At 42.1% G+C, this 72,089-nt stretch overlaps 1 protein-coding gene across 1 annotated transcript; it reads right to left on the bottom strand.

The window, feature by feature from the left end:
* Positions 1-20,744: 20,744 nt before the first annotated feature.
* SHOX (short stature homeobox) lies at positions 20,745-38,345 on the bottom strand. Its single transcript, XM_015617857.3, has 5 exons — positions 37,038-38,345; positions 33,653-33,861; positions 29,108-29,165; positions 28,929-29,017; positions 20,745-27,453 (listed from the first exon to the last, which is right to left on the bottom strand). The coding sequence occupies exons 1-5, from the start codon at positions 37,309-37,311 to the stop codon at positions 27,208-27,210; spliced, it is 876 nt and encodes a 291-aa protein (XP_015473343.1). The 5' UTR covers positions 37,312-38,345; the 3' UTR covers positions 20,745-27,207.
* Between the last annotated feature and the right edge of the window lie 33,744 nt (positions 38,346-72,089).

The following is a 72,089-nucleotide window of genomic DNA, read 5'->3' as shown; positions in this document are numbered from 1 at the left end:
ACCCAATGCAGACAATTAAGCCAATATTGCACTGCTCACACTCACATATAACTAATTCTGGCCTGTTGCTGTCAAATATGGTGTATCAGGAAAGAATCAGATCTTTGATGTCCATCATCAATTCCTTATCTGCATCTCCCAACAAAATCATCTCATGAGAGTCAGAATAAATCTAAGTACATACTTTACAGTGTTCTTTTTTTGGGCTTTTTTTCCCCCTAATCTCTGTAAATAATTTATGTGTACTTTGCGCCAGCCAGTTTTTTCTCTGTAGTGTCAGTACAACACTTTACTGCACCTTGATTTTAACTTCTGGCATATGCAGAAGAATTTAAGAGCTTCTTCATTTAGGTTCAAGTTAACTCTTCTCTTTCTGCTACATTTTTTTTTTCCTCAAAGAACCCCTATCAACCTCTGTGACTACTTTTCACATACTTTTTAATAACTCAATAGTATAGTTCCTGAAACGGGATTTCATGCAGGGGTAGTAGCTCCTCTTCCACTAATAAGAGTGATGAGACAAATGCTGGGTTTGCCACTATAATTTTAATCTTTATTACTTTGTGTAGAATCTCATCCTAAGTAGTCTGAAACTCCAGGTCCTTAGGTCACCTCAAAACACAAATTTTATTTTTATTTGCAAAATATACTAATGTTGAACTTCCCATAATTGGAAGAGCAAGTCTGCATGTCCAAATCTCTTCCAGGTTCGGGTTCAATTTACAAATCATCCATTTGTAGTTTAAAAAAATAAAAGTAAGCTGTGAATTCTCTGGAGTGTTCACAAGGTCATTTTCAGTAACAGCAATAAGTGGTTTGCAGTCGATTTCAGCTAATAAAATAGTAATAGCTAAGGCCTCCCACAACTAAGACATGAAGTCTTTTACAACCATGCCAAAGCCTCCTTTTCTATCTGAGCTTATTAACTCTCATTTCCTGTTAGCATCTACTATTCATAAACCACTGGTCTCTAGCTGTGACCACTCTCTTGCAAGATTGCACTGAAATCCCAAAATACTTCTTTGAAACACCTGTGGACAATATAGTTTTGGGCATACCATCCTCCCAAATTAATTCCTTTTACTTCTTAGACTTTTTATTAAGGTCAGGCAATGTCATTGTGTAGGAGAATTCTCTATTTATTTATTCAGGCAGCAGTATAAGACACAATTGTCCTAATGTAATCCATCATTCCCAGAAATCTACTATTTCTTTGTCAACTGCAGTGGTTTCACTGTTACCTATATGTCTTGCCAAATAACCTTCTTTCTCAGGTGTGTTATTTATGTTACAGAAAATTTACATTTTGCTGGCATCACACTAACCCGGCAGCTTTGGTTCTGTTCCAGAATGCTCAGAGCTTCCAGTTACTCTCTTCCAACATTTCGGTTTCTTTTAGAGTTTTTCCCATTTTAAAATATCTTCTATGGTGCCCCAATTTCTTCTGTGCTATCAAAACTTTTTACTTTTGTTATACAAATGGAATGCTGAGCACAACATAAGTGGAAGTCTGAAGAAACAGGGTTTTCTCAACAAGACATGGAAAACTCATAAAGCATGTGCTGTGTTTTTCCAAAGACTTTCCCTGGAATCCTGCTGATACATCCTGCATATAAAAAAAATCTGGTATTAGACAACCAGAAAATTATCCCCTAACAACTACTGTGACTATTCTTTCTTTTATTTGTGTTTATTCAATTTTTCTGGTCTATCCAGGCAGAAAACATTCTGTCCCTACTTTTCTCTCTAGAGAAAATCTTTATTAGAGAATAAAGAGTCTACCCAGAGCTCACTCTTGTGCATTTCAGGATTGTTGGGACAATAAACTCACCATATAATTTATTTCTTTTTTGCCTCTTCCTTCAGAGGAATGGAATTTGAATAGGAAGAGAGACTGGAGGAAGGCTGACTCTCCTCTGATGTGTGTTCTGCTCAAAGACAGCTTGTTCACTAGCTGGTGTCCTCTGATGCTTCCTCAGGTATACTGTCCTCCTGTCCTCTCTCATGAGCACATTGTCCTGATGAGAACAAAGATTCGACACATTATTTTTTCTGTAATGAATGCTTTTCTCCATAAAGCTAATACAGACTGTATCTGTCCGCTTTATTTACCCTCATGTTAACTGTAGCTGCTATTCTCTTACCCCTGTAAACGTCCCCTGACTCTCCATTATCTGCTTCTTGTCAGGAGGATAACATTATTTCAATCAACACACCATCATGTGCACCAGTATCCAATTTAAAATGAATAAATGTCTTACTTGCTTTCAGGGTGATAGTCCATTCATCTTCTGATGAATTGCTCTTATGAAGAATCCCCCAGAGCAAACGGTGCTGTCATTGATCTCCTGTACGCTGCCTCTTACACACTATTTCACAGTGATGTAATCTAGTGCATACCTTCTCCCAGTTTATGGCTTGTGCTCTTTTCCACGCAATCTGCAGGCCCAGATGCTGCTCTTGTAGGACTCCAATTATATCTTCATCAAGCATCTTTCTTTGCTCTGCTTTGGATTCTCAATTATGTCCTCTCCTTTATTCTGAACTGGGCACCTGGTTAGTTTGACAAACTCTAAGTACTTTGTCAAGAGTTATTTCATGATGTTACGATGATTTGTTCCAGACCCAGTCACAATCCCCTTTGTAATCAGGCTCTTGCTTCATTAAATTGTGAAATTTTCTCTTCGGCCACAGACTTTCACTGTTATGAATTTCACCTACTTTTTTAATACAGCCTTCTTAAAAAAAAATAAAAAATAAAGTATTTCAGAGTAAAATAGTCCTGAACACTTTCACAGTTAATCCTGGCTGCCTAAGTAACTGGAAACCAAAGGAACCTCTCAGGACTTCAGTGCAACCTATTGTATGACAGCTATTGCCCTTTAACTGCCTTCCGTAAGCAGATAAAGAGTATGGGGTCATTCACATCTTCTGCTATCCCCCACTCATCCAAAGTTTGCTCTGCACTGAAATTCTTCATTGCTTCATTATTCCACTCGAGATGCTTTCTTCCTTCATTTTTATTTTCAGCATCATCAGTTACCTCCTGATGATTAATTTGTGTACAAGAAACTGACCTGGTATCTTGCCTGTTTCCCATTGCTGTTGACAGCTGCATCACTTCCAAGGTTCTCTACCAGATTGATCGTCTGGGACCCGAAGCCTTTTCTCGCCCTGTGGCTTTCCAGTGCAGTGGTTCACAAGTGCCACACTGACAAGGCTGACACCTTGAAGGAGTTTCTAAGGCACAGAGGTTGCTTTCCTGCCTCGGGGGATTATAGAGCCTGAAGCCATATTAACTGTTGAACAGATTTTTCCCTCAGATACTAAGGTTTCTCACAGTCACTGGATTTGTCTTCTGTCCAAACCTCACAGAATGAGTTTCCCAGAGAAACATTCCTCCTTCTTGAAGGTCAGTTTTCCTACAGTGAAAGACATTTCTCTTCTTCTTTCTAAACCCTCATAAGAACTAGATCTAGGCAATTCCTCTCATCATTTCCTAGGTGTGCAAGCCACATTGCACAAGTTTCGTAAATCTAACAGTTCTTGGAAGAAGTGGATCTGTTACATGTGCAGGGTGCAGGTGGCCTGCACACATCCAGTAAACCTGCTGCTCTCAACATGCACAGGACTTAGAACATCTGGTCCAAGATAAGTGCTGCAGTAATAAATAAGAAAGACAAATAAACTCACACCTTTGGTGTAAAAGGGAAGCAGGCAAACACCACAACAGATACCTCAAAGTGGGAAAATATAACTTCCCTCTGCTTGTCTTTGACTACATCTTTATCATACACTCCATGGAAATCCCAGGCTTTCTGCTTCAAAGACTGTCTCACCCTTGTTCAGGATGACAGATCTCTGAACATGATGAGCAAGGCTGAAACTGCATCTAGGTCCAAGCAGGTTGTCAAACATCTGAAAATCCATTATATATAAAAGCAGTCTTCAAATTCCATGTGGTTAGAATTGCCAAAAGACAGAAGGGCATCATCTGGAAAACTTAACACAATGTATTTTTAAGCTGAGCCAGGAGACAGGGGGGAAAAAAAAAAAGAAAATTACTCAAAGTTACCTCTTATCTTGCATTTTATTTCTGAAAGAGTTTGAATGTGTTGCTCACCTCAGTGATATGCAGGTAAAAATGAAAGATCCATATAAACATCAAACATAGGCTTATCTGCAAATTTATTAAAGATTGGAGGCTGCTACAAGAGCTGGCACAGTGAGCAGTGCTGAAATTTTTTTGTCTTTTGTCTCCCAACTCCATAAATAAGGCTGTGTCTATATAATTACTGAGAAAAATGCATCTTCAGCCCATGAGCACCTGCCAAGAGGAGGGTTGTACTCAGATTTTGTTAAGGCACTTAACAAGCCAAAGCTGAATTTGAACTTAGACAACAATAACACCTCTATGAAAAGACCCAACAAATTCATACCATCACTATCACTTTCTCCAGGTTCTCATGACACCTGATTATGACTAAAATCTGTACAATCAATCAGAAACATATTTCAGGACAGTGCAATAATTTATACAATAATTTTCATCTTATGCATTCACAACTCTTATTCTTCATTAATAGCTGCTACTACAGCTTTGTTCTCCCCACTGTAAATTCAGTAGGATTTACACATAAGGGTTAGTGCCTCATCTGTTTATGGAACATTCACATCTTTCAGGGGAATAAACTATCTGACTTAGCCAAATTTTCTTTCTCCAAATTCCATGTTCTCATAATCCCTGCAGAGCTACAGATTCCAAAAGAAGTGCTGCTATTATGGACCAATATGAGGCCATTCTTCACTCAGATTCAGGGTTCTGGAAGCACTTTTCTTAATCCAAAACAAGAAGTCAGATTAAATTTTTCCTCCCAACCCTGAGCAAATCCATCACTTTAAAACTTCACAACATAAAAGTATTAAAGTTTTGAATTTGGCAGGGCTCTCCTGAGTGAGTGAGAAAGCTGATTATTTCAAGTTGGAACTGCATACACTATTGTGTCCTTAACAAAACCAAAAGAGAGTAGTTTTACTGACATCATTCAAGGTTCACTGTGATTATGCTGGCTGAAGATACAGCCATATATTTAGTACCATTTCAAGTCATAAAAACTTGCTCACAATTTTTTTTTTTACTTAACTTGAAAAGTTTACTGGCTGGTCACACGTGCACAATTGCAAAATGACTAAAAGAATCTTCCAAATGCCAGTATTATTTCCAAAACATATTTGTCATTAAACTGAGATGGCACGTGATCATTTTTACTGCCAATGGACCATTTTAGAGACTGAGTGAAAACAGGATTACTACAGAGATTTTCTTATCTACTATAAGCAGTTTAAATACTAGGATAATTTGTATTCCTTCTTAATTATCAAAAAAAACAAAAACAAACTTCTGAAAAGTCTTCAGCTAAAGATTAGAGACACCTAAAAGGAAGTTTAGAGTTTTGTCAGTTTCTCAGGGTTTTAGAAGAAGTTTTTAGAATGTAAATGTTGTGTTACATGGTATGGAAAGCCCTGTATATACTCTAGTGGGGAAAAGGAAGCGCAGTTCTACCAACCCTACTCTTACCATTCTAAGTCCTAGCTTCAAAAGAGAATGACACTTTAGAAATTATTTAAAACAAAGAACCAAAACACTGTATGATCTGATCCTTTCTTTTCCATAATGCAATATCCTTATCAAGACAGTTAGGGGGTCCAATCTTCTCAAAATGCATAGAAGTTGTAAATTACTCCTGACTTTCAAAGCTGGTAATTGTAATATATAGGCAGCAGTGACTATCTAAAAGTCCTGTGACCAACCTCATATACAGAGATAACTGCCTGTGCAGCATAGGCCTTGGCTCATTCTGAGATGAACCTGGATTCATGGGGCTGGTTTTGATCAATACCAAACTTTTTCTCTACCCTTACTGGTGTTCTCACAGAAAAAAAACCAACATGTCTCCCTATAGGTTTTACTCGAGAAGGGATTTAGACATTGAAAGTTCCTAAGAAATTTCTAATTAAATACAATAGATTTAGAGGTCTATGACATTGAAGCTTCATTTGGCCATCCATCAACATTTCATAACTCTAAGTACATTATCTTGATCAGCAATGTGAAATGTGAATGAACTAGAACACTGACAAGGCTGAGCCCCAAGAGATAGAGAAAAACAAGAGGTGATGGGAAAAGAGCTTGCTGAAAAGGGATCTAAAAAAAGAAATAGAATTACACTGTCTTATGTTGGCAAATAAGATAAATGGATATCAACATTGCAAGTTTCATTATCTTTGAGGTTTGAAAAGTAGAATTTCTACTAGGTAGTAGAATTACTGGTAGAATTACTACCAGGAGGGAAGAACTATCTCTCTTGTTCTCAGATAATCATATGTTAAAATCCAAAATACTTGCCATAATAAGGGAAGTTAAATGGCCTTCCAGTACTGAAACTATACCTGAAAAATTACTTATATCTCTGTTCTACCCTTAAGGTAATTTTTCTGAACATCATGATCATAAGTGGTAGCTCCAGGAAGGGAAGTAAAGTTAGTTCTAATGAGGCTGAGGCCACAGGCCATGTCATGTGTGCCAGAGAGAGAGAATCATATGGCAAACCTGAGGAAAACAGGTGGATTTTTGTTTCCATTAACTAAATTGTCTCTTTTTAAGTCATGTCATAGTCATAAACTAGTCAGTAAATAGCTAAAATCCAGCCCTAAGGCAGGGTGCAAGACAATAGGTTTTGTTAATATGTGGATGGTCTGCAGCTGGAAATCTGACCTGGAAAGTAGACTTCAGTAGCTGGTAGTCAAAAACTCTCCTTCAATCCATAAGTGCTTCAGAAATTTCCAGTTGAGCCTTGGTTCATTAAAAGTATATCCAGCTCAATAGAGCTAGCTTGCTAGACAATTCATTCAAGTTTGCTCACCCCCAACCCTTTATAAGAGAACAGGGAATGGTCTTCAGACCACAAGATGGTTAAAAGCAATAGGCCTTTTTTTTTTCTTTTCATCATGGCAGTCTGCTCACCTACTTTCCTGGACCCCTTTGAAGCATGTAAGGCTTTTCTTGAGTAATATATGAGTTTAGAAGAGTCTTAGCCAGCCCAACACTTGTGTGGTAATGACAATATTACAAGCAATGACAACTCCAGTGCTCCTGTAGAGTGGATCCCACTATGATGGGAGACAGGATGCAGCCTGTGGTCTCCTCTGTCACTAGGAGAAGCTACTTGGCTCATCTGACCAGTGGAGTAAAGCAACATTGGTTTAGGACATATGGAAAAAGCTAAAGGCGGGAAAAATATGATTTAATAAAACATTATTTCTAGAGTGCCTCTATGCACTCAGCTGTACTGCATAAAATGTAAGGAAAGACTCCAGAATTTTGTGCTTCATTTGATTTTAGCTGTTTTCTCAGCCTGCTGGATTTCTCAGTTAGGTTTCTGTTGTTTTAGAGATTTAAAATTGTGCTTCATTTTTTTTCTTTGTTATATGTACTCCTACAAATGCAAAAAAAAAAAATTTGTAACAGCTTTCTTTCTATAGCAAATATTTTGTTGTGTTCATCAGGAGTATGATAGACAGTTCATTAGTAGCCTCATCAGCTTAAGGAGATGGGATTTTCCCTGTCAGAGATTTACATCTACTAATATATAAGATTTAAGGCTTGTGTTCTACAGAAATAAGTCTGTCATTCATGTCATTTCCAGGAATCAAATCATATTTCAGCCACATGTTTGTTGATCTGTTGGTCTTGATGCTTTATTTACAAAAATCAGTGGTTTTTTTATGACTTTCAGGCATATGCTTTTCCTTAGAGGAGGCTGATGTGAAGAGTATGATGATGTTTTATCAGTGTCCTACCATCATACCGATCCACCAGCACAAGAGAGTAGGTTTCTGTAGCTGTGTCACCAACCATTCCCACGGTGGGCACACTGTTATCTCTGGTAAACATATATTTTGATAACCCTATCAATTGCCTTTTAGCCCTTACACATTTCCATATTGGCTGGCAGCATGCTTAGTGGCCTGAAGCAGATTGAGCATTTCATGTGCTTTCTCAGGATGCAATTTTGTCTGTGTCTCAGTTTCCTCACCTGTAATATGTGTTAGATTTCTCACTGAAGGATATGGTTGTGATTAGTTTTAAATGTTTGTGAAGCATTTTGAAGTTGAAAGGTTTGAAATAACACGTTTTTTGCTCAATTTTACCTTAAGCAAAATTGAGAGTGTGGAGAAGGTGTTCTTTAGCTCCAAGCAGCAAATAAGAATCATTACAGCAATTGTGAAGAGAGGCAGGTCATATAATGAAAAAAACAGGTCCCTGAACACAGATTCAAGTAACAGTTGGAATTATATTTTCATGATATTTGGAACCACTTTAGTGCATTGAATTAAAATATTCATGCTTTAAATAAAGGTTGTTTTTTTTTTCAAAAACACTGACTAATATAAACATTCAAAGAGCAAATTATTATCCATATTCATAAGATAAGCTTTTTACACTGTTTATTAAAGTTTCTACACCTTTGATAAACATCAATTACAAAATCAGAAGAAATACCACTGAATGTCTTTGACTAATCCTATGTCATATGCTATGGTCAACATGATCAAATTCCAGGAATTAGTCATGGCACAGTGACTCTGGAGTGGAGATTTTCATGAAGTCTCAAATGCCTAAACATAATGGTTAACAACAGGGATGGCTACAAAATAAAGTGTCAATCTAGTCACTGGAGAGATCCGTGGCAAAATAGCTGCCATTTCTGACACTGGTCTATCCTGCAAGGTGCCAGATATCCTGCCAGAAGCTCCTGTCTTGCATCAAAACCCACTTGGAGGTCTGAGGTACCCTGTAACATCTCCCTGTGTACGTGAGTCTGTCCCCAGGTATCTGCTCTAGACTCCAGTGTGAGGGTTGGGCTAACTCACTGTCAACACCTACATGGAGGCCAGACTGTATCCCACTCCAAGCTGTGACTAATCTCTGGGGTTTAATTATGTTATTGTTTACCAGCTTTCCCAAACTATGGGATTATTTGGCCTTTCTTAAAGAATTAATGGAATATTCATATTAGCACAGTTGCTTGGAACTACAAACCATCCCATTTATTTTAAAAATTGTGTATTTCAATCAATTCCTCTGAAGGATACTTTTGATATTGCTAGAGGAACTGTGTGAGGCTGGGAGAGTACAGGGGACCCAGTAGGCAGTGCTGGGAACTGCCCCTCAGTGTCTTTCCCTGGAAGAAATGGCTCTCCTCCAGAGGAAAAAGAGGTTCTGCTATTCCTGCCAATTTCAATGAGAAAGGGTCCTTTCTGTAATCGCAGCAGAGGGGAAAAAAGGGCTTCCAGCCATTCTTCCCCCTGTATAGCAAGAAAAGGAACCTCCTTCCTTTGAAACTTCCAACAGGGAGGCAGATCATAGCGTAGGTGGAGTTGAAAACCAGAATGAAAGCTTTCTGTGATATGTCACATAACTGCTGTCACAGATATTGTTAGTACAAGGCAGAGAGAGTTAATTTTGTATCCTTTTGGAAAATCTTTATAAATTTCTCTTGTAATAAAGACCTGTTTTAGGCAAGGGGAGGTCAGCTTCAGAGTTCTGAGCAACACACACCCAACAAGTTCTTTAAGAGGTGTTGCTATGTTAGCACTGTGTCACTGCCTCCAAGGACAGCAGGGAAAAGTTTTGGGAAGAAAGCGCAAGAAACCTTCCCCTTGAGCCCCAGCTATTCACCCAGTCCCACCCAGCAGTGAATCATGACACACATCTCCTGCTATACTGCATCAAGATACCTTATTTTGGACTAATAATGTGCTTGTTAGATGTCTAGTGATACTTGAAAGTAATCGTAACTGAGATGAACAGAACTTCCCTACCAGCAGAAAAGAAGGAAGCATGGGATCAGGAAAGAGAAAAATCAATGGAAAGTACTGACTTTTACTCAAACTTGTGCTCACTGGAGCTCAGCAGTCATATTGTTCAGGCCAACAGGAAAACCTAGAAAAAAACCGTAGGAAAGATCACAGACACTTGCTGTGCAAGGAGTGGTGATGATTTTTGCCCCTCAGGTAACTTTTTCTAGGTACACAAACACCCCAGAGCAAGGCACTGAAGAACTCTTCTACCCACAATGAAACCCTGGCTATTATGTCCAGTGTAACCCATTCTTTCCTCTAAAAGTCACAAACACCATATTTTGTAGATGGGTCTCAGAGAATGTCAAAAGATATGACAACACTTGTGCAGCCAGACAGTTCCTGCGTGAGTACGTCTGAAGATGATGAGACAGATAGAATGAGACTTAATCAAGGAAGTGTTGTAAGAAAAAAACATTTGTTAAATTTGCCTGATACATTATAATATGATTAATTATAATAACAAAGTAAGATCACCCTTTATTTCTACCTCATCTATTTTGGGGGAGCTATTGTTAGGACAAGCATTAGACCTAGGATAACTCTCAGCCTATCACACATCTTAGTAGGATGTCAGAAATCTCCAAGAGCAACAGCATTGTACAGGAGCTGCTGATAGGTCCTCAAATGCATGGATTATTCTATTTTTGATGATATGCGTGTGTCAATCTCTGAGCAAAATTGAGCCCTTAGGGCAAAATTCTTCTCTCAGATCCACACATCAATGGGAGTTCCCCTCATTCAGGAAGAACAGACTATGGGAGGTGAGAGCTGCTGCGTAGGTCAGGATATAAAAATTTCTCTGTAGTGTTTATTTTTGAAATAGTAAATTTAAAATATAAATGTAATTTTCTGTGATAGAAAAACATTTGAACAAAATCTAGATCTGCCCTACCAGCACCACAGAAAAACATACCACATCCACAAACAAACAAATATTTAGCTCAAGGGTTTGGAGTGAAAGACAAGGTAAAATTATGTCTTTAGAAAAACTGAATATATCAAATTCTTCCTCTAAATGGTGAATTTCTTCAGAATGAAAACACTCTTTATTATAACAGACTCACTGGGGACAAGGTGCTTGAAGATCTCTGTAATCCTTCATGAGGTGAGAAATCACATTCCTAGTGCCTTCAGGCCTTTACAGGCTGTCTGGGCACGTATGTAAAAAAGAAAAGCCTCATTCCACCAAGAAGCATGCCCAGCATATAAAATGGAATTCCTTTGTCCAGAGGAGTTGATGAGGAGGAAGGATCACTAATCTAGAGTGATCAGGAGCTCTGGTGCCACCTTCCCAGTTCTGTACAGGCCAACTCTGTATGTACATTTTAAGTTAAACATACCAAGATATACATGTACAAAGAAAGCAGCCTGTCAAGGATTTAGTTTTGGAATTGTTGCCAAAGTGTGTATCTGAGCCAGGTCTATGATCACTTTACATGTGCCTATCTTTGCATGTTTCTTGAATGATAAAATTAATTCCTTCACAGTGAAACAGTACAGAACCTATATCCCATTTTAATTCCTAATTTTGTCTGATTTCTAACTGGAAAACTAACAGCTATTAAAATAATGCTTAAATGAGTGAATAGGGGCATATATCCTATAGTCACTCCCTGAACTGGTGTGAATTTCACCTGAAAATTCCAGGCTGCTTGGTGTCAGGTTTTAATGCTGGTGGTCTGATTTAGTCTTTCTCTCTTGGTTCTGCTATTTCATTTCTTTCAACATTTTCCTGTTTGAAAAATTCACTACTCATTTGTCACTATTGAGATCATTAGCATGCAGCCTTGGCTCTCCACAACTACTATAAACAAAGATATAAAGTGCTTTCTCATGTTTCTTGCTGCGGTTTTGGAAGCAGTGTATATTGCAAAAGGGCAAAAGGACTTACAGCTTCAGACAGATACAGTACAAGCAAAACAGCAGCCAGGGACAACACCTAAGGCTTTGGAAAGATGTCGCTATTTTGAATTATTAACAAGAAACAATCAAAATTAGAAACTCCACTAATGTGCCTGTAGGAATCGCATACCCCTAACACAAATGTTTATGAATTAGGTAAGCTTTTAAGTACTAGTTAAATAAATATTCAGCTAACCCATTCTGCCTGTGGACACATAGCTAGAAATCTTTGTTGTCCTGCTAGAGATACCATGGATATAAAATGGTAACAAGGACAGCTATAAAAAGTTTGTATTCTATTTCCACTTGAGAAATGTCAAACTTTATTTTTGTTAGTGTCTCTCTAGAAAATATTTCTCAGGCAGTTTTTTAACCATAACCTGAGAAGAATATTTAATTGCAGGAATAATCACTGTTGAGTATCAAAATTAACTTAATACTCATTAGTTTGACTGTGGCAGTACTTCTTAACTTGACTTGTAAAATTTGTGCAATGAATTATTGAAAAGCCATTATTGAAATAGCCTCTTCTTTTCTAACATGGCTGCTTGCATTTCTCCATTGAAACACAGCATGCATCTGTTGCCATAGATACCATTATTTTCTGAAATAAACATTACTTTTTTCCTCATTCCTACATCCACATACAAAAAGCTAAACTGTGACAACCTTTCCAATAGTATTTATTGTGGGCACAACAGTCCATTTAAATAATAATCTTATTAAGGATAAAGACCTATCTTACCTCAACACGCAGACATTTAAGTGACGTGAAAGATGAAAATTTTCAAAGTTTATTAAATTCAGCGTGCACATATGCAATCTTTAAAGGAGTGACCTTTTTGGGAGTTTTGTCACTATGTAAAATAGAAGAAGGAGGAGTTTCATTAAAAAGATTTGGGGGGACAGGGAAAGATTTATATGTATTTATATGTAAAGCAAGTTTCCTTCGGTGTGCTTCTTGTACCTCTTGTGTTCTAATCCTCTGGTCTCTGAACACTTGGAATCTTCTATTCCATGGCTGGGTTGAATGTGGGGTGGGATTTCATTTGACTAATTGGGAAGTCCCTTTTAGCCTTGTTCTCCTTCAGCAGATAGTTTGGGTAATATTCAAAAGTCTTGTGTATGGTTTCCAAAAACAGCACTCAGTTCAAGGAATTTAGAAAACTGTCCACAGGGGCAAATCTTGTCATGTCTATGTTACGGTACCCTCATTCACTAGTTCTGAAGGAAACACACTGTTGCAAAGAAAATATACTTCTAGCAGTAGGGAGGAAACTAAATTTCTAGAGATTACTTCTCTGTCAACTATTATACATGCAAAGTGGGTGAAAAAAGAAGAAGATAACACCACAGAAAATAAAACACAAGTGTCCATACAAGCAAGTAGAAAAAGCATCATACAAGTTTCATCCTGTTCCACTCCTGACAACAATCAGGCAGGTATGCAAAGATAACAAATGCTTAGAACTGAGACCCAGAAAAATGGCCTGGAATATAGAGGATATAAATCAGCAGTTTTCCTGCATCTTTAGTAGAACCACACTGAAGTATGCAAGAACTCAGACTTTACAGTGTTGTAAAAGACATGTGGATATTCTGAACATTTCTTCTGCTTTTTAAGCAAACTTCCTCAAAGTACAATCAGCAAAGAGCAAAAGCAGGCCATATCAATCCCCAGGCACCAAAGCAGAGAGATGTGCTCTGCAGCATTCCTCAAGGGACAAGGGATTGGAGCTATCTTGAACCACTTTAGGAAGCAGGTTCCAAAGGGAACACCTTGAGAGCAGCAATCTTTATACTCTGGAAGGTTTTCAGGGTAATCATTCTTTATGGACCATCAAGAGAGAATTGGACTTTTATGTAGGTGAGTCTAGAGACACTCAAGGCTTTAAATACTGAAACCAGCTCATTCAATATCAACAGAAAACAAACAAGTAGTACTGTTGAGAACAGGATGACTACCAGCAAGAGACTCTAACATCTGAGTCAACATAAGATGTAACTGTTTTCAATACATTATGGTGTTCTGTAATAGTTTACAGATCCTAGCTAGCATTACTCACCCTTCATGTAATAATAAAGACACAGATCAAGGAGGTATATCTTTCTAGGCCCTATAAACTTCACAGATTACAGCCCAAGCGAAAGGCTGAGACTAGACTAGCTTGTGACCTAGCTGTGCTGTGGTGCATGTGATAACAGTATGGCTGTTATGTTTTCAAAATTCAGTGTTGCTCTGGCAGTGAGGGACCTCCATCATCATTTCTGAGGAAACTCTAAAAACTTATGTAATCTGACTTTGTCTTATTTATAGAAAGACCACTACAGATTACAGTTACCAAACAAAATTTGATTTAGAGCAAGTATCCATATAAAAGGAATAAAGCAACACCAAGTATCTCACTCTGTCACACTGAGAGACCTTGACAGGCTGGAGAGGTTGGCCCATGCAAACCTGATGAAGAAGGAAAAGGACAAGATGTTGCACCTGGGTTGGAGCTATCCCAGACACAAATGGATGTTTGGGGAACGGATTGAGAGCAGCCCTGAGGAGAGGGACTTGGGAGATATTCATTGGTGAGATGCTCAACATGACAGAAAACACAAGCTTGAAGCCCAGACAGCCAAACACAGCCTGGGCTGCTTCAAAGGCAGTGTGACCAGCAAGTCAAGGGAGGTGATTGTCCCACTCTGCTCTTGTGAGACCTCACCTGGAGTGCCACACCCAGCTCTGGGGCCCCCAACATAAAAAGGATGTGGATGTGTTTGAGCAAGTCCAAAGGAGAGCTTCAAGAGTAATTGGAGAGCTGGAGCATCTCTTCTAAGATAACAGGCTGAGAGACTTGGAGTTTCCCGGAGAAGATGTGGATGCCTCATCCCTGGAAATGTTCAAAGCCAGTTGGATGAGTCTTGTAGCAACCTTGTCTAGTAGAAGATGCTGCTGCTTATGTCAGGGGTGTTGGAACTAGGTATCTTGAAAGTCCCTTCCAACCCAAACCATTCTATGATTCTATGATTCTGTGAACTAGGAATGCAGATAAATCAAAGATATTAAAACAATCTGAGAGGAACTGTTCCTTCTCAAGAGTAAAAGACATAGGCTCCAAGGTACAGTGTGTAAGGCCCATAAAAAGACATTTGCACTATCAGGCCAGAGACTCAGTTCTTGAGATGAATATAATTTTGACAAAGAACTAGTATTTGAACATTTAAAGGAGATAAGTGATTTGAACTAAGCATCTTCTCCCTTATTTTCCATAAATCTTCTTCATCAAAATTTCTCCAGATTTCACGTTATCTCCTAGAGTATCATTTATTCAGGAGAATATAAATAGTAAAAAAAAAATCTTCCCTCTTCTTCTCTGTGAATAAAATGCTGAATCCTTCTCAAAGAAAATATATTAGACACCATTCAAGGCTCAGACATGACTTGTTTTCAAATGCAACATTTCCAAATGCTCCATACCCAATTATTTAGCAATAAGGGTGAAGGGACAAACAATGGCAAGGCACTGATACATGAATCATGTGCCTCTCTGGTAAGTAAAAGGGCTCCCATGAGCACATCATCCCAGTTGAAGCCCTGGCTCCCATATATTCTCTAAGATGGACTTCCAAAGGCATGGACATATATCCATAGCTGCAATCATGTCTGCCCATCACTAGCCAATGAAAGCTCTGCATCCCTGTAAAAGTGCAAGTCTCAAATGCTAAATAAAAACTACCAGGGTCCCAGAAAAAAACAGTCCCCAAAAATCAGACTCTATCCTTATTCTACCACACTGAGAAATGGTAAAATACTATATGAACATTACAATCTTCCTTTTACAGTGAAGACAGTAACTAGAGGAGGAGCAGTAGCAATCTATTAATAATGGCTGGTGTCTCCTGTAAACTTCTTGTCGTGAACAATAGTCCTAAGGCTCAGATATACAGAAAAGTCTATTTATCCACAAATATCCATACACATTAATAGCCCTTGGCAAACATGGTCTAAAATAAATTAAATTAGGGCTTGAATAAAGCCCTTACTTGTCAACCGCTGATAAAACATTCATTCATTTCACCTTCCAATGCCAGGTTAGAGCTTGCACATGTAATGAAACCACTTCAGATTGGTACAGCTGCTGTATTTCCCAGATGTTTTCCTCACTTTGAGCTAGTTTAGCTTCTTCTTGCAGCCTTGAGTTTTCTGCATCCTGAACATTTATATAATCAGCATTAGATGACAAGAGATGATGGAGAACATTTCACTATGTATGGGTCACACTGGGATACATCTGGATGTGCTGAAAACAAAAGGGGACTGGGACTAATTCTCCCAAGTATAAATAAAATTTTTTTCTAAGATGAATGCAGTTTGTTGCCCACAATTATTATCTGTGAGCCTTTTGTGTCTGTTAATATTGCACATAAACTCAGGCTGCACTGGAAGCCTCTGTGAGCTGGGAACCTGCCTCTTAACTGGTGTCTGATCAGAAGAGGCTGTAAAGCTCTTTCTCCCAGCCTTCCCTCGTATCAGTGGGCTCAAATCCCCACAAAATGGAATCTTGGTGTCAGTGAGTACAGCACTCCTTCTGATGTCCCATTTGCCCAAGTCCTGTGTAAGCCTCAGACACCATAACAATCTTTCTCTTCTTATGAGCATAGGCTGTTTTGTGAATCAAGTGACCTCTAGGACTCAGAAGAGAGTCCAGAGTCCCAGAATTAATGGTTCTACAGTGTATGCACTCCAGCTTTTTATTTTTTGATTTGAAAAGGGATAACTACAGACATCATGTGTGTAAATGCTGAAGGAAAAGGCTCTTAAAGGTGAAAAAAATGAGTGTTCATTAATTCATTAAACAGCCAAAAGTCAGGAAGTGCCACTACTGGCATTTACTGTGCAATCAGATTCTACTCCCATGTGTATACACATTTTGATACATTCTGTAATTATATAATTCTTTTTTTTTCCACAGGACCCCAGCTTTATTCAGTGCATAGTGTTCAGTGAATACAGAAGTTGCCCAATATTTCTCTTTATCCTCATGCTTTATTTACTGCACGTCCTCTGAACATTGCATTGAATATAGAGTTACTTGTTGCCTCATGGGTTTTGTGCTGATGCTCCCAAAACTAGTATATCAGTGTACTATAAGGACTAATGAATTTATGGTCACAATCCTCCTGTGTACACACTAGGAGAGTGTCATTCCTACCTACACATTAAGAGAGTTCATTAAACCTATTTTATAGACTGAAGCAGAAAGACACAATGATGTGCGTGATGTAAGACAGTAAGTCAGTGGTATGAATCTACACTGCCACATCATTCTGGCTCCTCTCCTGAAGTCCCAAACCTACATGGCTTGTGTTAATTAGAGTCACAACAAACAACACTAAGCATTTCTGTAAATTATACTCCTGGTTTTGTGACTTTGACATCCACGAAGCCACACATTCAGTGATATCCTGGAAATGTCCTGCCTTCAGTGTATCAGCTTGGAAGTCTGCAGCAGGTTAGATCCACTTCTCCTGCATGATCATTAACCATGCAGATGATAAAGCTAAACTTACACTATTGCCATTTTCCTTCATCATCTACATACAGACACCTACTGGCATCTCAGACAAGAGGAGAATACTCCTAGAAGATGTCTTCCCTCTCTACACATCCCATTTCATTCCTTGATCAGAGTTTACCTCATGCAGCAGCTGAAGCAAGGGTCCTGTGGCAAGAACGTACATGGTAGGTGGAACCATAAGAGATTGCTTCATTAAAGACTCTAAGGCTATATCTGTGGCAATTAAAATTCTGTCAAGTTTTGAGGGATTAGGTTTTTATATTTTTTTTGTAAATGTACATCTAAATCCTTTATCTGAAGAAGTCTGTTTGTAACCAGAAATAAAGGAAAATTGGAATTCATGAAATCTAGGAAGTCTACTGTGCATAGCTGACATATTTAGGAAATATTCAAATACAGTATTGAGCCCCACCCAGGGAAAACAATAAGATCATTCTTTTCATTAAAAAAAAAATGTAGAAAAACAATTTTCTCTTTAGTGTACTATAATGTCAGAAATCCCAGCAGGGAAACCAGCTAGATTGAAAATCATAGCAGAAAGGTCATTTTCCTGATATGCCATCAAAGTGGCATCAGCTACAGTCTTGGGCTACACATAAACCCAAGTAATCCATGTCTGTGCTGTTCTGCAAAGTATTTCTCCAGGATCAAGAGCTCTAATTTTTCAGCAGCTCCATCTGTTCAGATAAAGAAAGTCAGGAAAACACAGACTGTAGAGTCCTGTGCTGATATATTAGTCACTGAGTCACTGTGTAGAAAGAAAACTTCCCCTCTGAAGAAAACAAAGTAGTGAAACCGCTGTCCTTTGTGCAGAGGAGGAGACACAAAAGGAGCATGTGGAAGAGACTTGTCATGGAATTGGACACATCTTCCCAAAGAGAGATGTCTACAGAGAGGATGCCTACACCTGAGGTAGTCTTCTAAGGAACACCTTAATATACTCACCAGAGGTCTATTTGCCTAAAGTATCTGCTCGTTTCCATTGACAAGTGCTCTTGTGGCTGGCTGAAAAGCTCTGAAGATAAGCAAATGAAACAGATGCCTAATTTCTGTAATTCAATCAGGCTAGGAAGGGAGCAAGCCTCCCAGCCACAGAGATCTGTCAGGTGCCAGGCACACACACAAGTAGAACACAAGGCGCAGGCAGAAATTAAATGTGGAACCAAAGGACCTGAAGCCCTCAGGCTTTGGTAGAGTTTGAGATGTAGCCAAGAGTCCTGTGTTAAGGTTTTGGAACTAAGTGCCTAAATTCCTCTGAAGTCTAACTTTAGAGTGAGGCATTAAGTCCCTTTTTTGGATCAAATTTTCTGACCTTGTATTTTTATAGCCTCTTGGTAGCAATTATAAACCAGCAATTAAATGTAAGAGGAGGATCATTACCCTTAATCATATTGGTAATGAAGTCTGAGTATTTGATTCAGGGAAATGAAATTACATACATTTCCTTTTGTTCTGTTATCCAATCTCTAGTAATTTACATGTGGTCCTTGAATGTAGCTCTGTCTTTCTGTGGTAGCTCCTGCTGACTTGAATATACAGATTTCTCTCTAACTTTCAGTGGACTTTTGGATACACAGGCAGTATAGGACTGAACCACACGTACTGGTAAAATTTCCAAAGTCCAAGGGTGTTTATGCCAGCAGATACTCAGCCCTGTTTCCTGTGTAGCTCCTCATAATTTTCTTTTCAGATGTTTCAGCTACAAAAATAAGAGTTTGAGAGAAGCTACTCAAGAAAGAAAGGAAATTTTACTGACAATTTGTGAGGAATTCATTACTGTGTTTATTTTAATCAAATTAAGTTTAGAGAGATCTAGAGACTGTAGCCAAAAACGCTGGTCGCTATAAGGTCAAAGTAAGAATTTTTTGGAAATAAAACTAATTTCTTCTGCAAAGAACAATAAAAATATACCCAAAGACGAGAGAGGAAACTTCCCTCATATCTGTCAGTGATTTCATAAAGCAATACAACAAGTAGCCACTGAAAAAAAAACATGCTAATTAATAAAAACGGAGAGGAAAAAAATTCTCTTCCTAACAAACAAATTGCCAAAAGAACTTATTGCTCTTTTCAACATGTAAACTGAATATGAGTAGACAAAAATAAAAGACTTAAAGCATATTTGTTCATAAATGGCTAGTGGACAGTCTTCTGGTGAAGCAAATCTTTCAATACACACTGTTACACTTTGTATTTTTTTCTGATAACCCTTGCAGTATGTACGGCTGGCAACCATAGATCTTCAAGCTACAAAAAAGGAAGGATTAATTTTCTTGTAATAGCCTGTTTCTTACGTATTTATTGACAGGAAAAACAGGATGTCAGTTTGTGGTATTGGCTTAGAGAAAAACAGTAATCAAGATGTGGGAATACTGCACCAATTGCTTTCCAGTTATGTTCCATGTCAGTTCTCAAATAAATGCAAATACTTGCAGAAAATGCAAGGTTGGAAAAGCTATGTACAAGTTCTGACTTCAGCATACACAGACAGCTGCAGACAATACATAATAAAGAGATTCTGGGAGGACTTGTGGGAAGGGCTAGGATATGAAACCACCCTTTATCACAAGGCTAAAAAAGTTTAAATGCCACTTATGTGTCAGATAAACTGACTTTCAAATAAGACAAGTCTAACCTGACTCTTGTGGCTAGTTTGGAAGTTTAGAATCTGATTCACAGACCTAACAAAGACTTCCAACCAGCACAGTTTGCTCTGCTCCTGTTGATGAAACAAGTGGTGCAAGAGACCTGGCAGATTCCCTAAATATACTTTTCAAGAGCAGAATGCTGGATTACAACTAGAAATAATAAAACTACAGGAGAAAATTACATCTAGCATACCAACAAGCAGACATGGAAAACACTCCTTAATCACCTGAAAAATAAAAGGCTGATGTAGTGCCTTTCCTATTGACTTGAGCAGACAACAGATCAGAGCCATCACATACAATCCCTAGAATGTTCCACTATGAAGGCTCCTTTATTCCTTCTGACACCAGGGAAAAGTTATTACCCCTTTAAAAAAATCAGATACCAAACAAAATAAAACAAAACAAAAAAATCATATTATTGTTAGATGGGTACAAAAGTAACTTCTAATTAACCATTGCTAAGCCACAACTTGCTCTGGAGAGTTTGCATAAAAGCCAATGAGAGTCTTGTAAGTGAAACAAGATGACTAGAGGATAAGATGAACAGCTTTGATTTCTTGCAAGGGAAAAGTGAATAAGATGCTTGAAAAAGTATTAAATTCAGAAGAAAAAGCTCTGTTTTAACAAGGGGAAATACTTTGTTATTCATATTCCCTTTGGTAGTAGTTATTCTGAGTATCCGTTGACACGTGACTACAAATATTTATAAGTTTATTCATATCTCACTTTTACAAGATGTACATTCATATCATGTGATTCAACATAATACACTCCAAAAATGGAACTCAACGTGTTTGGTGAATTCATGTAGGAGCATGCTGGCATAATCGAGACCTAAAAAAGGTTGTTTGCTCATTTCTTTTTCTCTTCCACAATAGCAAAGGGGTACAACCTTTTAAGATGAGTTAGGTTTGAAGATTTTTTTTTTGTTCATTTGTTTCAGTTTAGCAATCCCTGAAATGTCTGTAAACCAGACACACTGTGAGTACATAACCAAAATAATGCTATGTTACTGCAAATCATACTGACTGCTCATATTTTTGCAAAAGCAACAGGGTTTTAAAATATAAAAATAAATGCAAAGCATTGTCAAATTTACACTCAACATAATTAAAATAATACACATTTAGAATTTTCAAAAAAAAATAAATAAAACATCCACATACATTAATACAAAAAACAGAGATATTTGCCTGTCTTTGATGTAATTAATACATACCATAAGCCTAGATTCATGAAAGTATTGTCTTTCAATAAATATCTTCAGCTTCAAAATCTGATATTTTCTACATTCTTCAACTGATTTTAGTTATATATCAATTTTCAATATAAGGTGTATGTATGAACTACATTAGGTTTCAATTATTTATTGGAAATCAGCAAATTTACTAAAATTAGGAACCAACTTTTAGTATCAAATCTAACAGTAAGAATTTGAGGGATATCTGTCATCACACCCCTTTTGAAGAATGCCTCGAACACCAAAGCCTGTGGCCTTCCACTGACTGGCCTAGAAAAGCCAGCCAGCAAAAATAACCAATATAAAATCAGCCACAGCATTACATTGACAGGGCCCATGTTGTACCTTTTAAAGAAGTGACTTAGAGGTGCCATTGTACAAGCACGAGGCTAAAGGCAGAAGGCTCTGTTTGTCTCTGAAGGAGGGGAGATCACACTCCGTTGCACATCACACTACTTTTTATTTTTTGTTTTAGTTTCCAAGCAGTACCAGGCCTTCTCCAGCCCTATCACATCCAACTGCAATCAGTAGAGATTTTCAAAGGACCAAATGAGAAGCTGTTACCATGTTATCCACAGCTGTTTGAAAACTTTTTTGCCATGAAAATGCTGTTACATCAGGGAAAGAAAACAACATAATGAGGTGAGAAGGTTGCTTACAGATGAAAAGTGGGGCACTTCCTATCCTTTTAAACAGGAACACAAAAAAATTCCAACCATATTGGCTGTGTGCACTTTATAGAATTGTGTAAAATTAGCAGTAACAAGGACACCACCTGGATCATTAGATATTAGATATTATAAAAATAAACACATTTCTAAGAAAGATGTGTAATCTATTTTTCCTGTGCTTTGAAAGTTTTCCTCAAACTGAAGGGGAAAAAAGGCCTGCCATCTCCAAAACAATAATGCCTCCAAAAACTAAAATTATCTGTTTAAAAAAAAATAATTTTGCTTAGCACATTTAAACAAGCAGAAAACATGCGTATTTTTCATCACAAAAAAAAAAAAAATCCATAACCTGGGTTTGCCTTAGGGATCTGGATTTCTGTACTACTACATGTCTATTTGATTTGAGTCAACAGTCCCAATGTGTCAATGTTATGTCAATTCAAAATCATGTCTTATTATTATTTTATAGGCAAACATAGGACTAAAAGACATAGCAGATAAAGCATGCAAAGAATTGACATCTGTACACTCGGTCAGTGTGAAAAATTTATAGTAGGGGAAGTGGGAAATCAGAGTTTCCTAGCAATTTGTGCATGCTGTTGGGAACTTGGAAATTTGGTTTTAGTCTTAGCACTGACACAACTCGGCCCCATTGAGTCATAAACAAAATTCCCACTGACATACAGGGTCGGAGAATTGGACAGTAACTTCATGTTCTGTGGAAATAACACACAGGCACATTCTGACACTCCAAAACACATTCAATGTGCCCTTTAAAACTTTTTCTGAAATCAGATAGAGTTTAAATTTTAAGCAGCTCTGGCTACATAGAAGTTTGTATACCACCATAAAGCTCATGTCAGATTATGATCCGGGAGTTGTTGCTACATTACAAAAACAAAAGTAATACTCGGTTGACAATGGGTGATGGAACCTGGTCCTTCATTTATATGCCTTAATTTCTACAAAAAGAGGGACAATAATTCTTACCTAGTTCATAACTGGTGAGGATTCAATAACAGACATTTATACAGTGCTTTGCAAATGAACATTATATAAGTGCTAAGTATTATGATATTAACCAAAATGTCACTACATCTATATGACCCTAACAAAGCAAAAAAACTTTCAGTATAATTTTTTCACATATTTCCAAGTCAATAAAAATGAGCCATGGAGTTAACTGGCTATTTTGGTACAAATGAATGAATTACTTTAACTTGTTTGACAGTTTGAAAAAAAAAAACCCACAGAATCTAATCTTTCCATTATAAAGGGGCCCATTTAAGGCATGAAGCCATTTTATAGTCTTGCTTATAAACGTCAGTATTCATTTCGCATTCATTCAAGTTATTTTTCAAATAGCAGACCAATCTTCTGAGAAAGATACTTTAGCAATCCACATATGCTAAATGAAGGCCTCCTCCAAGGAAATTCTGCTCAGTGGCTGCTGTTTTGATGATCTTGGAAATCTCACACTTCTCAAATCAAAGATTACACAAAGATCAGGCTGATGATGGTGGACAGTTAATGAGGCTTGGCACGCCTGAGCATGTCAAAGAATTACAAAACTTTTAAACTTTAATAATGCATCTCAGGACCATGACTATGTTATCTTCAACCTCCAACCTACTTAAGAAAACAATTAAAGAACCTAAAAAATTAAACAAAGAAACAAACATAAAGAGACCACACATTAACAGAGATGAAGTAGATGCTTTGGTCCAAAACTCAACTTGTATGGATCACTGGAGCACCACATGGTGAATGGAGCCACAGTGACTTACACTTAGAGAAAAGTACAGTCCAATACATGGTAGGCCAGGTAGGATGCCTCATTTCTTTCCAATGATGTAAAGACGACAAGAAGAGGAGGTCACCTGCGTGCATCATCCAAAACAAGGCAAAGTTTTTACACCTGCACTAATGCAATTGGCCTACTCAAAACAGCAAAGCAAAACCAGTTTTGACAACAGCCCCTACACAGTGCACCTTTTCATTTCCTTTCATACTGAATGAAAAGCAAGAGCAGCATGAAGCACCTTGGTAGATGCCCAGCAACACCCTGCCCCTCTCCCCAGGCTGAGCTGTGGTACCTCCTTCAAAGCATGCTAAGTTGATAAATCTTGCCACCTCCTTCCCTTCTGTGGCAGAGAGCAAGACTGTCCTTGACACATCCATTGAAAGAACTCAGAAAAAAAGTAAAAATATTTCATTCTGGAAAGATGTATGCTACACTACCAGCCTTGTTTCATCTTAGCAGGGAATTGCATTCATGTTGCCACTGCGTTTTGAATACCATAAAGAAGTAAAATTTGTGAGAGAAGTCTACAGGCATTTTTTGCTGTGTTTGTATCTAGTAGAACAAAAAAGGCAGAAAGTTATTTCTTCCCATACAAAGTGGATGCATACTGTAGGTGTATCCTGTAACACTTTGAGGTCAGTACCACTTCTCAGCATCTTACTTGGAAGTCTGAGAAAATTCATATCCCAATGCTACAGGTTCAACAAGTTCACTCTATGGAATTATCTGAGGGTAAAAAAAATCACTCCTTTCTGAAAGTCCAGTGCAGGACTGCAAAATAACCATGTCATCTCTCAGATTCTCAAAAGAGGATTTGAAAGGCTAACAATTAGATTAGAGGTACAGATAACAAGCAGTCCCCATTCAATCTATAGCTCTGTGCCTTTGGTCTTCAACACCGTGTATCTAATTCTCCTTCCATGGCTGTGGGTGTCCAGTACAGCAGGTTACTTACTTTAGCCTAAACTGTCTTTGTACTAATGTTTATTATTTTTCAGATCTGCATTTTAGAAGTGCTAGCACCACTCCAAATATTTCTCATTCTAGCCAGAATTTCATACATCATTGTGAATAACATTTTACTTTCCAGACAACGTTTTGTTTCAATAAGAAATTGTTAACCGCCTGAGATTTGGTCTGTACTTCTCAGCACCTAGTAATGTTACCTAAATATTTTGGCCTTGCTTTATAAATGTACTAGACATTCACAGAGAGGTAAAAAAGGCAGGCAACTTTTATCAGTCCCAGCAAATCCATGATATTAACTACTTCTCACATAATAAATAGAAGGGAAACTGCACATATTGGACATTCCAGAAATTTTGCTTGCTAGAAAATATCAAAATTTGAAAGAGAAAAGAAAAAAAAATTAAAAATAATAAGAAGAAAAGTCTCTAAAAATTATCCTAAGCATGAATTTTTGTCCTACAGTAATATTTGGATTTGATAAATATCAGCAAAAGCCAAAACTAGTAATGGATTGCTAAACGAGACATAAAAAGCAGGCCTAATAATGGTGCTATTCAGAGGATAACCTTCCATCAACACAGGCCTTGGTAGCAAAGGCAACAAATAACTATCTTGTTAGATGAAGACAAGACCACTATTTGTACCTTCCTCTCTCATCCCCAGCAAAACTTTTAAAAAAACCCCAAACCTAATTAGAACTGAATAACAGGAAAAAAGAAAACTGGGGAAGAGGGTCAGTAAACCCAGACACTTTGGTAATATAATTTAAAGGACTTCCCTGCTCTCCATCCTTCGCTGGATTTGTAGTAGTTACTTTGCTTAAGCATTAGCTTAATGCTTGGTGTCCAAATCACTGGCAAAAAATTAAATGGCCAAATATTGAACTTGTCCTTTTCTACAGAACTCTTCTATGGGTTGTTTTAATTTGTTTGGCTTTATTGTTTTTTGTTTTTTACTTAAAACCATGTGAAAGTGTCTTACAGACTTTTCAGCTTGCTTCCCAGAAATATGGCACATTAAGTTGACTAGAAATCATAGTATCTACCTTTTCCCATACGTGATACATATAACTTTATCCGTTCCTAGAAGACTCAGACTGTCATTTTGGCAAGGAGCTGCAATGCACCAGTCTGAGCATAAAGAATTTAAGTTACGGATTTTGCAGAATTGGTTAATAACTGAATAAGTACTGCTATTTTTTTTTTAATCTATAATATTTACAGTATTGCACTTTACTGCACTTAATTGCATTTCACTAAAATTAATGCTGCATCAGTATTATGCCTTAAAACCATATGTCCATCTTTGTTGTATAATTCATCCTTTCTACATCCTGTAAAGCAGTGAGATTCTGATTCAAAGATCTAGGCATTTGGGGGAAAAAAATGAAAAACTGACCTGTTTCTATGGCACAATACAGCTCTTTGAGTTCACGTAATTCTGGCAAAACAGGTGCATTTCTTATTGTTCCCATCTTTCAAGTTATCACTAACAATTAGTAAATTCTAGTCTTTCTTTTTTTTCTCCTTTCAAAGGACATAGCCATTTGAGACACACACTTTTTTGTTATTGCTGCTAATTTTTTTTTTTCCTTAGGAAAGAAAAGAAGGAAAATAAAAACCTGCCTTGCCTCAGATCTGAAATTCCACATTTAAATTCAAACCAGTTCTGCAGCAGCAGCAGCTCCTCAGTGATGGAAGAGATTCATGGCAGTGAAATAATACTGTTGGCAACAAAGAAATGTCATCTTTAATGGAGACCAGCCCCAAGGATTTATTATTTATTATTATTACTATTTGTTTTGTTTAGTTTTGTTCTAATATATTTCTGATCTTCAAAACGTGTTTAGTTTGACACATGCACAAGGTAGCAAAACTGACAGCAGCAGATGACGTTATGCCGGAGCAATCACTTTTGCCAGGGTCAAAAATCCAAAGTGTCCCCAATGTTCACGGATTAACATAATTTAGAGATCGTTTCATTTCTCTTTTTTTTTTTTTTTTTTTTTTNTTTTTGTGATTTTTTTTTTTTAGCTCTCTTTTCTCTCTCCTCCCACCTACTTTGTCCTCCGAGGAGTCTCTGGCTGGCGGGTGCGTGTTTGCCGCTCGCGTGTGTCGTGTCCGCGGTTCGGCGGCGGGCGGAGCGTCCCCGCCGCGCCACGCGGCACCTCCCGGCCGCCGAGTCCCTGGGGCCGAGCGGGCGAGCAAAGCGGCGCTCGCAGACCTCGGGGAAGGGCAGAGAAATAAAAACAAAACCCCCGAAAAAATTATATATAATAAAATAAAAATTAAAAAAAAAAAAAAAAAAGAGATAAGGCGGCAGGGCGGCCGGAGCGCTCGCTGCTCGCCCTGCAGCCAGGGAGGAGGAGGATGAGGAGGAGCGGGGGGGGCAGAGCGGCGGTCCGTGCGGGTCACACGCCCGCCCGCCGCGGGCACCCGGGGCGGGGTGTGATGGGGGGCTCGGGGGAAGCGTGTCAGAGCCCCAGGGCCTCGGCGTGCTTCCGGGCCTTCAGCCGCAGGTCGGCGATGCTGGAGTTCTTGCTGTTGCTCTTGGCGGCCGCGGCCACCACGGCGGCGGCGGAGGCGGACTCGGCCAGGGAGGCGATGGGCAGCCCGAAGGGCGGCGGCGGGAACATCAGGTAGGGCGCGTGGGCCGCCAGGTGCGGGTGCAGGTGCGGGTGCGCGTGGGCCACGCCCTCCAGCTGCAGCTGCGCCTGGACCTGGGCGCGGGGGCAGAGACACGGCGTCAGCCCCGAGCCCGCAGCCCGGACACACAGCCCCACAGCCCGCCACAGGCCACGCGTCCCCAAGCCCGACCCTGCCCGGGAGCCCGGCGGATAGAAAGAACAACTTGTGGAGCGGAGTTCCCCCCCGCAGTCAGGGAGGCAAAGCTCCGCTCCTTGCTCAAGCAAAGGCACAGAGACATGCTTAACCCCCCTCCTGGTGGTTTTAAATAAATAAAAAAATAAAATAATAAAATAAAATAAATACGGCCCAAAGCACGGGCGCCAACAAGTGCTAAATAGCTAATATTTTTCCCTCTTTTTTTTTTTTTTTTTTTTTTCCAGGGATGTTTATTTATACCTTGCTAAAAACTCTTTGGCCATGGGTCTCTTTTATACCCAGCGAGTGTTTGCTTTGGAGCTTTCTAGATCTACACAAACACATTGGGTTGACTGAGAGATTTCAGCTTCGGGTAGGTTCGGGGAGGAGTGGGGGAGAGTTTATTTATGTATTTAATTATTTTGGTCCAAATATGTCTTTTAAAAATCAATACAATTAATCTGTCAGCTCCACGTGTCTCCGAGACGGAGAAGGTGGAGGAGGGTCCCTTTGGGCTGGAAAAAAATCAATTCCCCGATTAATTGACCAAAAAAAAAAAAAAAATAAAAAAATAAAACAGAGGGAGGGAGAGTTACAACCGGCTAGAAGCGGGAACGGAATTTCATCACCCTCCTCCCGGTTTTCCCCAGCGGCCTTTCCCGGATGGCTGCGCCTCGCTGGGGCATGGACCCGGGCCCCGCAGTGGCGTCGGTGTCTGCGCTCCGCCACTGCCCCTGTCCTGGCTGACCAAAAGGGCGGCAGAGCATTTGGGAGCAGGCTCCCCACCTCCGCAGCGGTCGCATCCATCGGAAAAGGACAGGTCCCAGCAGCCCGCCTGGGAATGAGGAGGGGAACTACAGCGCAAGGATCCGCATAGTTTTTCCCCCTCACGGTTTCGCCCATCGGGTACAAGAGCCTCCTCCCGCAGCGCTCTCCGGCGCCAGGAGGGGACCAAAGCCCCCTGGGCTGCTCGGGACCGAGCCGGTCCGTCCCCGCAGAGGGCGGGCGGGCCTGCCCGGGCACTGCTGGGCCCAGCCCGCCCGGGGCAGGCGATGGGTCCCCGGGAGGCCAGTCCAGGCTGCGGGACCCCTGTGTGCCAGCCCCCCTGTGTGCCAGCCCATCGCACGGCTGCCGAGGGGCCCTTAGCCCCATCGGAGCCTCCCGGGGCCGCGGGACCCCCCGCTCGGTCCCGAAGAGCGCTGAGCTCCCGAAAGCCGGGCGGGGGCTCCTTCACGAAGTTTTACAGCCTGTTTTTAATACGTGCCAACTTCTATATAAATGGCACTTGTAAACGTGTCCGGCTTCCTCCAGTGCAAATGAATCGGGGTCGGAGCTTACTGAGGGAAAGTAAAATAAAACCGGAGCTAACTACCTGTTGGAAAGGCATCCTCAGGGCTCCCATATTCACATAGGGGGCTACTCTGCAGGCGTCTAAATGGCTGGCGGTTCCCAGGATCACACCTGCGGAGAGAGACGGGGACGGGTGAGTGGCGAAGGCGCCCCGGGGCTCCGAGGCCGCCACCCCCCGGCCGGTCCGCACCCCTAACCCACCTTTGTGCATCTGGTTTTCCTGCTTTCGGCACTTCGCTCTCCTGTTCTGGAACCAGACCTGTGAAAAGAAAAAACAAACAAAACCAAAACAACAACCAAAAAATGGAGGTGGCCTAGGCAGCCGCTAAGAAAACATTGTGTCAGGAGCTAGGGATGGAGAGGTGAGGCGAGTGACTGCACAGCTTTGCTGGGGTCTCCCCTCTGGAGCAGCCGAGGAGACGAGCTGGAGCCCAGGGGGAGTGAGCCCCTCTCTGTGCTGCTGTGGGGTATTCGTGGGGGACGTCCTGCTCCTTGTCGTGGTCCCCCAGTTGAACCTAGGAGATGGGAAGCGCCCTCTCAGCCGGAGAGACCGGGAGCCTGCCGCCTAGCACTGAGTCTCGGAGGGCCCCGTGTCCCCTGGGCAGGCAGTGGCGGTCTTTCTGCCACCCGTCTGGAGCGACACTTACAGTAAGACCACCCGCAGGACGGATGGGACCCTCGAACCCTTCCTAGTTCTTAAGCAGCCCGGGAAGAGCCAGCGTGGGCCAGGTCGGACTCCGGGGTCTGGCCCCCAAGAGACTGGACCTCCTGCCCTCTCCCGAGCGGAGCTTGAAATTGAGCATCTCCGACAAGATGCGAGACACTGAAGTTTCCCGAAAGGGTCTGAAACATTCCCCGTTCCCTAAATGTTAAAAAAAAAAATTAAAAAAAAATCCATTTCTGCAGACTTCTGACCAGATAAGAGCGGCATCTTTTGCAGGCTGGGATGTAAAGAAGTGCTAATGCCCCTACCCGAGGAACGCCTGTAATTCGATAATGCTATCCCAATTCCAGCCGTTCTCACTCAAACAATCGCAGAACTTTGCAGTTGCCACTGCGCTGCCCGTGCCCCTTTTTCCAGGGGCATTTCAGACCTTCATTACTTTTCCCCTTCCACCGTGTTCGATTAACAGCTCTCCCCAAAACATCATCAGAAACCCGGGCCAAAATATTTTGGGGATCCTTATCTTTACACCAAAACCTACCGAATATGGACAAACATTGACTTTCAGCGCTGATAAAATCTTGTGGCTAAGTAAACACCTACAACCTTTGATGTTCTTGCACTTGCCAAGAGATCATACGGTTAATTAATACTAACTGCACTTCCTACATCAAATTTTCCCTTCAAGCTTTCTTCAATTGCCTTAATGATGGTCATTTACAACGGAGTAATTAGTGCAAAGAAAGGCTTCCGAAGGCATTAATTACCTCGGGTACCTCAGTGATTTTCTTAAGTAGGAATTGGCCTTCTCTGATTTAGCGCACCATTTTTCCTGCCTAGGATGTCTGTGGGGGAAGCGCGCAGCGGGCGACTGCGGAGCGCCGCGGGTGCGGACAGATAGACCAGCCGACGGAGGGACGGACAGACAGCCAGACCCATCCACCCACCCATCCATCCATCCACCCACCTACCAACCCACCCAGTAGTCCTGGTTCCTATCTCTGACGGCTGTCGCCAGCGCAACCCTCCCAGTTCTAAGCGGGCATCGCAGCCGCTCCGCTGCCCTGCACAGCGCGGCACAAGCCTATTTTTCCCTACCAGCAACACGCAAATATTAACAGCATGCATCGCTTCTCCTTTTAACTGGACCGTTAGGGATTTATATACATGTACATATGTATTTAAATACCAGCATACAAAATATTATCGAGCTGTAGGGACAATAATAATTTTTTTTGCCGTGGTAAATCCTTGCAGGAAATCTTGTGCGTGTTCCCCATGCCCCCCACCCCCTCCCCCGCCTCGCCAAAGCAGTGTAAATTGTCAGAAGAAATTTAAGCAGCGTTTAAACAACTTCTCTTGCAAATCAGAACATCTTTCAAACCGAAATTATATTTAAATCTGGAAAACGAAGTGCCCTTTCCCTTTAGCTACGAAAAAATAAGGTTATGAGGAATAAAAGTGATGAATTAGCCACTGCGTTAAGCGATAATAAATCAGGCTTGGTGTGATTCGCGATCAATTCCAATTAGTCATGAATATGCTAAGTAAAGCACAGTACACTGTTTTAGACAGTTATTTCTTCATTAAGGATCACTCAGTGATTTCTTTCACAAATGCTCTAATCTGATTTCCTTTTGATTTCCATTAGAGACAGTGAATAATGACATTTAATTTAGCCCTGCACCATAAACCCAAAGATATTTGTTGTAATTGAATTACTGCCTGCTCCTCACTATGGTCTCATAACTTTCAATTATAACCCTGACAGCTGGGTGATATGAGTTTCCAGTACAACACTAAAAATAAAAGGTTAATAAGGACTAGCTACCATAGGAGCTTCAATTTATTTACAGCAAATTTCCACGCTAAATTGAAACTATATCCTTTAACAGCAAGGGACAAGAGGTTCAGATAGGAATTAGAAAGCAATTCCGAAAGTATTAGGAAAAAAAACCAACAAAAAACAACAACAAACCTTTTGCTTTTCTGCTTTTTTTTTTTCTGCTTCCACTTATTGATGAATATTAACTCTCTGCTTATTTCCTAACTAATTGTTCATTTTTCCTCTTTTTTCTCTTTATACTTATTTTGTGTATAGGGTTTTTTTAAATCCACACAAACCTCTTTTATAAAATTACTAAATATATTTTTTTTTAATCTCCGTCATAATCTTGTCCTGATACTTTTGGTTTGGCTTTTTTTTAATTTTTTTTTTTTGGGGGGGGGGTGTGTGTGTGCTGTTTTAAGATCTGTTAGCACTTGAAGCACCAATTCTCCTGTAACTATGAACATCCTGTTAAGGTGCTCCTCAGTAATAAAGTACTTGAAAGAAAGAGTGCAGAATTCAATTACAAGTAATTTATTTTTATAGAAACAGTACATCAAGGCCTTGGAAAGATATTACAGAGCCCAAGTAAGAAGATCTGGGAAGATGACATAAGAGTTGATGTCCCCTTCAGCAAAAGTTTAATCTTTTCATTAATTTATATGGTGTGGTTAGATCAATCTTCCAGGAGAAAGTAGGCCAGCAGCACTCTCAACCCCTGCAATATTCCCTGCAAGCTGCCATTCCTAAGTCATATGCCCGGCACCATCCCTTGCCCTGCTTGGTTTGTACTGAGAGTCACAGGAGCTGAGGGGAGAATAAAAACTTGAAAGAAAAAGGGGAAAAAAGAAAAAAAGAAACAAAAAAAAAGAAACCAAAAAAAAACCCCACAAAAGCAACTTAGATACTCCATTTATTTCAGGACTTGCCTCCAGGAGACAGTTGTTTAAAGTGAGGTAGTGACTTGCTCAGGCAAATGCTGGCTGAGCAGTGTGCTGTCTGCTTGCTTTCCATGCTGAAGGAGGGGTTCAAACAGACCCCTCTCCCCACTCCAGCTCTGGGCTGGAGTATTTCTTGCCACTGTGCCCCGGGGGCCAGGTCAAGGTGTGGAGGCCTCCATCTATGCCCACAGAGCCATACCCGTGCCAAAGTAGCCACCCACACACTCCTATAGGCAGATATACATGTACATGTCTTATCTCCAGGGTGTGAAAGAGTTCTGCCCAGTGCAGGGGTTGCCTTGGTGACTTTTTCTTCTTGAGTTTTAGTTAGGTTTGTGTCTCTTAGGCCAGGCATAGTATTTTAATCCAAGAAGATATTTCCTTCAGGTTTCTCCTGCTCTGGGCCTGCTTATAGAGCCACAGGTTGATCCTATTTTTTCTAGGTAGATTTTTCTTAATTATTTCTATGTTGGGGCTTTTTTTGTTTGGTTGAGGGGTTTTGTTTCTTTTAATATGACATCTGTTTTGTGGAAGCATTCCCTAGTTGGCTTGGGGGAAGAGGGAGTATTTTTCCTCTACATCAAACTGAAAATCCAATTTTAAAATAATCGATGTAGAGCCACCCAAACAGACAGCTCTGGTGGCCCCAGGACTACAGCAACCCGGATCTATTTTCAAGATTTCGAAGTCTAATTGGCATTTAGCTGTCTCTGAAGCGGGATGGGAGGGACGGGGGGAACCTCCACCAGATGGGGTAGCATGCATTCATACGCTTGCTGTGCGAATCAGAGCCGGCACCTTTCCCCCGGCTCTGGCTAATCCCGTCCCTCAGCACCCAAACTGTCTAGCCTTATTCAGGCGATTGTTTTCTGGCCTTTTTCTTTTTTTTTCCCCATAATAGAAAAAGCGGGAAGAAAATAAGGATTAAGGGAGTAAATGGCACGTTTGCAAGGGGAAAAATAAATTAAAAAAAAAAAAAAGAAAAAAGAAAACAACAAAAAAAACCAAAGCAGTTGTTCAGTTATTAGAGACTTGTCAACACTATCACCACCCAACCACCCTACCCCACACACATACCAAAAAAAAAAATTTAAACCGCCTTCCTAGGAAATGCTAGACACGGGCAGATATTCCCAGAGCAGAATAACTGTTTGGCAGGACAGGTACAGCAGACTTGCAAACAGCTTTCCCATCACACGTGTCACCTCTGCCTTCACCTCCCCTCTCTGCATGAAACGGGGCACTGTGCTAGGATCCGCTGGCAGTTAGGAAGTGAGGTGAGCACGCTTCCAGGAACAGAGCCTTTCTCTTACCTGAACCCTAGCTTCAGATAGTCCCAGCCTCTGGCTTAGTTCCTCCCTCATGAAGGCATCCGGATAGTGAGTCTCATCAAAAAGTCTTTCCAGCTCGTTCAGCTGCTCTAGTGTGAAATTGGTTCTGCTTCTCCTTTGTTTAAGCTTGGTCTGTCCGTCTTCATCTTCTGACTTCACATCTTCCCTCTTCTCTTTGCATTCGTAGATCCCTGCCGGGAGGGGGAAGAAGAAAACGACGCTGAGCCTCCCCTCGCACCTCTTCGAAATTCTCTCACACAGGGGTCTCCCTCCTCCCCTCTTCGTCCCCAAACTCAGCACAACTTGCGGGTGCAGCTGTCGGGGGGACAGGAGGTCCCCGGGCAGGCCCCGGAGGGGCGAGAGGGGCTGAGCTCCGCTACAAGCTCCGCGCCGGGCTGGGGGCAGCTCGCCCGAGGGCCGGAGGAGGAAGGGAGCCGCGCTGCCTTGCCTGTCTGATGCCCTGTCAGAAAAACTATACAGATAAATATCATTTTATTTTCCTTCCAGGGTTAGGAGGAAGCCGTGCTGCCCGTCGGTAGGGGCAGCTCAGGGAAGGGGTTGGCAGGAAAACCGCCGGCCCCCCGATACCTCCAGGCAGTGGGAAGAGGTGGGGGAAGGGGATTTCTCCGGCGACGTTTTCTCCCAAAGAGGGCTGTACAAGAAGCTCCCTACCGCTATCATGGTGAAGCCACCATGATAGTTATTTGTCTGGTAAAAGAAACTTTTCCTCTGCATGAGATGGAGTCTGTCCGTCTCTCTCCTTAACAATCCTCTTTCCCCCGCAATACCTGCCAGCGGCTCGGAACCTCGGGGGCAGCGGTCCCGCTCGGCCCTGTGCGGGACAGAGGGCTCCAGGGCCATGGGTCACTCCCAGCCCTCCGAAACAGCAGGAGCCCTCCCAACCTTCCGGGATTCCAACAGGGCTCGTGGAGAGCTTGCTACCAGAGGCAGCCGCTGAGTATGCTTGTCCCGGTCAGAGGGGAGGCTGTGGGGGCAAGCGGGTAAAACAGTTCCCCTTTTCTGTCTTGGGCAGGAAATTTTCTTTTGCTTTGGCATATTATTTCCTACGTTTTTATTATTATATTCCTCCCCCCTTTTCTTAATGCTAGGGGGCCTAAGGCACTGTCCTTCTTTCAAATCTCGCTAACGAAAAGAGGAACAGATGCTGGAGCGAGGGACACCACTTTAGGCTGAACCGGTTCCCCGGGATCCCCTGCCTGCCTGGGGCGCCCCGCCGGGTGCGCATCCAGCGCGGGCACTGGCGGAGTCCCGGGACGAGCCTGTTCTCACTGCCTCCTTTGTCGTGCCTCACCTTCTGGGTGGTGTGGATGTGGGGAGAGTCGCATCTGCGGACGATCCCGAATTAATTCCCTTTTTCCTCACCAGGTACTGTATACATATATACGTATGTACACACACGCAGAGAAATGTGTACATGATCATTTATTAACCTATATACTTAGGGGCATCCCAAAATGCAAATTGTAAACTGCAAATCGTAAGTTAATTAAACGAAACAAAGCGTCCTGAACAGCATCTGGGCTTAAGTAAGGCCGGACTCAAGACGAAGGATTCGTTTCACTCTCAAAATGAAAACTGTCCCTGGCCCTGAACATTCCCCCGGGCTCCGGGATGGTACTGGCTGCATAAAACTTTGGGAAGGGTCTGGCCTCCGGATGGAGATATTCTCTGGTTGGTTTTAAAGGCTTTTTGTTCTCATTTCTCCTGTAAAGGGAATCCCTATGAAAAGACGAGGGTGCTAACCCAGCAAATGCCTAGGGAAAATCAGGCGCGTTCAAAAGCTGTCTTTTTTCCGAGGCTACAGCATGTCCGTGATAGGTATAAAATATTAACTAGCATATCGGTGGGACTGAAATCACACGCCCGAATCAGTTGAAATTAGACTGAAACCTGGCATGAATTTAAACTGTCACAAGCATCTCAGCTCTTTCCAACTCCTCCCTTCCATCCCCACCCCCAGCCCCTCTCCGTAGATTAGATTAGCTAAACATACAAGCCTGAATTTCGATTCACGAGGAAAGGGAAGAGTAGTCGAGGGGGGTTTTTCGTTCCTTCTCATTCTATTTTTAATTTCTGAAGCATGCCCTGTTTCCTTTTTTTTTTTTTTTAAATCATCTCCTGCACAAATGATTCCCTTAAACTGAACCTTGTTTTTCAATCTTTCGACCAGAGAAGGAAAATAAGCAGGGCTAAGTGGTACTGGCTTGTGCAGAAATATAGGCACCCTAATACGTGATTATACCCCGTTCTTCTGTTTGGGAAGCAGGTAGAAAGAGAAGGATATTAAATAAAACTTTGGGCTGTAAATTAAATCTCCCAGTGTTATATTAAACAAGATCAAACAGTAGGAAACAGCTGAAAGGCTGGTTGTTGTTCCCCAACCTATTAACCGGTTTTTATTACCCCAAGCTAGCCAGTAGCTCCCCAGGCAGGTCCACCTGTCTAACTTGCCTAGAGACACTTTCTCAACTTTCTAATCCCCCCGTCCTTTTAATTCTCTTCTTCCCCTGTGAGCCTGTGCGGGATTTTTAGTTGTCTTGCTTTAAATCATACGGGATTTTTAAATTGTTGTTGCTGTTGTTGCTGCTTAAAGAAAGGATGGCGTTTTGCCCCTGGGTCGGCAGGGTGCCGCGCTGCCCTGGCCCAGGTGAGAGGACTGGCAGGGACCGAGGGACCAGTCGGCTGGGCCGGCCGGTGCCTCTGACCGCAGCGATGCTCTGTCTCACTGGGTCCGGGCAGCTGCCCCACAGCCAGGCTCCTCTTCTGCTTCTCGTCCCCGCCGGTCGGAGCCTCTGAGTAGGACAGGCTGACCGACCCAAGACAAAATGTCCAGAAAGAGCCCTCTCCACATCCCGCTTTGTCCCAGAATAAGCAGCAGCAGCATCCTGACGGCCCGGAAGCAGGAAGAACAGGTCTCCTAAGGCATTAAAACTCCCCGGACAAGGTTTCCTCGTACAAAAATACACGGATAGACAAAAACGTCTGACGTGCTGCGCTGCCCCCTTCCCCCAGGCGAGAGAACGCCTAACGCACCGGATCGATTTCGGATGTGAACGGGGGCTGGCGGGGGGGCAGGACCGAAGTTGTGACTTATTTTTCACGGCTACGCTCACGTTTTGCATGCAGGAGTACGTGTTCCTAAGGCTGTGTTCCCGCCGCCGAGGGAGGGAGGTGACCGCAGCAGGGAAGCAGGATGCGGGAGGCGATCCCGCTAGCCCCGCCGGGGCCCGAACCGGGGCCGCGGTGACCAAGTCGCCCCCTCAGCGGAGAGCCAGGGGCGGCCGGGGAGGGGACCGGGGCTGCCGGCGAGAAGCGCGGGGCGGAGGGCTCCCAGCCCTGCTCTTACCTTCCGCCGTCCTGCCCGTGTTGAACTCCTTCAGTTTGTCCTTGTCGCTCTCTACGTGGTCTTTGAAAAGATGCACCGGGCAATGGTTGCTGCTCTCGGTCATGTCCTGCAGGTTAGAATCAGAGTTTCCAAGCTCCCTAGAGCGAGCCAACCCACTCTCCAAAACTTCCCTGTACGTGATCGTCTCCTTCTTGTTGCCGCTGCCACTGCCGCTGCTGCTCTCTTTGCTTTTCTGGTCAAAAGATTTGGATACAAAAGCCGTAAGTTCTTCCATGGCTTCCCGGTGATCTTATCCACAGAGATCCACTTGGTTTCAGTCGGAGATGTGGCCGTCCTCCACACGCTGTTTTTGCACGTAGAAGATGGGCTGTATAGGGTTAGATCACTCCTGCTGTTATTTATGCCTTTCAATTTGAGATCACACTATTTATACATGGCTACCTCAGCCCAACCCCCAGCTCTCCCTGTCTCCAGCAATTACTGACTGCTCCATAGTCGCAGGCGGACTCCGAGCAGCTATCTCCCCCACCTCAGTCCAGCAATTGGCTTTCTTTTCATTTCATCACTCTTTGGCATCTTTGCACCTTGATTTAGGGAGGCAAAGAGGCAACAGCGAAAAAGAGGGGGGTAGAGGGAGAGGGAGAGAGAGAGAGAGAGAGAGAGAGGAAGAGGGAGAGAGAGAGACAGAGGAATAAAAGGGAGGGGGAAAGAGGAAAACATGAAAATAGGTATCTACATTCTGTAAATGGGTTGCAGAAATGCGAGTCGAGGAAGAATTAATTGATTTTAAGGACATCCTGTGCGTGGCAACACTGTGAGTAAAAACGGACCCACAGCTAACCAAATAACTGAGCTCCTGCAATTAAATGTATCGCTGTCAAGAGGAAAGGAAAATGAGTGTTCAATAAAAAAGGTAATGAATAAAAAGCCGGAGATGTGCATTTGTTGTAATCATTGGAAATTCTACCTGATTTTCTATTTAGCTAATTTCTCTTAATTAAACGGTCAAAATAATCGGCAAAACAAAAATGCTGTTTTAAAAGTGTTGCCTGTTCTGGCGGTGGGTGGGTGGGTGAACGGAGGGGGACGTGTGCTGCAGCTAAACAACTTGCGAGGTGCCTCGGAGATCCGTGTCGGTGTGTTCGGAGGATTTGGAGTGGGTTGCTTGGCTGGGGGGTATCCATGGTAAGGAGTCTCTCCAGATGCGTGTGAACATTGCAGGATCTTGTCTCCTTGTTTATTGTTATTATGTTGTCTGAAGGTACTGCAGGGGGAAATTAAAATCTAAAATGTTTCTGTGGATATCGAGCTATCCTGCTGCATGCAGCAGAGGGGTAGCTTGTTAACACGGGAGTGTGTACACGACAAATAGAACATTAAACCTTTTTTTTTTTTTTTTTTTTTAATCCTGCTGGATTTAACATAGAACTGGCAATAATTTCCCCGTCTTGTTCTTGGTAGGCTGCAGTTATTTTTGTTGTACTCCTGGAATAATTATTATTCTGTGCGCTTGAATAGCTGCCTGAAATTCGTCTCCAGATAACAGCGCCGGCATTTCCAGCGCCTCTCCGCACCGTTTGATCCCCACGCGGAGTCGACTTCCCATCTATTTATTTCTGTCTCTTCTCCTCGGGCTTTAACGCGAAGGGTTATTCGGTATTTGGAAAAATTTTGTCTTCTGGTCGTTTGGCTTTTTACGTCCTTCTCGTTCCCTCGCCTCGAGTTTGAGATAATCAGAGCCCATCATCACGCCACCCTCTGCTCTGAATCGCAACCAAAGCAAGCTCCTTGTTGGAGCAAGGGGCCATTGTTTCTTTTCTGGGGGAGTGTGGGACTGTTGTGAAAATTAGCAGAACATTAAAACACTAAAAATTCGTTTAATTAATCCAAAGGTGCCCCCAGCACCAGAGTTAACACTTCCACAGGAGGAGGGGAAAAAATAATAATCGAGGAAGCAATTAATAAAGGGCTTAAAAAAAAAATCAATCTCCCCCTGTGCGAATTTAAAATGATTATCTGGGGGACAAGGATTGATCATTTGATCTCGGCACTGCGGATATCCCTGACATTTATTATATTGTCGTGTCTCGGTGGCATCCTTCCTCCAGAGTTCGTTTAACAAGTGAGGGAGCGGAGGAAGCCTTACAACTTAACAAACAGGTCTTGTCATCGCAAACGCCAATCAAATCCGAGGCTCTAATGTATATCACACAGCACCACATAAATAATAAAGGCAAACGATAGACGGGGAAGTAACGTATGGCTGAGGAAAGATCTCGGCAAGACACGCTGCTTGTGCCTCTCATGCAGTTTGTGCGTAAGAGCTCGTAGAGGATGGCTGTGCAGGCTGGTGCGTGGTGCGAGGGTCTCAAGGACACGCGGGGACACCGGCACTCATTCCCCCGTGGGAAAGGCTCCCTACTGGGGCTGGGCCCCCGCCCCAGTTTCCCCGCGGAAACTTCCCCCATCCCCCGACTCGAACGGCACCGATCCCCACCGTGCCCAGTCTCCCTCTGCCTCCCTCGCAGCAAGCGGCAATCAAGGATAAACATTTACTGACTCCGCGTCCCCAGCGCCGGAGAGGCACGGTGCGCGTCGGCTTCCCCGAGCTGCCGGAGTTTGCAGCAAGTCCGCCGGATCCCCTCTTTCCTCCCTCTCACCCCCGTCCCGCTCTCCTCCCCGCAGCTCCCCCATGCGCCCAGCCCCACGCCTGCAGCCCCCGCCAGAGGGGCCACGCTCCCCCCGGAGACCCCCGGGCGCCTCCTGCCACTGTCGGGGCTCCTGCCCCCGAGGACAAGGGCAAATCCAAGCCTCCTCGGATAGAGGGGGATAAAAAAGCTCTCTTGCCTGTTCCATATCCCTCCCTCCCTGCTTCCCAGCAGCTCCCGGTGGGAAGGTTGGTTGTCCCCAGCTTCCCGCAAGGCGCGGGGCGCAGTTCGGAGCGGGGCAGCCACCGGGAGCGCAAGGGGCGCGACAGCCCACGGGCCACCGCTACCGGCAACCCTCGACGGCAGCCGGGAGGCCACCGGGGGGGAGCCTTGCAGCCGGGGGGAACTTGCCTCAGACTCGATCCGAAAGAGAAAAGCGAAACAAAGCACCGGAAAGGGAAGGGGAGAAAACAGGGGAAATAATAAAAACAAACAAACAAACAAAAAAAGGACCAGTGCAAAGCTCAACTCTCCCGGGGATCCGGCCTCCACCCCGCGCTGCGGACCCTGGTGGGGGCAGGCGGCGGAGGGCGCAGGAGCTCGGGCAGCCCCGCGGGCGCGCACGGCCCCACTGCGCACCGCGGATCCCTGCGAGGGATGCCGGGCCCGTCCCGTCCCGCTCCAGCGGCGCGGAAGGGAGCGGAGGGAGGCGGGGAGAGCCCCCGGGCACCCCCTCTCTGAGCAGCTCGCGGTTTTGGGGGCACCTAGGGCAAGGTGGTGCAGATGGGAACAAAATTGGGGGGCAATTTTGACCCCACTGCGAACTTTGACGGCGGGTTCAGGCAGGAATTACCTTTATTGCTGCTCCTGAAAATGGGCTGGGGAGGAGGGATGCAGAGAGGGATAAAGGGAAAGAGAGAGAGAGAAGGAACTGCTGCCTAAGGACCATTCCCTCGCAGGAACGGAACTCCTGGGACCTTGTCGCAAACCTAAAAAGTCACCAGGGCTCCTCGGAGCTTCTTTCTGCCCCCGGCTCACCACGGCACCCTGGGTACCAGATCCTCCCTTGCAGAACCGGCCAGCAGCGGCACACTGAGGGCTGACCCGACTGCCCGGCCTGCCCGCTCACCTGGGGGCACCATGCCCCCAAATCCTCCTCCTCTTCCCCCTCTACTGCCCTGGGGCAACGAACAGGAGCTCCCTGCCCGTCTGGGGGTCCTAACTGGACAAAAAGGATGGCCAGTTTGTTCTTCCCCTCTTCCTTTCCCCATCGCCGCCCCTACGGGGCTGATTCCTCCCCACAGACCCGAGCCCGCCCCCTGGCTACCCCCTCCCCAGAGCGAGAGGGGGCATCTGCGAGCAGGGCAGCCTGGCAGCCCATAGTCCGGACCTTATTTAGCCTGGTATCAAGCCATGCGTTATTTTTTAATTCCTCTTTCAAAGGAAGCTCTTGACCGTTGTGGTTTTTCTCAGAGTTAAACGGGAGGAATAATCATGAATGAGTTTAAACGTTGCATTAGCTTTAAGCATATCCGAGGCAAAGTATGGATTTTCATATTTATAGGAGAAATTTACATTTGTACATTTACTCATGGTGTGACGTAGGGCGAAACTGATTTCCTCTCACCCTCCCCCCTTCAGTTTATTTTGGTCGAAACGGGGCAAATAAGCAAACAGAAAAATCATCGGTTTAATCCATATTTTAATAAGCGCAGACCCAAAGAGCAAGATTTTGTTGAGTAGATAACTGAGTCCTCTCTCTCTCTCTCTCTCTCCATCTCTTCCATCCTTCCCTCTCTCTCTCTCTCGTGATTAATTCAGGGACTGTAATCATGGACATTGTACATCAAACCTTTCTGCTCACGCTACAGACTCCTGCAGATCTTTATTGGTTTACATGAAAGCGAGTAAACATATTTCAGAGGATGCCCTTTCAATCTGGCTCCATTTCCACAGCACATAATTCCAAGGACAATTTGTTTTAATAATAAGAATGGATGCAGTGTTAATGGTTTTCAATTTGTGTTAAAAAAAAATTAAATATTTATAAGTATCGATCGAGGGTTTCAGGATTTTACAGATGTCTTAACACATTTCATAGATGGGATTTTTTTTTTTTTTAATTTAGAAACCTGCGTTGTATTCTCTTTTATGCTGTTTATTGATTTAAGCAGCATCCGTGTCTCAAGCGAGAGACTAATAGATTTTCATTAAAATAGGCTCTCTTAATCCTGATTGTGAATGGATATGATTGATCCATCCAGCACACTACACATCTATAATATTAATAAAGGACATTATCATGGCAGGATTTGCTTTTCCGTCATCAGGGTACTTTTGCTTTTTCCCCTTCCTTGCAACCCTCAAGATTTATTTGGGAGCTGTAAAATAGCCCACAGGAGGTAGACCCTTTGGGAAGACTACATTTTTATACTAGATATATTTTTTTGGTGGTTTTAGTGGAAAGGCTTTTTTTTTTTTTTTTTTTAATTTACAAACTGCTGTGGGAACATATGGTGAAAATTAAACTGTTTGCCCCGCAAATCTAATCTTAAAACATTTATGTTGAGTTTTATTTTTAGAACAACATTTTTAAAGGAGAGGAAGACAATCTCGTATGAAAAGTAAAATAAAGAACATTTGAAAGGCTATAGTTTAAACTAACAATAGCCTACTTCACCGGCTGATGCTGCTGGACTGGTATCGTACCTGATGAATATGTTACGAAGTGGTCGGGACAGCAGCGGCTACAGTAATTAATGGAGTGTGACAGAAATGCTAAGGGCTTAATTGTCTTTATTCCGACTTGTAGTAACGTAACCAAAGGGATACATTAATTCAGTACAAAAACACATAAATGCTCTCCTCTCTCTTACACCAAGGTACAAGCAAACACACCCGCACATTTCTTCTGTACCATATTACTGGGTTTTTTACATATATATAGAGAGAGCTGTATCTTTCCAGCAACATTAATTACTCATATATTCATTACAGGGAGCCTAAATGTGTTCAAATCCTCATCTACTTTTACTTCTGCAAAATTAAACATTCACGAGGTGAATTACAATAAGCAATTGCCTTTGTGTGTAATTAATTACGATGCAGTGGGCCAGCATAATGGGCGAGTGGTCCCCTTGCTTTCAGTTGCCCTGGATAACTCGAGCAGAGTAGGAAGAGTCTGTGAGGGAACAAAAAAAAAAAAAAGAAAGAAAAAAAGTTGAGAGCTGTAAAGTTTGTACTGAATTTAGCAACACGAAATACACACAGAGAGAATTGTTTGCCTTCGCTAGTAATGTGTGAGGGACGCTGCAATTTTGAACTCTGTAATAATGATTAATAAGTCAAAAGGGCATATTTTTCTTTTATGGTATGCAGCGCTCAAGGGAATATTCCGTGTATGTCTTTAAAACGAAGTAGGAATATTTACACACATGCACAGAGTTAGCAACAGCACCAAAGAAAGAAAAAAACCCCACGAATATTTCAGTGAACTATTACATTTTTTCAATTATTTCCCAATGAGTATTTCAATGAACTGTTACATTTTCCCAATTCACAAGGAAGATTTATGGGATTATTAAGATTTCTAGTGGAAATATTATACAGTGGAAGTTTATCGTCTCTCAGGGATTGTACACCATTTGATATCAATTTCCAGATGTTATGATCTTTTTTCAGAAAATAATTGAGTATATTAACTTCTTCCCTACAGAAGACTATTTAGGGCTTTATTTATTTATTTATTTATTTACTCATTCTGTTAAGGGCACAACTATTTTCCTCCCACCTCTCCCTTACAGAACTAAATCGTCGAAACATCGGAATAAACTTCAACCAGATAACGGTTTAATACTCAAGGGAAGGGATAATTTATTTGCCGCTTTATTGCCAGCAGAAGCTCGTGAACTCAGCTATGCTTTAAGATAAAAATAAGGTACATCCGAGAGAGCGCCCGCCTGTCGATTTTCGGGGGAGGCCCTGCGCTGTCTCTCGGTGGGTGCCGGAGCCCCCGCGGGGTGTCGGGGCCGCTCCGGGGGCAGGCGCGGCTCCCCGGCCGAGCGGCCTGAGCTCCGCCGGGACCGCACGGCCACGGTCCGCCAGGGGCTTCCGAGAGCTCCACGCGTGTCCGCCTGCTCCGGCGGGGGCCCGGGTCCCCGCGGGGCCGACAGCGCGCACACCGCCGCCTGGGCGCGGACACGGACAGACAGACACCCGCGAGTCCTGCCGCCCCCACCCCGCCGTCCCGGCGAGGCTCGGCCGCAGCAGCGGGACGTCCCTCCCGCTCCCTCGCCCGCCGCCCCGGCCGAGGCTCCGCCGGTCCCCGCTACCCCTGTGTCAGGCCAGGCGGGATTCTGCGCTGCCCGGCCCGGCTCGGCCCGACGGAGGAGCGGAGCAGGAGGCAGAGGCTCTGTAGAAGTGCCCAGGAGAGGCGCAGAGCAGACGCTGCCCCCGTGCCCTGTCCCCAGTTGTACAGCCTGCGGGTGGCCGGCGTGTCCCTTCCCCTGAGCTGTGCCTCGACCCCCCCGGACAGAATCGGTGGGTGTTGCCGAGGCATCCTCCTCGAGGAAGGGTCAGGCTGTGTCCCTCCGGTCCCCGCTGAGCTGGTTCCGGGCCCGGCAGCCTCGGCCCTCGACGGGCAGAGAACCCCCCTGCCCGGCCGCCGTTGGAAGAAATGGGGCCGGCCAGAGTGAGGTTTTACCCCAAAAAAGGAATTAAGGGCTGTGTCGGCCTTCAATGCCCCTACACGGCGAGGCGGGGAGCGAGGGGGCTAACATTTCACAAGTTACCTCACCTCGCGTTTATCGGAGTAGTTAAAGGGAATAAAAGAAGTGAGGGAAAAGGAGAGAGAAAGAAAATCAACTTTAAGAGACTCTGGGTTTAAATAGCAGCCTTTGATATTTTGACAGTAAAATGGAAAACACTTAACAGGAGTCAAGTTTTGATGTCTGAGGCTGGCAGCGCCCCCTAAAATTATATTGTCTTGCCTGCTGCTTCAAATCAGACCCAGGACCTTATAACGTCTCTCCAGGTCTTTATCTGCAGCCTTTCTGATTGCAAAACCATAACTGTATCGTTTTACACCAGTCAACTAAGCAAGTGCCAGTGGAATAAAATCCACAAAGTGCACACACATACCAGCTCTACAGCTAAAGCAGTCTGTTCTTTGCAAGTTGTAAAGGCCTGCAAATTAAATACCAATTACTGGAAGCAATAAAATGTTTTTTATTGCACAAAATCTACTTAAAACAGAAAAGAATAGTCATTTTATTTTGAGGAGGGGGACGGGGGGCAGGTCACAAAGACATATATTGGCAGAGAAAGATTATATACAGCGCCTGCACGAGGCCACAATGGAGACATTCTGTGGCTGGCAGCAGGCAGGGCTTCTCCCCACATTGTACAGAGGGGGGTTCTGCAGAGGTGCTTATGATAGGGATTATTGTAGGTGAGACTTGGGGAGGTGGGAAGCCGGGGAACAGTAGCTCTAGGTAGGAGCAAGTGGTGCAAACAAATTAAATGACAGCAATCTGATGTGCTTTTGAGGTCCTTTCCAAATGAGGTACGAAGGAGTTGGTGAGGAAAACTACCTGATGTTTCCTCCTTCCCCTGACCACTTTTCCTTTCCCTCCTTGGGGAAGAATGGGTTACTTGCTTTCTGTCTTAGGAGCATCTCAGGAAAAGGCTCCCAATATCCTACTGTGCTCTCCAGCCCTCTCAGTGGGGGAACCCTCTGATGGGCAGCAAGGCAGGGTGCAGCTCCCTGGAGTTATCAGCTCCACAGCAAGACTGCCATTGCCCCACAAATATCCTCAACTTTCTACAGAGCAAAATGATGTCAGCAAATCTGCCAGTGGGTGAAATGTTTACACAGATAAGACACCTTCACCTTTGCCTGAATTCAGGTGTCATTCACCACAACACAAACCCGTGTCCAGCACTAAGGAAAGAGAGTGGAAGTAGCCAAAAGCCATACTCTGGCAGAGGAAAAACGGTGTGATAAGTGATATTACAAATATCACTTAATATGCTCATCCCTTGAATTACACTTCAAAACCTCTCTCTGATACATGCATCCCACTCCTAATTTCCCTGTTGTTTCATTATTCCCAGAATACTCCATCCTTGTGGTTTACCCTTCTGCTATGCCTGAGCTTCACCTTTGGTTCCTCTTATCACCAGGAAGTGCCTGTGAATGGGACAGGACAACCCTTGGGATCACCTACCATGCATGGCAGGTCATGACATCTATGCTGATGGGGGTTTGCGTGGTACCGCTTTAAACAGGCTTTGGATGAGTGGGGTTTATTTTTTTCCAAGGACAAAAGCAATTTGAGGATTGCAAGCTTGTTTCTTAACATGACCTCATTCTAAGTGAACTAGATTCTCCCACTCACCAGAGTGTATTACACAAAGACAGGCTATGGCAACAAAGATCTTCCAAGCTAATTACCCACAAGCGTGCAGGCTTTCCGTGGATGAATTGGATTTAGAAATGCTTGAAGACTAGATTTGACTAGACTTAGAAACACAGGGAAAACTGAAATTCTGCCATGTGGTTTACGGCCACTTCAAAGCTTCCCCACGCTTGCCATGTGAAATCTACAAGTTTTGAAATGAAGGATTTAAGCGCTGCAGTGCTGCTTGTGCTGTAAAGAGAGCAAAGGTGCAGGCAGGAGCTCAGGCTTTTGCCTGGCCTGGAGGAGCCATCACCACAAGAACTTGGATGATGGAAAGGGCCCTGGAATGGTGCTCACTTCCAAGGAGCCCCCAGAGATGATGGTCCTGAGGTAACTGGGAAGTGGTGGGGGTCTACCTCCAGCACCAGTGGAAAGAGTGATGCTGCTGGGCCTGCTGGCACCAGTAGAGCAAAAGTGAAATATTTTCCTTCCTCTGTTTAAAATGGGGGGGCCTTGGGTCTTATTTTCCCAGATGATAGTCTTTTTTTCTCAGCTGAACTTTCCTTTCACCCCTGAAGCAAGAAGTGGCCTGCCAGTGTTTGCCCAGGGTTTGCTCACAAGGGCTCAGTGGCTCAACAGTAAAGACGTGGTTTTCAGAGCTAGCTGGGTCTCCCAATATCAGCCCCAAGGAAATGGAGGCCCAGGGCTGACATCTGCAGATCCCTCTGCTGCCCTGGCTCCTAATTTAATGCTGAGTGAGGAAAAACTGTGGGGGGTAAAAGGTTTAATGGCAGAGTCGTGCTGCTCTGTTTGGGACAAGGCGTGAAAGTCACTGTTGGAGACAAGGCTATTTATTCTTCTTTATTTCCTTAAAGAGGGGAATTCTGTCCTCAACATTGCTAAATAAGCAGGACTTCGGCTACTGCACACCGAAATTGCAGCTTGCGCTCCCGTTTACAGCCCTTGCTACATGTCCACACACACAAATATTCACCCATTGACAAGGCTGTGGAGGTTTCTGGTTTTGTTTAAAAATTGGCTGCCTGCAGCCTCCCCTTAGTTCCTCTGGGTATGCATGAGCAGCTGTGGAGAGCTGCAAGGCTAGCCAACAGACCTTGTAGCCCCCACAGATGTCAATTAGTTTCTCTCGGGCTTCCTTTGGATACACTCGGGTCTTGAGACCTCCATGTGCTGACTTATTTGTAAAGCATGAGTTATTCACTAACTCCGTGTTACTAATTAGAAGATTATCAGCTCTTGGTGGTTCGCTTTCCTGCTGCAGGGAGGTTCCAAGGAAACCCTCGTGCAGACCATGCTGAAGGAAAGCATCTACTGATTACTGTGGTGGAACACTCCTGCTTTACGCATTAAGGAGAAACTGGAGGGATATGAAAGGTTTTGGAGACCCTGAGTGCCTTTCCAGGCTTGGGTAACCCAGAAAGCAGCTTGCTCCAGCTGCACCACCCTGGTGAGAGCTGGCTGGCTGCTGGTGGAGTCAAGTCCAGGTGTGGGGGCCAAAGATTTTGGGTAAACATGCAACAAGCCCATGTTGGGCTTGAGGGGGGGGAGTGGGAACACAAAACTGCATAAGCCCTTATGGCAGCTAGGGAAAGACAAGGAGTTGGGTCCTAAAAGTGCAAGGAGGAAAGGAACAGTTAAATACATTGCCTCTAGACACCGCAGCTTTTTAAACTAGTTAAACTGACTGCACTCCTCTGGGAATCCCTTTTAGAGGAGGCAAAATTGAGTGCATCTTTAATTTGCCTAATTTTCTTCATCCTATGTATTTTTGGATCCTCCCTGTGCTAATGAATCCTTGCTGCGTTCACGGGGAGTGAAACTTGTTAATATTAGCAGAGGTCATCACGGCCTTTCTCCGAGCCATCACTGTCCTTCCCGTGACTCGACCAAGCGTTCACGAGGGTCGTGCTGGGCAAGGAGGAGGGTCAGCTCAACCCGCCTGAAGTTTAACCACTTGCCTTTGATGGAAGGCACACTTTGATCTAAGGTGTGGCATGAAGTGCAATATATAGTTAATATTTATAAGCTTATGTACAGAAAAAAATGAAATTAGGAGGCAGTAACATGAAAGTCTTGGTGCAGATAAAAACCTGGGAACAAAGGGTTTGGTGATGCTGCTGCTGATGTTCTGGAATATCTGGGGTTTGTGATCTGTGACCATGCCAGGGATTTCTTGTGTGAGGTTAAGTCACTTCATCTTTGTCTGCCTCAGTTTCCCAACAGCAAGGTGGGAATTTTACAGATCATTTTGTTTTCTCTCCATTTGTCTGTATTATCTACACAATCTAAAAAGCTTAGGGCATTGCTTCTATTTTTGTTGTGTCTACTGTTCAGCAGTTTCATGTTCCTTGAGATCCTTAGGCATTTTCCATAACACAGATAGTAAGTTTAACAGGTTCCCTCTCTTTCTCTCTCTCTCTCTCTTTTTTTTTTTTTTTTTTTTTTTTTAATGCCTCTGGCCACAGAGCTCATCATGTCTTGTTCTCATAAGCCAAATGCAGGAAAGTATCTTCAGAGCACCTCTGTGGGATCTCTGCTCCTCACTGAACAAGGTCTTGCCAGATTACAAGGAAATGATGCTTAGTAATTGCAGCTGTCCAATAGACTGATCCATCACATCTGTGCTGTTTGCCAGATGAGTCCAGACCACCAGTGACCCAAAAATAGCTGCTCTTCTTAAGACTGCTCTGAAAAACAGAGAGATTCTTACAATTTTTAAAAGGGATGAATCACAAAATGTGGACCCATGTGGGATGTAAACTCCATTCTTGCACAATGAAGATGCACAAATCCTTCAATGGTGTGGCTGTGAAGAGTAAAGCCCCTTTAAAAGTGGCTTAGTCATTTATGTGTCTTCCATTCCCTCTCTAATTTGAGACAACGTGTTCAGATTTCAAACTGTGGTGTGTGTAGTCAATTCTTGTTGTCTTCAACCCTAATAAGTTAAATACTGTGCTCTTCAAAAAGTCATGTCCCTCATATCTCATAAATCACCAAAAGGTGAGTCACCTCAAATTAGAGAGTGCATGCAAGAGGGTAGGTTTAAGTAATTAGTTGGTGTTTTTTTCCCCCATTACAGGATATGATCAGATTAAATCTGGCAGACCTAGCTGGAACCGTTTTAAAAGTTACCATCACCAGCTGCTTATTGCTGTTCCTCTGCCAGAGGTTACCTCCATCCCCCACATGCAGAAAGAACAGTGTGAGCATAGACCTCAACCACTGATATGCAGGAGTGAGCACCTTAAAACAGTCTTGCTTTCCTTTCTTCTGCCTGCATTGCAAGACATGCAGGGAATAAGTGTTGAGGACTACTGTATGAATAATTTGGACCATCAAATGCATGTGTGAATGTTTGAGACTACTAATTCCTACTTTTTATGGATATGTGAATAAAATTCATTGGATTATTCTGGATAATTTTCCCTATTTAAAGTTTGATGTAATAGCTCATGTGATTATTTTCCCAGAAGTCCACAGATGCAATTAATTCCAAACACAACTTAATAGTAATAACAGCAAATGGTTGTTGTTGCTTGTGTTTTCTGTTCCTTACTTTCTAAAATATTATAAAGTATTTTCTATATCTTTGTTTTGTTTTCCCATGGTAAATATTCAGGCTCCGTGGACACAGATTTCATGCTTCTTGAGGGAGGAGATATAAAAATGATACTTTCCTTTAGAGAATTATAATATGAATGAGAGAGAAGAAAAATCCCTTAGTGGTCTATCTGTGCATTACCAGGCAACCTTTTTCTATGCTTCAAGATCCTTCATGTTCAGATGTATCATTCTTTTATAATAGATAGATCGGATGAAATGCCAAATACAATTGTGAACAATTCCTACTACCTCTAAAGTGATTATATAATAAAATAGGCCAAATGGGAGAAAAATTGTGTGAATATGTTTGCTAATCCTATATTATAGTTAAAGAAAGTTTTTGGTGGGGGTGATTGAACAGGTATTTCCTAACAGTGCTCTGTTGTTGAGGGAATTTTTTTTGACGATTGATAAGTAACAAGGCTCAGCAGTAGCAGTTTTTTCTCCAAAGTAGATGTGTGATATATACTGGTGACTTTGTGTGATTTGCCTGCTTGCCAAGTCAAAAAAGTCAGAGTCAAGTCTGTTACTGAAAGCCATTTTCATAATAAAAAATGATAAAAGCAATGACTTTTCATAATTATTATCAAAAATCCCAAAATTTGTTTTCCAACAAAAAGTATTTAGAGTTTCTCAGTTTATTGATATTACACTTTTACAAATAATGTATGATATAGCTTCCTTAAACTACACCTACCCTTTCATTAATCAAAGTATATGGTACAGGGGGAAAAATCAGCACTCATAGGAATTACATAACATATACAGTTGTAAATGCAAGTGGATTGGTTTCAGATCTGATCCCATTTAAAGCAGGACTGGGTGGTATACTGAGGTCCTTTTCTACCTGAATTATCCTATGATCCTAGAAATCCCAGCTCAAAGCCATGCTTCTGATGCACATGCAGACCATAAATTCCCCATGTAAATTTGAAAGCCTAGTGTTACCAGTGCCCTCACACTAGAGCAGCAGAGTACATTCCACATTCCATCCTGGAGTGAGACACTCCTGGTGTCAGTGGGAAATGAATTTAGATGCATCACCACATTTGAAATATTCAGCAAATGCCTGCCTTCTTCACTAGGTGTTTTCAAAGGCCTTATCTTGGGAGTTAATTTCCTGGATTCACATACCAATCTCCCTGTTTGCATTTAGGAGCCCAAGCTCAGAGTCTGGATGGACATCCACACTGCTCCACATAACACACTTCAATTTGTCATTTTTGAGGCTGGTATCACTTCCTCACTGCCATGCCCAAGGGTTCGAGAAGGTCCCTCAAAAGATCAATTGAAAGGATCTAATTAAGGGTCTTTTTTTAATCTCTCCCTAACAGACAATATCTTCATGCAGAAAGGCTACAGCTATCAGCCTACTTATGTCAGTACCTGAATTAGGTATCTACTATAGCCCATACAAACCCCCTCCAGTCATAATCCCTCTCCCCTCCTCCTCTTTGCTCCCAAAGAAGAGGATGCTGTATCCAGGGACTGCCAGACTTTTGGTGCAGACCTGTGCTAATCACATAAATCTGATGACTACAGGGCATCACTGGAATCTTTGCACTAGGAGCTGACTTGGTGCACAACCCTGTAACTACACAAAGAGCAAAGTTCCCAGAATGCAGATGATGTGGGTGCAGGGTTCCAAACACAATTTTGTTCGCAGCACTATTTTAATTTTATCCCAACATCTCCTGCTGGGATGGGCCACTTGCCAGCATGGACATCACCAGGATACACTTCCCTGTTGTGCTAATACAGCTCCCTCTGTCATTTCCCTAGAAGCAGACAAAGATGAAGTGCTTTCCTAGAGTTTCTGCATGAAGTACTGAAGACTGGATCAGTTATCCCTCATAAAGCTGAAGAAATACAATTGTTTATTCTGACAGGGTGCTCCCTACAGCCGTACTTTCAATTAATCCAAAGAGCAGTGTTATCTTGTGCTAAAGGCAATTGACAACAACCAATAGTGGTACACAGTATAAAAATGAACTAGTTCTCCACTATATGAAGTAGACAGAGGATGCCAGACAGGAGCAAAGTTTTCTTACCCCAAAGTAAGGTACAGTTAACTTTGAACTCCTTAAAATCTTGTGGAGAGATATCATATGTAGAAACGGCTAGCACATGAGAATTTACATAACAATAAATTAACTACATTTACTCTTTGACAATACAGCATCCACATAAAAGTGTCAATTGCACTCATAATTGCTTTCTTTGATAGTATCAAGGTGGGAACTCTATGGACAGGAGTAAATAAAAGATCACGAGCAGGTTGTCTAGGCCAAAAACTCAGAGTTCTTCCTCTAATGACAAATACTTGCTATATTAAAGTTTCCTTTTTTGAAGAGGAGACCATCAAGGACATGCAGTGTGTCTCTAAACATGTGAAAATAAGCCAGCCTTGTTATTGATAGGGCTGCAAACCCTCATTCAAAAGCTTTCAGTAGTCAAGAGCAAAAGAACAAGCAGACAGACTGGAGTTGATTCACTGATTGTCAGACAACTGCTTCCAGCACAGTCAACAGAGAGATGTGAGAGTTAAAAACTTGAAAGAAGGAATAGATCTCCTATCGAAATAATTCCTGGGGACCAGAGTCTCCTACAGGTCTCTGTCATCCTGAATTTGTATAAATCTATAATAGAAATACTAAAATCAGCCTGAATTGAGATGATTTATTGTGGGAACATTAGGTAAAAGAAAAGGTGGAAGGGACACGTGGCTTTGGAACCTGGATTAACAGGTCATTAAAGTTATGCCAGAGCTACATGTGGCTTCTCAGCTCCAAAAAACAAGGGAGAGCAAAAAGAGGGGAACAGAATAGGACTGGAGCCTCAAGGCAGTCAGAAGGAGTTAAATGAGAGAATAAATCTCTTTTATGCCAGCAGTGGGATAGAAAGGCAGGGAAGAAGAGAGTAATCCTTGAAAACCCCTAAAAGTGGGTACATGAAAAACCAGAACATTACCACAACTCTAAAACACCAAGAGATGTAAAGAAGGTGCACCAGGCTATGCCTCTTGTCTTGTGTGTTATGGAATCAGTAATCTGGAAACAATGCTGGGCTGTGTGCACAGGCTCAGGGCATGGGAGTGTGTGGGTGTGAGAGCACAGGGCAGACAAACTAGTTCTACCGAAAAATAAAATTACCTTTCCTTCCTATAAGATCTTACCCTGAGCTCTGCTGCATTGTTGCTGCAAGGCTGAAATAGTGCACCACCTTAATTAACTGAAAAGGGAACAAATAGACCCAGATTTGGCACAGGGATTTTAAAGGGAAGTTTTTTTCAGGTTCATGCATCCCACAGAAAGTAACAATTAAAGGATGGAAACAAACAGCTGTGGTCAAAGCCAAATCAGACATTTCTTCACTCCTAGCAGCAACATATTGCAAAATTAAAAGTCTGATTAATGAAGATGACATTACAATAGGCAGCCCTTACAACTCCTACATAATTCAATGGGTAAGTTTGGGTTCAGGTGCTGATAGGTTAAACACACACTGACATGGAGAGTGCTGAAGCAATAGTGGAAAGAGGCATTTATAAATGATGGAAACAAATCATTTCAACAGAGCAGCTCTTCACTGGAGGAGAAAATGCAGACCCACAGACAACCAGTGATACTCTGGTGTTAAAGGGGATGGGAAGCAGAAGAGGCTTAGCTCAATATCTCAGGAGGCTTTAGACCATGAGTCCAGGCAGCCAGAGCCTCCAGGGCCAGGAGTGAGCACTCAGTGCACTCACGCCTGCAGATGCTGGAGTTCAGATTTTGAAGCTTCTCCTGCACAATTGGCCTCTGTCAGGGACAAAGAAGGCTATGGACCAGAGGTGTTTGTGGCTCTCTGCTCTGCTCACTGCTCTGCTCAGCTCCAGAACGCCTTGTTTTTAAAGCAGTTTTCCTTGTGTATTCATTTTTATTTGAATTTAACTTTAATAGAAATTTGTTTTGACTATTGGGAGAAGGGGAGTAAGCTCAAGCAGATGCATGGGGATTAACTGAAGCTTCAATATACTTGGTTATATATGGGTATGTTAAAAAAAAAGGGAAAAAGAAAGAAATTTAAAAAAATGCAATATAAATATTTTAGTCTTAGGCCATATGTCCTTAAAAACTATTTTTCCAATAACTTTGCAGAAGTTATTGGAAGCAGTCTGGACATAAGAGTTTTAAACTACTGAACATGATAGTGAAATAAATGAGACATAGAAATGGAACAGGTACACAGATTTTCAATATTTGTCTGAAAACTTTTTGTACTTGTAATTTGCCAGTAAGTAATTACCTTTTTTGTTTTCAAAAAGGTATTTAAATTTTTAGAAAAGACCACCTGTAATATGGTTCTGAGATGTTTCATCGGTTCTAGGAAGTCTTAGATGGCTGATATAAACTTTGTGGTTGAAAAGTGTCGATTCAAAAGCATAACTAAGGCAAGGGAGTTTTGTTTTGGTGTTTTGTGTGTGTGTCTATTTATTTGTGTCTCTTACAAAGCTCACCTTTTCAGTACCCTCTTTTTCTACAGGTTTCCCCTTATTTGAGCCAATGTCATCCACAGCCCCTTATTCACTTCACAGCTTTTCCCCATGTGAATGTGTTTTTACAAAGCTTCCAGGGTTCCACACCTTTCCAACTGCTCATTTGGGGGAAATAAAAGCCCTAGCTATTTGAACAATAGCAAAAGCCACAGACTTAAATTTATGTGAGAGAGGTGTGACAAATAAACAAGCAAAACTCCTCTTTTGAGTGCCCAGGAAAAGGTGTAATGAAATTCCACAGAAATAAATGGAATTACTCCACGTACAGACTCCTTCAGGAGGCCACAACCTGATCCCTGAATGGTTAGACTAACCCCTGGTTTTTCTGGGAACATGCCACCCTGCCATAAAGTCATAATAATGGTGAGCTCAGGAAATCTGTAGCCATTTTTATAGCATGGACTTTTCCTCCCAACGCGTGGCTGATTGATAACACCCAGTGGCAGCAGCAGGGCCTGAGCGTGTGGACCGCACACACAGCTCCCACTCAATATTAAGCTGGGATGTTGTCCTCAATCCCCAGTTGTTCCCTGAGCACGGCAGAGCTGTGTTTCAGCTCACAGACCTTGTTTACCTGTACCTGTCACCTGAATTCAGTGTGCCTGCCCAGGCAGGTTGGCCCAAGCACACTGACACAGGATGTCCACTTCCTAACTATCTGCTATATGTAAAATATGAACTATCAAAGTCTCCCATGGGGAAAAACCCAAGGAGCCCCATGCCACATAATTGAACCAGAAAGAGGAAATTATTACATAAAATGTTTATTTTTCCTGAACCGGGTGAAACATAAAGAGTAAATTGAGAATGTAGCTGATGAAAAGGGAAATTGATTTCAAATTAAATGTATAAATTAATCACATTTTAAAAGATAATGTTGACGTTATTGTGCAATGAGACGTAGAACTGCATTTACATCACTTAAGTGTACTTATCTAAAAGTTAGGTGGCCGGTTAAAGCTAGTGGTGTGGGTTCCTCCCATCTACTGCATAAAGAGGCTACTGCCTCAAGGGGGAAAATTGATCTGTTTCATTTGTATTTCCTGTCACAGCCCATGCTGCATGCTCCAGAGGAATAGCTCCTTCCCACTTTCTGAAGGGCTTTCTTTGTCAACTCCAGAAGAATCCCAAGCAGATCTCTGAGATACATGCTTAACTCTAAAACAAGATGACTCTTACCCTCCTATGCACTACAATGGACTCAAAAGTTATTGCCTGTCATCTTCATAATTTTTTAGAAGTAGTTATAAGACAGTTTTATTCTGGTAAGGATGTGCATAACTGTGGCCCATGGTCTACTGACAATGACATCCCACAGCTTGAAAACAAACCCTTTCAGTTCTTATACTAGTTGTAAAAATACCCTTCGCCTTCTACTGGACTGAATAAGAGTACTCATGCACGTATCAGAATCTATACTTTTAACTGCTTCTGCATTATTCATACATAGCTTACTATCTGTACATGGACATATTAAAAGAAATGATTGCATTTGCATACCTTTGCATTTAAGTGTCTCTGAATGTGAAAAATTTAAAGACAGCTCTCGCAGTATGGACTAGTAGCTTATAATTTGAGGATATCAAAAAAGCAGGGTAATTTTTCTTGTATTTTTAAATAACAGCTGTTTAAGTGTCTGTGTGGCTTTATCTACCAACTAGATTGTACTGTCAGACAGCACTGAAGGGATATCAGCTTTACTTATGCCGTCTTTTGCTACAGCTATGCTTTACGATAAGGAAAATATTAAGGTGTGTGGCTCATTTAATCAGCAATTTCGCAGGTCTTTTACTTATGTCAACAAAGAACAAATTGTTTTTAGCGTCTGGCATCTAGAATGCAGTATGCAGCATAAATTATTCAAATCAAAGCAACATAAATCTTTGTACAGCAAAGGCGAAGCCTCAGAATTCATTGCTGTGTGTTATAGCTTAGGATAGGACAATGACCTCTAATCAAAACTCCTCAGTACAGTCCCTACACTTAAGATTCCAACTTGCCACTAAGGACCTGATTATCTATAAATTTATGGGAAGCTGCAATAACTGGTGTTTGCCTCCTGATAATGTTTCCTGACACACATCAGGAGATTCAGCTGATCTGTGTTAGAGATTATTGTACAGAATCTGCAGTTTATATGGGCAATGAGTAGACAGAAGGTCCATTTGAGACCTTTGGCTATAGACGAGCACATAAGGAAAACCGTTTCCATAGAAACATGCCCCACAGCTGTAGTTAGTATAGGAAAAATAGTTTTATGATTATTTCAATGAAGTTCTACCTTTTGTTTTCAGTGCAAGATGTATACAATGGGCTGTTTCATAGTGTGTTCTCACTGTAGCTAATGTCTTACACGAGAAATTCACCCCAAAGAGAAGGACACTACCTTTCCCTTATGTGTTATGTGTTCCTAAGAGTTTTATTAGATTCTGTGGACAGTGTCCAAAGAAGAATGATTTTTATATAAAACAGTATTGCTTTTCAGAATTTATTTGCTGTACAATAAATGCTTACTTGAACTAAAAAAAAAAAAAAGTAAATAAAATTTTCAGATTAAAAAAAAAAAAAAAGACCAGATAAGCCTCCAACAAATCCAGGGGAGGGATGTCCAGTAATTCCAGGGGGGAATGACTCAGGCTGAAAGAGAGCTATAGGAAAACAGAGGATGGGCATGAGTAATTTGCTAACAGGTTTGGCAACATCATCTTTCCATTCGGGTAATTTCTGATTTAGGTGGAAATTTTCCAAACAATCCCCTGGAAATTACAAGGTTGGTGCATCTCCAAACTAGTTAATCCAAGACACTTTTAAGAGAGCTCTTGGTTCTGCTTCTTTGCTGGTTAGCAAAAGCACAAGGCAGAATCCATCTTGTGGTGGTAAGCAGACAGACCTGCACACCTAGTGGAGATTTTTCCCCCTTTCATTTCAAAAGTGTCAACAAGGCTGCAAATATCCCCTTCCTGCCTGGCAGGAGCATGGACTCTATTAGCTGCTTCTGTGTACATATGCAAAGTGCAGAGTAATGTGACGCTTGGATATTTTCTTATTGAGTTTGAAATTAGCAGAACTGCACCAAGTCACACAACGGGCTGGGAAGTGCTTGAATAGGAGTTGGATTTTGTGGATAAGTGAATGAGCCCAGAAAACAAAAATTCAGCAGTGAACATGTTGAAATCTGTTGTCATGTCAGCTGTGGCACAGGTTTGGTGTGCTTATTGTAATGAGTGGTTATTTTGTTTATTCTGTCAGTTCCAAACAGGATGGAAATCACATCCTCCTGGACAAATTTTGTTTGTGGACTTCATATCCAAGCAAAACCAGGGCAAGTTGAACAGATCTGTCTTAATGTCTTTAAAAGGCATATTTTCCAGAAACCACATTCCGTACAGTGAAGGAAGACAGAGCCAGATGAAAGATATTTAGATGATAGGACGTAATAACTTACAGAGCAGGAGAGAGGTTCTTAAGTTAGATATTATGCCACATAGTGCATAAAGGAGCTGTGTTTCAGGGGCTCCATCTGCCCACCAGTGGTCTCTGTATGACCCCAAGTATTAAAGTTGCAGGCTTAGGTTAGTGCTTAAAAGTAGATGTTGTCCATACATCAAAATGACTCAGTCCTGCTTTAGAAGTGATGTCTGACAATCCACCAGCTCAATCAAACTTATGTTTATAAGTCCCAGGCAACTGATGCATAAGCTGCTTTGGTGGAACCCCTACCATTTCTGCCATTTTAGGCAAGTAACTTCAAAATCTATGTTGATTAATGGTAAGAAGAGGCAAGGAGTGTCTTTATATTTGCTGATTGTACAAGATCCCACAATAACACTACAGAAAAAGGAAAAAATAAATAATTGTGCAACATTTTGTGCACTATTTTAGCAATAACATAGTAAGATCATACCAGTATGAACTGCTTTGTCTACAGAGGATTTGAAAAAGCACTTTAATAAAAATAACTTAATAATCCACAATTCACATATACCAGACCAAAAAAAAAATCTACTCCCACATGCCTCCAAAGCACTTTCAAACAAAAAAAAATTCTTTCCAAAACAGGAATAACTAGCTTAGTAATTTTCTTTTTAAGTTTGCAATATGAAACATCTTGGCTTCCCAACAACTGCAGCAAGGCTTCAAGAAGATTTTCCTCATAGCATTTAATTTGTTAATAGGATTTGCATGCACTCTTCCAAAGAAGTATCAAGATGTATCATTGTTCATGATGTCCAGACAAGGGAAAGAATATCTGTGTCATACAAAATCTATCCATGTTCTCCCCACTGAGAAATAATTACACGTTCAAAACTTAGAGAGGTGGAAGAGTCAGCTCAGATTCCACCTAAGTCTGTGGGATTAATCTCCATGTCAATTCTAATGGTACAAAAGATCTGAGTGTAATTTCCTCTTCTGCCTTGTGGTATACCAGATTGCAGAAGATTGCATGTATTATTTTAAGGTTCTCAAGAGAAAATTTCCCTGGGCTTCCCTACAAGGACTTTCAACCACAACACAGCTTTTAAGGGGAAAAGCATTGGAAGAAACAGAAACCAAGAACTTAAGGAGTATAGGAAGCAAGTTTCAGAGCAGGCAGAGGTGATAAAAGGGGGAGCAAATTCATGATGGTATCTGAAAATGACAGAGGAAATCTTGGACTGATTAAAGGAAAAAGCAAAATTACCACTGACTATTCCAGGAGAAAAAATTGTGCTGCAAGGGAGAGCTGTCAATAAAATCAGGAGTCTGAGTTACATCAGCAAGCTGACTTGCCACATTTTCATATGAACTTGAGTGCCACAAGCTGATCTGGCAGATGCACAGAAGAAGGGAGTTGCAGTGAAAGGGGTCAATATAAACAACTATTGCTGGTGGCAGAATCACCAAATACAAAAATTTTGATAAAAGGTGAAAACAGAAATAGTTTTAATTTGGAGATTGAGAGTGCAGGCAAGACACAATCTTATCCTCAGTGTAAGCTGACAGGACTGCAGGAGCTGCAGGGTAATGTTTTGAAGAGACCCACCCTGCTCAGCCATTGGTCTGGGCATAGCTGAACCTTTTGTTCAGTGCAGAGGAGCCAGACCCACAGCTCCAGCCTCTGCAGCCTAAATAACTGCTCTGTCACAACACAGATATCTTTGGCTGCTGGTTTTGGGGGAGATTCACGGGGGGATGTTTTGCCTTCTTTGTTGTGAAACATGAAGTGTTTTTCCTCCCTATATTTTACAAAAGAAAAAGAAAAGAAAAGAAGGAGTTCTGTAAATTGAATCAAAAAGCAATGATTATTTCTCAAGTTTCTGAAATCAGTTGAAGCCTTTGGGCAAAGCTAACACAGCTAGAGGCTTCTTAGCCACAGCAAAAGGGGACTTTGCCCCCATCAAGCACATGTGACAGTCCCCCACCATGGGGGGAGGTGGGAAACAGCCAACAAGTTCCATGGTTCTTTCAGCAAGACTTCCCCTTGCTTTCTGTTTTGACTGTGTTGCAGGGGTCCATTTTAACATGCTGGTTTTACTGTTTTGTTTTGCTTTTTCATTTGGACTGCTCTCCAGTGCCTGACTGCTGAAGAGAGAGAGAGACTTAAGAAAGGCAAATCCATTTTGCATCAATAACAAAACATTGTATTTCTAAAAGAAGAAAAACAACTGCCTTTTAAAAACAAGGCTGTACTTGTTTATCTGTTGGTTCACACAGAACAGTTATCAAGCCAAAGGAGTCCTGGTGATTGTGTTTTGCCAGCACAGAGAGAACAAAGGATTATTAAAAATAATATAAACTGATGACATATGTTACCAGTATTAAAATTGATGCACATTCCTGTGTAGCTTAGGGGGAGCCAGGAGCTGGATTTTATCTTTAACAAAGTCAGAAAATAAAAGCAAACCGCTTCAGTCTTATAACAGGGAGGAATTTCTTTCTGTCTACTTGGAGAGGAGAGGTTGGGAAAAGCAAGGTTTGGTTTGGCTAAAACTCAGACAATTCACCTCCCCCTGCCAAGGAGATCCAGTTTGACACAGGTACTTCTGTGAATATTTTACCTACTAAAAGGTTATGAACTAAAGCCAGAAGCAACCAGATGGCTGTCAAAAAGTAGCAGGATCAGACCTACCATTTTCAGACACAAAACCACATTTCATGAAACATTTTAATATAAAGTATTAAAATATTTTGATAGCCATAGCATTTAGATGTTGCAGCCAGAAAATAAGATCTTTTTGTCCTAGTCATAAGAAAAAAATTGCACAAAAAGCCACCCCTGCTTCGGAAAGCTCTCCCACCTAGCCTTTGACTTCTGTACCATCACAAGCAGCTCAAAACTGTTCAGTGAGGTCTTTCCTCACGTTGCCCCTTAACCCACGCTCACCTGGTCTTTTGCTTGCTCTGGGAATCTTCAAATGAGCCCAGGTTTGGAGTTTCACTCTACTCCTGACCCGACAGTTCCCACAAAGCAAAGGAACTTGTTTGTAATGCTCACACATTATGCTGGGATGGTGCCCTGTCAACACATGCAGCATTATGGACTGGAAAATCCAAATACAGTTTGCAAAGCCATTGGAGGTTTTCCACAGAGTACTTGCTAGGGCCTCTCCTAATTGAATTTGCCAAAATTCACATGAACTCAGATATAATCCAATCAGTTCTACATCACATGTCTTTCAACATTGACAAAAATATTTTTTTCTAATTGCAAGTCTCTTATGGAACCAAATGAATCAGAAAGGGATTTAAATGAAAACCAGTCCAGATTGTTCTACACTTTAACCTTACATCTGTGCTTAATTAGGATGCTCAATTTCCCTAAACTCAAGTCATAAAAGGGAAGTAATCTGTGGCCTGTTTGTCAGTCATTATAGGGCAGCAGACCTGCAAATCAGGGCAGGCTCAAATGCACAGGATCCTGTTCAACACGGCCATTGAAGGAAACATGGGAGATGTTATTGTGCAGCAGGCTGGAAGGAAGCTGGGAGAAAAGTTTGCTGAGAAAGACACGTGTGAATTACCTGTGAGCTGAGAATGCACTGAATCTTGAAAGACAGGAGCAAATGAATGTACAAAACGTGTGATTTTTTAAGCTCTCCCATTCTGGCCACATGAGGCTCTTAGGGAAGGCCTGATAATAGCTGATGCTGGACAGTATATTCAGCCACAAAAAAAATAGCAGCCTCCTCTTGGCATCTAAGCTCTTCTTTTAATAGTGCCAGCTCCTTTGGCTGGTATAACCTTTGAGGGTGAGACATTACGAAGTCTTCAGCAGCTGCACCAGTACCCAAGCCCTGCTCCCTGGTCCTGCACACCACTCAGGCCACCCATCTCTCCCACCTTGTGCAGTCATGCAAGGGGCTGTCCCATAGAGCTGAACAAGTAAAACTCCCCATAACCCTTTCCATGGGATTTTCTAAGGACCAGGATTATTTCCCTGGCTCAGTCTTGCAGTCTAGTCCCACATACTGAAGCACTAGATGATGCTGCAGTAAAAGGCTGGCATCTCCTGGAAATGCTTTGTCACCGGTGGTCTTGCTGCACAGAGCAATGTCCTTGAACACCTTGGCTCCTTGCAGGCAACAAAAGTAGCTGCAATTAACCCTCTACTTAAAAGTGTGAGAAAGGCTTGTCATCTAGAGTTGCTAAAGATGCACTATCCAGGGCTGTGGCAAATCACTGGAGGAACAATAAAACCCTACCCCACACACCAAGGTCTGTCATCATTCATTTCAAACATGCACTTCAGAGTGTTGCTCTTATGTTGTTTTTTGACATGTAGAGATCTGCATGAGAAATCCCTGTGGATGTGCTGTAAATCCATATCTACAGCGGTAAGTTTTCATTGCATCAGTATTATTAAATATATATATACACTTATATATATATTATTTGGTGATGCTGAATGAACAATTGGCCTTTAACTCCTCCTAGACTATTAGGTCGTACTATAGGTCAGTGAAAAAGTAATTTTCCCTAGATTTGTAATAAGGTCTGGGATTTGACCTATGACCTCAATGTCACAAGGTATTCATTATCTCCACACAGATGATATACAGGCAAAGAAACATATATTTTTTATAGAACTGGAAGAATTATATTTGATGGATACATTTTATTAGATGGATTTTATTACCTGGAGAAACTCAATTAGCAGACCTCATTAATTTTGAAAATGTAACTTATTTACATTGAGTTATTCTTCTTGTGGCCATTAGCATTCAAAACGTATAAACTGGAGCTCAGGGCACAGTTGAGTTTTTGTGGTTCAGTGGCCAAATGAAAAAAATAACATGGGAGAAGAAAAAATCTCCTAACAAGAACAGAAAGATTATTTGTAGAAATGCAAAATGCTTAATTTAACATAGTATTAAACATTTTTTCTTGGTTCTTAAGTTAATATTTTCTCTTTCATTTTTTAAAAAAATATTAACTAACATTCAAAATGTCATTTCCTAATGAGAAGCTGAAATGTTTTGCTTCCAAAGCAAGAGAAAGCTTTTGGGGTGTGGAGGTTGTTTGCTTTATCTTTATTCAGTAAATAGTTTCAATCTCCTGCCTGTGGACTCAGGAAACAATTTCACTAGTCCATGAAAAATTTCCACCCACATTGAATACCCTTATTTGTAGAAAAACAGTAATGACATGTAGTAAGCAGAATGTAAAAGGCTAAAAACATAATTGAAAGACATCTGCATAAAATAAACCCATACCAAAACAGACAGGTTGCAGGAGTTTTTGAGAGGTAAAGCCTGAGTCTGTGGACCACTTGTCCATTTAGTATTGTCCCTCAGCTGATTCCCCAGTGCAATTTTGCCACAAAAATCCACTCTCTGTACACCAGATGCCTCTGCCTGTCTCCATACCATGAAAAGGGAGGGAGAGACCATCAGAAGATTATGAGGTTCATTTTCTAGTCTTAGGCTTCTTAATTGGGTGTCTGGATTGAGCTATGATTGGAGAGAGATAAAACTCCACCTGAGACCAAACCACCACACATGGCAGTGAAGAGCTGGAGAGGGCTGGAGAGGGTGACCCCTGTGTTGGGATCCCTGCTGTTGCCCCCCATGCAGGGGGAGTCCAGGCAATGTGCCCAGGCCAGGTGTCTTACACACATGTGTTAGGGTCAGTTGAGGTGAATCCCACCCACCTGCACCCTGGAAAGTCACCAGTGATTGTGTCACCACAGAGGTCAATATCCAGGATGAAGCTCCCCTCAGCTCGCCTCTCCCAGCTCCTGTACCCCAGAGCTGCTGTGAGCAGCAAGGTGGGAGACCCTCAGCAGAGGGAAAGCTCCCAGGTGTGTACAAGGTCTGATTATGGCTATATTAGGAAAAAAGGGACATAGGACAATGGGATTCATGCTGTCTTCTGCTGCAGATCTCCTCCTCTGAGAGCTTCTCTAGACAAATGTGGCATTAGCGGCCACGGGCTTGGCTGAGAACTGGCAGTGGAATGGCAACACAGCATGAGTAACCAACCTTCTGATGCTCAGGATCCAGCCCCTACAAAGTCCACTACTCTATTGTCAGCATCATAAAGCAGCTTTTCAGACTGAACTACTTGTGTGTCCGTCCTCTGAATTTCTGTTAAAAAACTAAACCTGCTTGGGGATAAAAATCCATTACAAGTGAGAAGCAATTTACAGTAGAGAATTGACCTATAAAACCAACGCATTTCCATTGCACTAATCCAAAACATATTTCAGGTCTGCAGTCTGAAAAAAGTCTTGTTAAAATGACCATGTTGTTAAAATTATGGTTTTAGTGCAGCAAGCCTGTATATTTTAACTGAATTTTCCTGTTTTGGGCTGTAGTCCTAGGAAATTTTCTAATACAGTGACCTCACTCCTCAAGAAACAGTGGGAGGTTTAAAAGTAAGGAAAACCCCTGGGACTTCAGAGTAAGCAGCTTACAAGTCTCCTGCCTTTCAGATTTCTCCTCCTCCTTCTCATTTCTGCATTGTCTCTCATACTGTCCTTTACACCTGGAACATTTTGGCCTCTTTTCATTTGCCAAATATTTTCCCTTCTCCATTTCAAATTCCTCCCTAACTCACTAACTTACTTCCTTCTGACTTCTTGGATCTGGGGCCCCATTTTCCCACACTGAAGCTCACTCACTCAGGGAGAGAAAGCCAGACAGCCAGTGCATGTGGTCTGCAGTCACCTCTCAAAGTTCAGGATATGTGCACACATGCACATTGACTTGGAAGATGACTCCCAGCAGTCAGGACAGGAGCATTTCATGTTATCCCAGATTATTAAATTCTATTTTTCAGGAGGAGTCCACAGCACTTGAACTAGGATCCTCCAGTACTTGTATAGAAGTCAGAGGTTTGGAGAAGGGAAGAGCAGCAGCCAACCATTTAGGAAACTCACCTTCAGTTCTTGAGGGCTCCAGGTCCTGTTCCAGGGCCCACTGAACTCTGTGGGAGGAATTCTGTGGGCTCTTGGGTGCTATGGCAAGAGGGCTACATCTAAACACAGAATCACAGAATCACAAACTCCTGCATTGCAAAAGGGTTCTTTCCAAATAAACTATTTCAGTGTAAAACATCCCCATGAGCTGGAGAGGTTCTTGGTGACCACTGGGAAGTCCCTGTGTGTTTCTGGCTTTTTTATTCAACCAGTACAGAAACACAACTTCAACTTAAATCCACTCCTCTTATTAAGTATGTTGACAGAATGAGAACTGGAGTAAAAATAAACCTAACAAATATTTATTTTTTTCCTTTTCCTATCCTCTTCCAGATTTTGCAGTCATCAGTACTTCAGACATTACAAAAGGTGGTAAACATGAAAAATTTTATAATAAAACAACATGAGTGTGACAGAATACTTCGTAGCAATCTATTTTATTACCATACAGATTATAACACAAGGGTAAGATTCAGCAAAGAGGCAAAGTCACCTATGTCAGCCTTGTCTGTGCCCGCTGTCCCTAATTCACTCTTCTACCACATAAGTGATAGTGGTTAATTCCCACTAACCACTCTGCAACAGGAAAACATTTTCCTTGTTCGAAATTTTGCTCCCAGTGTTTGGAGAGACCCTCTCTGTTTTCCCTGATGTCACCGGGAAGCATTGTCTCTAGGCAAGGCTGGGTTTTCCTGACACCATCTCTACCTATTTCTATAATCCTCTGTTCCAGCACATCCCAGCTTTCACCTCCTGTATGGTGCCTTTTTGCATTGGAGGTCCACCACAAGTGCCCTGCTTACTCAGAGTCTTCTGATGTCCTCTTGTCCTAGTAAGCACCAGAATAAACTGTTCTTTTGCTCAGAGAATGCTTGAGAGTATGTGTCCTTGAAAGCATGCCAGTTTTTCTGAGCTCTTCTGCCTTTCAGAGTTGTGTCCATCGGGATCCCACTTCCTAGATTTCTAAATAAACTGAAATACGCTCTCCTGAGGTCCAGCATCTCCTCTCTGTTATTCTCCTTCCTCAATCCCTGCAGGACCTCCCACCCCACCAGTTGCTGGTTCACACATCCCCAGCCCCTTCTTCCTTGTCATTGAATAGCAGAGGTAGTTGTTCCAGCTTGGTCCCCCTTGAGCTTATTTCAATAAGTTATCCCTGATGCTCTCCAGAAACCTGCCATACTGCTGGTGTTCCATACTTCCAGTAGATGTCAGGAAGGTTAAACTCCTCTGTGAGAAGCAGGGTCTGTTCTTCAGGCCTCTCCCCCAGCCCACAGGCTCTTCATTGATGATCCATCCCACTGAAGAGATCCTTAAGCCCAGGCTGATCCTTCACAGTGACAGTAAGCCCCTTACATCCTCATCTTCCTGCCAGTCTCTCCTGGAGAGCCAGTACCAGCCCATGGCAGCCACCCCTGGTGTGCAGGCTGACCCACCACTTCTCTGTTATTCCAAAAACATTGCAGTTAAGTGGGGAAAAAAAAAAAGTCTTCTAGTTTTCAATCTTGTTGCAGCACCTGTAGTTCATTTTTAGCTCCGTACCTGCAGACAGGGGCTCAGGAAATAGAAGTTCCTGTGTGCTTTGGCTACGACAGGAGGTCCCAGCCCCAACCACAGCTTTTGTGGCCAGAAACTGCCCTCTGCCTTGAAGAAAGCACAGACCACCAAGCACTGGCAGTAGCAGGGTTAGTTTGTGGACAGCAGCACTCTGCAGGGATCTGTACCTGCTCACCTTGTACCTTCCCCACAGTTCCTTCATGGCTTTGCTCCTCTCAAGGGAGATAAGTTTGGCACCAGGATGTGTAAAGCTAGAGAGGTCCAGGAATGTTCAGAGGCAGGTGGAGAGGTCATTTGCTGTATGATAAGAGTCTGGGGCTGAATAATTCCAAGCTGACCAGTCTGCTGGAGTCAGCAGGGACCTTATGGAGAAGTCCAGGCTGCACTATCAAACCACTGTTTCCTCCATGCTCCAAAACATGCAGTATGCTTTTCTATCAAAGAGCTCTGAACGTCTCACCCTCTCAAATGGCTAACAAATGTGTTTGATTATGTGGAAAAGCAGATTTTCAGATGTTGTCAAAGCCTTGTTAATCAGGAGAGCAGTGCTCTATCTACAGAGATACACCATGTACAAGGAGAAATTTCAGCACCTCATTAGAAAAATAAATTAGTGCCTTCTCTGAGCTCGTGGCAATGGGCAAAACATATCCTCATATGGTCTAAAGACTTGGTGAGATGAGCGTCATAGCTTTACCATGACTTCAGCACATGAGAGTAAAATGGCCATTCCAAACTGACACAAATCAAAATTTTATGCTACCCTAGGGCATGTTCTGCCTCCCTTCTTCTTGTGATGATCTTCATCGACCATCAGATCATATAATTTAACATAACACAAAATATGGACCTCTTGACACAGATCACCTCCTGTACCCGAGGAGGGACAGTTCTAATTTATACCAGATTGCTTCAGACTACAAGAAACACTGTGTCAGTGCAGGGCTAGCCAAGCACAGGTGTGCCTCATGCTGTCCAAAAATGCCTTTTCCTATTCTTCTTCTTTCCACCCAAATGGCAGATGTGGGAGGCAGCTGGCAGCACCTCTCTGCAACAATTGAGAATGATGCCAAGCCCCAGTTAACACACTCAAGGGTCACATCCAAGATGTTCTGTACAGAGGTGAAAGGAAAAAGAATCTGCTATTTTACTTTAAGAAAGAGTCACACATCATCAGGGGCAAAAAAAAAGAGAAAATTTCAGAATTAATGCATGAGAATGTTTAATATATTGCCAGAATGTCAACGAAAATTAAGCAAATTCCAAGGAATATAGAGAAAATTATCCCTTTGAGTCAAGCATTAATAAAAGTCTGCAGTGATATAGGAATGATCTCATGCTCATAGTTATTTCCCATTTGCAACTTTTCTTGGTATATTTTTGTGGGGATCTTTTAACTCCCAGATGTTGTAAAGTTAATTACACAACTGCTTGTGTTTTACAAAAAAAAGCATAAATAATACTGGATACACGAGTCAGTGCAACACAGAATGAAGGAAAATGATTGTCAGAAAAAGGCAATTTATACATAGTTTCAGTGCTGAAATTCTTCAGCATTCTTCAGGAAGATCCTGTTTTTTACAAGGGAGAAATCTTCAGCTCAGCTTGAAAATTGCTGGAGCACAGAACCTGGAAGAGCAGCAGAACGGGAGCTGTAAAGTAATGCTTGCCAGTGAAGGGCAGTATAAATGCAAGCACATCTAGAGGATAGTCTTTTGCAGATCAGTACATCATAAACCCTCCGCTCATTGTGCAAGGCAAGATGTTAGAAGAGGTGTCTTTTAAGAGCCAACTGTTTTGGGAAGCAAGTGCACTTGAGTACCACTGCCATTCATGAAATACATAGCTGTGCCACCAGCCTGGTGCTGGGGATGTATCAACTGACCCAGCATGACTTCAGATTTACAGGATTTGAATATATAAAAATGTGTGCACACGCTCACAGTAATGTTTAGAAAGTGCAGATGTTCTCCCCCTTTTTTTAAGAAAAAGTGAAGCATTAAAAGTTACTTTAAAAATACATGCAGCTGGCTTCAAAACAGCATTCAGGCTCCTCAGCCTCCTTCCTCCTTCAAAAATTTTCACATTCACTTCCTCAATGGAAAGAGTATACACCTGTGAAGACCAAAGAGACCAACTCACCTTAAAGAATGCACTCTGCTTGTTGAAGAACAACCAGCCATCCGGGTTTGGGCTGTGCTGTACATCAGGTTTTGGGCTGTGGTGTATGATTGAGCCTCTTCCATAATGTTCCCAACCAAGCAAGTCACTAAATACCTGTCATGGCAGACAGGGAATGATTCTCATGCTGGAATGTGGTCACCCGACATCGACGGAAAGGTGTTGGTGTGTAAATAGCAAAAGAGAGGACAGATTTCATGTGAGTCAGTTTCTGGACCTAGATAATAGGGATCTGATGGCAGTATTTGGCCTTTGGTGATAGCATTAAAATTAAGAGATAGTTTGTCTAATAAGTACTGGAGGAAGCAAAGAGATTTCTAGGAAATAATAATTCATAGATTCAGAGAACTGGAGGCAGAGTTGTCATTTCATTTCTTAACAACCATTTTCTCAGCTCTTTCCTTTCTTTCTTCTGAAGGCTAATGGGTCATATTTTGGCACAGAGGATGACAGTTCACTACCTCTATTTGTAGTTAACTCTTTGACTCTGCCACAAGGTCTTGGGGGATTACTTTGTAAAACAGATTTTTAAAAATATTTCCTACTACATTTATCAGCTGATGAGACATTTTATTAACTTTCTTGCTATGAATTTTTATCAGGCCAATGAGGAATATTCATTCCTGAGGGGTTTAAACTAATAAAATTGTAAAATGAAAAGCTGTAACAAGTGCTTCATCTCTTGATCGCTATGTTTTTAAAACTGAATTTCATCTTGCAACTAATCCCAACTATTTCTGCTTTTGAAAATACTTAGGCTTGCCTTCGTTGCACTGTGTATTTTAAAGCCCTGACACCTGGAATCCTGTGAATATGTAAGAAACAAAGTTCCATCTCAAAACCAAAATGAAATTCTCCAAGTGTTTTATATAGAAGCATATAAACCTGCAATTGATGTAGGTTCCTAAACTGTCCAGTTTAGAGCCAAGAGGAATTGTTGTGATTGTCTCTACCTACTACTCTCTACTACCTTCCATATAATTGAGCTTCAAGAACTTCCCTGTATTAATTTGTGCTTCAGGATTAAAAGCTGTACTTGCAGCAGAGTGGCTCTTTAAAAAAAAATGTTTAATTTTTATTTTAAAATCTCCACTAATGAAGAACCCAGAACAATTCTTTGTAAATAATTTCAAATTATTAATTATCCCTGTTAAGAATATGCACCTTCTTTTTTTGGATTGAATTTGCCTCACTTCAGTTTCCAGCCACTGGTCTTATTAGTCACTGTGCCTTTGTCTGCCAGACTGAAAAGCCCTGTATTACCTACACCTTTTCCTTGTGGAGGTACTTGCAGGCTATGATCAAGCCACTGCTAACCTTCTCTCTTGGAAGCTGCTTTCTCTATTAGCTATCCTTTAAGTATTCTCAGAGCTCCTCTCTGAATTCACACCAACTTTTTTTTTTACGCCCTTCCTGAATTTTGAGCACTGGGTCTGGATGTAGGACCCCAACAAGCACAGCCCCAGTAACAAAAATAGCAGCAATAGCCCACTCCCTATATATTTATTTTTTTTTTTTTACCACCAGATTTAGCTCTTCTGGCCTTAGTGCCATGCTGGCAGGTCATGCTCAGGTGACTTTCTTCCTGGCCACGAATACAAATACCATTTCCAAAACTTTCTACTTCAAACAGAGCTCTCCTGGAAGTTCAACCTGCATGTTCTGTTCCCAGACTGGTCATTCCACATTTAGTCATCCCAAAACACTTCTGCTTTGACCAGGTCCAGCATTTTCTCTCTCTATCAGTGGCTCTCTCTCCAAATCATTGTCTCAGCTGTTAGGAACTCCATCCTTGATCCTCAAATTATTGTTAAAAATGGGATACAGCAAGAAAGAAAAAAAAAACCAAACCCAGGGAATGTACCTTTTTGATTGAAAATCCCTGTTTACAATCAGATTTGGACACACCATTAAATTCACTTTCAGTCTATTTATTGTGTGACATTGAATTTATAACATTCTGATTTGTTATTCAAGATATGTGGTCCTATATGCAATAGTGCTGGAATTTTATTACACTGCAAATGCTATTGCTTCTATAAACCAAACTTGTAATCACATTAAAATTTATCCTGAGCTAGTCTGACAAGATTCTTCTATAAATAATTATTAATGACATTTTCTTCCTTTAAATGATTAATAATCTCATCCTATATATGCTTTTCCATTACTTTGTCAAGGAATGCTGTCCAGCAGTTTTGATTACTTGAGGTATCTCTTCTACTTTTTCTATATATGAGTGCATCTACTTTTTTTTTCTGAAATCTTTCTATTTCCCAGAATTTGCTGAAACTCAGCATTAATGATCCATCATGCTTCTTAGCTCACAGCCTGAAACTCTTGGACATGATAATATGAAAAGTACTATTTTGGTAACTGTAATTTAACACCATCTTTAGACACTGTGAAAGAGGGACTTATTTTATTATTATCAATGCATGACTTAAGTACACTATCTGTTTTCTTCTCTCTTCCTCCAGTCAGGATATAGAAAGGTTTATTGAATATTTCAGCCTCTTATTGACAGTTCTGCCATATCTAAGTCATTAGTGAAACAACACTTTTATTGAGATTCCTTTTGCTCTTTAGATACTCAAAAACTCCTTCCACTGCCCTACATTCTGCTGGGTGTAGCTTTCCCTTTGTTTCCTTTTTCTTTCCTCATCAGTTTTCCTAATTTCATAATTTATCCTTACTGCTATTCACTTTTTTTTTCCATATGCAGTTTTTTAATTGCTGTGAATGCTTTCTCTTCCCTTATGCACTTGGCTGCTTTTAAACTTCCTTTATTGACTTTATGTTTTTAGCACTTGCATAATTTATTTAAAAATATAAAATAATTCAGTCTTTCATATATTTTCTTTTCAGATCTTCTAAGCTGACTCATATCTCAGCTATACTTTTTTTGTGGAATGGGACACTTAGAAACTCTAAGTAAATTTATTGCTAATGTGAGCTTCATGTTGTTTGCATAAATAGACATAGTAAATCCAAGCCTGATCAGCTGCTGACTTCTACTTCTCAGCTTCTGTCTGCTAAGATGAGGCCAGATCCCATTGGCCTCAACAAATGATTGACAACAAATTGTGCTGTGTTGGTTGTCCTCCTTTCTGAGTTGGAATATTGTCACCTATAATTTTGCAGAATTTCAAGGGTATTTTAGTACTTGGCAGCATGAGACTTCCAACACATGTCATTCAGACTGCAATCCTCCACAAGAGCACAGCTTTTCTTTTCCTACACCTGATAGAAGGGTGTTTAGTCAGGCAGTCATCCTGCTCTCCAGTGTGATTTGGCAGTCAGCAAGAGGCACCAGCAGCTCCCTGACTTCTGCTTTGTGTTTTGGAACAACAGCCCATAAGCATTTAAGAGTACTTGGCAGTGATTCAGAGGCAGCTGTTGCTATTTTCAATGTAGACTGCCTTTCTCTGTTCTTTTATGCAAATTCCATCAGTCCTTGAATAAAAGTTTCGTACCACTGATTTTTAACATTCCAGTCATGTCAATTTTCCTTCCGGTGGCTTATAATACCAAGTGGAGTGTGTGTGCACTAATCAGTGAGCAAGTCCCTTTCCTTTTGCTTATCATGGGGATCCTTGCAATCCTGGAAGCAATTAGAGGCTTTTCTTGAGGTCACTGGCACCTTGATTAATTTTGTTCTAGGTATCTTGATTTTTCTGCTTTCTCTTTCCTCTGTCAGCTTGT

This window comes from Parus major, chromosome 1 (assembly GCF_001522545.3).
Source record: "Parus major isolate Abel chromosome 1, Parus_major1.1, whole genome shotgun sequence".
NCBI classification, from domain to species: Eukaryota; Metazoa; Chordata; class Aves; order Passeriformes; family Paridae; genus Parus; species Parus major.
The sequence above is the reverse complement of the archived record's forward strand: the minus strand, read 5'-3'. Positions and strand labels throughout refer to the sequence as shown.

Bases quoted from the DNA above. Each gene is read 5' to 3' on its own strand.
- SHOX (XM_015617857.3), bottom strand. From the start codon at position 37,311: ATGGAAGAACTTACGGCTTTTGTATCCAAATCTTTTGACCAGAAAAGC. The intron at 29,166-33,652 runs GTAAGAGAAAGG...TTCTTTTCACAG, and splicing joins TATCTGAAGCTAGGGTTCAG to GTCTGGTTCCAGAACAGGAG. The intron at 29,018-29,107 runs GTGGGTTAGGGG...CTCTCTCCGCAG, and splicing joins GGAAAACCAGATGCACAAAG to GTGTGATCCTGGGAACCGCC.